The 67,588-nt window shown below is 34.4% G+C and overlaps 10 protein-coding genes, 1 long non-coding RNA gene and 1 pseudogene across 25 annotated transcripts; 9 read left to right on the top strand and 3 right to left on the bottom strand.

Annotated features, from left to right (window-relative positions):
• The first annotated feature begins 5,668 nt into the window (after positions 1 to 5,668).
• Positions 5,669 to 14,504, top strand: LOC104789500 (uncharacterized). Of its 4 annotated transcripts, none has more exons than XM_010515191.3 (12): positions 5,669 to 6,059; positions 10,455 to 10,877; positions 10,961 to 11,034; positions 11,143 to 11,302; positions 11,397 to 11,421; positions 11,511 to 11,600; positions 11,696 to 11,867; positions 12,059 to 12,132; positions 13,548 to 13,617; positions 13,707 to 13,930; positions 14,029 to 14,102; positions 14,198 to 14,504. In XM_010515191.3, the coding sequence occupies exons 2-12, from the start codon at positions 10,667 to 10,669 to the stop codon at positions 14,257 to 14,259; spliced, it is 1,236 nt and encodes a 411-aa protein (XP_010513493.1). In that variant the 5' UTR covers positions 5,669 to 6,059; positions 10,455 to 10,666; the 3' UTR covers positions 14,260 to 14,504. The 4 variants fall into 4 exon arrangements, with proteins under 4 accessions (XP_010513493.1, XP_087313803.1, XP_010513501.1 ...); XM_087457677.1 differs by lacking the exon at positions 5,669 to 6,059 and adding an exon at positions 8,412 to 8,550; XM_010515199.3 differs by lacking the exon at positions 5,669 to 6,059 and adding an exon at positions 9,432 to 9,848.
• LOC109125675 (nuclear transport factor 2-like) lies at positions 12,434 to 14,504 on the top strand. 2 transcript variants are annotated; one of them, XR_015561517.1, is made up of 5 exons: positions 12,434 to 12,974; positions 13,052 to 13,617; positions 13,707 to 13,930; positions 14,029 to 14,102; positions 14,198 to 14,504. XR_015561517.1 is itself a non-coding variant. In XM_019227897.2 (1 exon), exon 1 carries the CDS (start codon positions 12,558 to 12,560, stop codon positions 13,125 to 13,127), a length of 570 nt encoding a protein of 189 aa, XP_019083442.1. In that variant the 5' UTR covers positions 12,441 to 12,557; the 3' UTR covers positions 13,128 to 13,429. The 2 variants fall into 2 exon arrangements, 1 of the variants encoding a protein (XP_019083442.1); XM_019227897.2 differs by lacking the exons at positions 13,707 to 13,930; positions 14,029 to 14,102; positions 14,198 to 14,504 and having other exon boundaries at positions 12,441 to 13,429.
• Positions 14,505 to 22,140: 7,636 nt separating this feature from the next.
• On the top strand, positions 22,141 to 24,066 carry LOC104789488 (heavy metal-associated isoprenylated plant protein 27-like). Its single transcript, XM_010515181.3, has 3 exons — positions 22,141 to 22,755; positions 23,151 to 23,226; positions 23,707 to 24,066. Exons 1-3 carry the CDS (start codon positions 22,531 to 22,533, stop codon positions 23,829 to 23,831), a joined length of 426 nt encoding a protein of 141 aa, XP_010513483.1. The 5' UTR covers positions 22,141 to 22,530; the 3' UTR covers positions 23,832 to 24,066.
• Positions 24,067 to 24,343: 277 nt separating this feature from the next.
• On the bottom strand, positions 24,344 to 25,373 carry LOC104789481 (uncharacterized). The gene is made up of 2 exons (XR_768562.3): positions 24,959 to 25,373; positions 24,344 to 24,682 (listed from the first exon to the last, which is right to left on the bottom strand). It is a non-coding gene; the product is annotated as an uncharacterized LOC104789481 (long non-coding RNA).
• A 630-nt stretch (positions 25,374 to 26,003) lies between these two features.
• LOC104789474 (VIN3-like protein 1) lies at positions 26,004 to 28,493 on the top strand. The gene is made up of 3 exons (XM_010515169.3): positions 26,004 to 26,744; positions 26,852 to 27,144; positions 27,227 to 28,493. Exons 1-3 carry the CDS (start codon positions 26,308 to 26,310, stop codon positions 28,312 to 28,314), a joined length of 1,818 nt encoding a protein of 605 aa, XP_010513471.2. The 5' UTR covers positions 26,004 to 26,307; the 3' UTR covers positions 28,315 to 28,493.
• Positions 28,494 to 31,186: 2,693 nt separating this feature from the next.
• LOC147949822 (uncharacterized) lies at positions 31,187 to 33,212 on the bottom strand (annotated as a pseudogene).
• Positions 33,213 to 35,648: 2,436 nt separating this feature from the next.
• LOC147949821 (uncharacterized) lies at positions 35,649 to 37,082 on the bottom strand. The gene is made up of 4 exons (XM_087510680.1): positions 36,996 to 37,082; positions 36,827 to 36,923; positions 36,233 to 36,695; positions 35,649 to 36,168 (listed from the first exon to the last, which is right to left on the bottom strand). Exons 1-4 carry the CDS (start codon positions 37,080 to 37,082, stop codon positions 35,649 to 35,651), a joined length of 1,167 nt encoding a protein of 388 aa, XP_087366806.1.
• Positions 37,083 to 39,848: 2,766 nt separating this feature from the next.
• On the top strand, positions 39,849 to 45,400 carry LOC104789451 (uncharacterized). Of its 10 annotated transcripts, none has more exons than XM_087457525.1 (6): positions 39,868 to 42,197; positions 42,267 to 42,403; positions 42,476 to 42,673; positions 43,046 to 43,180; positions 43,322 to 43,413; positions 43,521 to 43,714. In XM_087457525.1, exons 2-5 carry the CDS (start codon positions 42,268 to 42,270, stop codon positions 43,402 to 43,404), a joined length of 552 nt encoding a protein of 183 aa, XP_087313651.1. In that variant the 5' UTR covers positions 39,868 to 42,197; position 42,267; the 3' UTR covers positions 43,405 to 43,413; positions 43,521 to 43,714. The 10 variants fall into 10 exon arrangements, with proteins under 10 accessions (XP_087313648.1, XP_087313656.1, XP_087313664.1 ...); XM_087457534.1 differs by having other exon boundaries at positions 39,915 to 42,197; positions 43,049 to 43,180; positions 43,521 to 45,400; XM_087457522.1 differs by having other exon boundaries at positions 39,849 to 42,403.
• A 4,922-nt stretch (positions 45,401 to 50,322) lies between these two features.
• Positions 50,323 to 54,119, top strand: LOC104789433 (fe-S cluster assembly factor HCF101, chloroplastic). Of its 2 annotated transcripts, none has more exons than XM_010515134.3 (14): positions 50,323 to 50,677; positions 50,845 to 50,993; positions 51,094 to 51,144; positions 51,307 to 51,462; positions 51,731 to 51,874; positions 51,962 to 52,104; positions 52,187 to 52,256; positions 52,419 to 52,514; positions 52,647 to 52,736; positions 52,856 to 52,909; positions 53,114 to 53,237; positions 53,352 to 53,476; positions 53,592 to 53,714; positions 53,800 to 54,119. In XM_010515134.3, exons 1-14 carry the CDS (start codon positions 50,455 to 50,457, stop codon positions 53,872 to 53,874), a joined length of 1,623 nt encoding a protein of 540 aa, XP_010513436.2. In that variant the 5' UTR covers positions 50,323 to 50,454; the 3' UTR covers positions 53,875 to 54,119. The 2 variants fall into 2 exon arrangements, with proteins under 2 accessions (XP_010513436.2, XP_087313625.1); XM_087457499.1 differs by having other exon boundaries at positions 50,359 to 50,677; positions 51,718 to 51,874.
• Positions 54,120 to 56,442: 2,323 nt separating this feature from the next.
• Positions 56,443 to 58,711, top strand: LOC104789426 (karrikin insensitive 2 receptor CA). The gene is made up of 2 exons (XM_010515125.3): positions 56,443 to 57,098; positions 58,069 to 58,711. Exons 1-2 carry the CDS (start codon positions 56,593 to 56,595, stop codon positions 58,499 to 58,501), a joined length of 939 nt encoding a protein of 312 aa, XP_010513427.2. The 5' UTR covers positions 56,443 to 56,592; the 3' UTR covers positions 58,502 to 58,711.
• Positions 58,712 to 60,140: 1,429 nt separating this feature from the next.
• On the top strand, positions 60,141 to 63,661 carry LOC104789419 (proline-rich receptor-like protein kinase PERK2). The gene is made up of 8 exons (XM_010515119.2): positions 60,141 to 60,938; positions 61,203 to 61,691; positions 61,792 to 61,878; positions 61,972 to 62,042; positions 62,178 to 62,254; positions 62,346 to 62,493; positions 62,572 to 62,733; positions 63,172 to 63,661. Exons 1-8 carry the CDS (start codon positions 60,221 to 60,223, stop codon positions 63,457 to 63,459), a joined length of 2,040 nt encoding a protein of 679 aa, XP_010513421.1. The 5' UTR covers positions 60,141 to 60,220; the 3' UTR covers positions 63,460 to 63,661.
• Positions 63,662 to 63,867: 206 nt separating this feature from the next.
• LOC147949820 (uncharacterized) lies at positions 63,868 to 65,808 on the top strand. The gene is made up of 2 exons (XM_087509030.1): positions 63,868 to 65,187; positions 65,478 to 65,808. The coding sequence occupies exons 1-2, from the start codon at positions 64,320 to 64,322 to the stop codon at positions 65,510 to 65,512; spliced, it is 903 nt and encodes a 300-aa protein (XP_087365156.1). The 5' UTR covers positions 63,868 to 64,319; the 3' UTR covers positions 65,513 to 65,808.
• The last annotated feature ends 1,780 nt before the right edge of the window (positions 65,809 to 67,588 follow it).

Here is a 67,588-nt window from a genome sequence, read left to right as displayed (position 1 = left end):
ATAATAATAAAAAAATCTATTGGCGTAGGCGAAAAATCTTGTCAAAAATATATTACAAATATTAAGAAAACAAATCCAAACAAATTAATTGATTAAATAACAAGAAAAAAAAAAGAAAGAAAAACAAGTGGGTGATGCATAATGATCCATCTTCTTAAGTGTGGTAGAAAGAAAAGCACCCACAACTACACCATTAACCTATCTTGTCCTGTCCCTTGAGGTTTCATATTTTTCTAGTTCTATTTTATCAACTTTGTATGGACATCATTTTTGCAACCTTTGAGATGTTGATTCGTTGACCTCCACCTGTGAATTTTATTAGTTTGTCTCTAGTCTCTCTAATATGACACATGATTATCCATTAATGGTGTTTTTAATAGTTTTTTCTAGGATAATATATGTGAGCTACTTATGAGGTTTTTGCAAATTTCATAAGGTTACAATTTGCAATCAACAACCGTTATATTAATTATTTGTTACTTCAAACATCCACCTAGCAATAATCTTACGTTATTTAATAAGAAACCATTCATCATTTATATACAAGAAAAAAAATGTCATGTCATTTAATACTCATAATATTACATTCAACCCTTGCTAAGGTATATAAGGGTTTATGAAAATCAATATGAAATTATATATGTACTTTTCTAATAATTTCTCTATTATGATATCATACTTTCTTCTCTCATTTAAATTTAAAGTTGGTGAAACTCCTCCAAGATATGCATTCCATTTTACGCAATTCGACGTACGTCAGTGCCAGATTTTGTAACATCTGAGGTGAGTTACAACTTGGATACATTATTCTCAATCTCAATGCTTCATGATGTCTGTACCTTGTATATTATATAGTTTCAATACCAGCAGTACCACCATCAAAATTCTGATCGTAACTTGGTAGATCAGCAGGAAGTTCATAGATGCAATATAGTAATTTGTAAGTTTGTTTACATTTTTAGTTGAGATAGTCAATATTCACATATTAATGAAATTTTCCTGAATTTTTTTTTCTTTTAACGTATTCATAAAATTTAATAATTTCTCCACATCTGAGACAAAAACTTAACACATGAAGTTGCGTAGTCTTTTGCCTTTTCTCTTGTATATTTGTTTATGCCTTTTCTCAGGCATTCTTTGCTTTGGAGTAGATGAATTTCCAACGTGATTCTTAGAAGGCTTCACTACGACTTAAGTATTTTGCAGATTATTAAATGTTATTGGTTTTACACTCACATATCCAGTCAAAATGTATATACAGTACATATATAATATTTTAATTATATGATACTCACCAATCACCACCTTCATTTATACTAATGAATTACTTGTCACTGATTTTGGTATTGTGCTTAATATATAGAGTTTCGATCAGGGTACACTTCCGCGCTGTCCTTTTCCAACCAAAAGCTCGACTAAAGAAACAATGTTTCATTTCACCAAGTGTGTTACTAGCTAATTTTCATTTTGACCTTGAAGTAGTTTGATATAATTAATAGATGTTTATAAGATAACGCAAAATGAGAATGTTCGGGTTTGTCAGCTTCCTTTAATCAAGAAGGTATACGAGTCTCGAGCCTTTCTAATTCGTTTGGGCATCAGGATCAGGGTCATTGGAACTTTATATGATAGCATTATTATGTTCAAGATATATTTTAAAAGCCGACAACTATATTAGAGTTATCAAAATTTCAGATTGATATCCTTGTGTGATTTTTTTATCTTGGTTACAGAAAGTTGTTTGATCTAATTTTAGTTGATCCGGGAATAAATGTTAAGGTAATTTTTATATAATAAGAAAGGGAAAATCCCATAAAAACCATCAAGGTGGCACTAACTTCTAGTTTAAACCTCCAAACTATTAAACTCCCAACTAAAACCATCAAAGTGTCAAATTTATTAAATAAACTTTCAATATGGCATTTGTGTTTGCAGATCCACATTTATCACCGGAAAAGTTAACTCTGTTAACGAAATAGTTCACCCCATCAAGTGAATAATAATTCCAGTCGTTTAATAATCCACATGTAATTTTTAATATATTTTTCTATTAACAAAACAATTAAAATAATTAAAACAACAATAAAATTAGAAAAACTCCCAAAATCAAATAGATTTGGGGGTTGGGGTTAATTAAAAAAAAAGACTTACACGTAAGAAGATGCATTTTAGACACTACAGTCTTTTTGTAATGACTCGAAAGCATTTTGTATAAACATGGTTTATGTTTATGGAATGGTTTATGTTTTACTTTGTAATGTCTTCACCTTTTTATTCACGTTTAAAATCCTAAATTCTGAAAAGCATGTTAATTAATAAAGTGAATGGAGTTAGTTTTTACTTGACGGAGTTAACTAAGTTCTAGTGAAAAATGTGGATTCGCGAACACGATTGTCATTTTGAAGGTTTGATTTAAGAAATTTGACACTTTGGTAATTTTAGTTGGGAATATAATAGTTTGGAGGTTTAAATTGGAAGTCATTGACACCTTGATGGTTTTTTATGGGATTTTCCCGAGAAGTTATGATGAAAACATATAAACTCTTTAGTTATAATTTAACAAAGTAAATTAGATACAAAAAGTAGATAATATATTAAAATGTAATTTTAAATGAAGGTTGAACTCATAAACACTTTTTGAGAAACGAATATGTGGCTTAGACACTTTTTTGATATGTTTTGTAATTTATACATTTTATAATCTAGATTGGTCAAGAGACGAGAAGTGTTAGTTCGCCCTAATATTCTCTCTCAGGCACTATTCTCGAAGTGTCGCGTTCACCATTACTCTCCGATGCCGGTAGAGCTCCGGCTCGCCAGCGTCGGATCTTCTCACCCGTTTCGAATCTTTGCTGTTTCATGTGTTCCTTTATTCCCTTTGTTATTTTTGTCTTCCCCTTTTATTTTCCCCTTTTGAGTTTTTATCAGTCCTCGACCTTTAACTCAGATCCAGACGAAGAAGGCTTGCCTTTGCTCTCAGATCAAAGGATGTGGAGTCCGGCGAACCCCATCCTCTTACACCCTAGCCCAATCCTTCCGTCGACGCCTTCAAAGTCCCTACACCACCAATTCTCTCGATCCGGAGCGTGCTCCGCCTCTGAAGAACCATGTTCCGCAACATCATCCGAACCTCCCCAGGTGGCGTCGGAGTCGATGATTGACGGGAAGCCTCTCAGAAGTGCGATTTGCCTCTGCTATTGGACTCTCTTTACAGATACATGTCACCTTGAGAGCTCCGCGGACTCAAGGTCACACCCACCAGAGAAGCAGAATTTCTTCTCCTCTCCGGTTAGCCGCTGCACGAATCAACTCCCCTGGCCATCCACAATATCCACCGGATTCCTGCGGATGAGTTTTGGTCCCGAACTCGGCTTGTTGGCTTCCCAAATGGTCTTGCCATACCTCCAAATTCCCATGTTCTCTCTATCTAGCCCTCTGTTCTCCTCTAGATTGTTACTAGTTTGTTTGGTCATCCTCGGTGTTCGAAGACTGCATCAGAGAATCCACTTAGCTAGTCTATCTTGATTGTACAAGGGGTATGTTAGAACTATGGCTATTGCTAAACATATGACATTGTCTATTGGTCCCCAAATCTGGAGTTATCGCGTCTCTCCCAAATCCCATCAATCATACCCGCCTCTGAAGTTCAGGCCGTTTGTTTATGTCCTCATGTTCTGTCGATTGCAAGCTTTGTGTGGGACCCTTGATCACCATTTCCATGGCAGAGAGTACCCGCCTGTTTTAGCACGACTTTACATCACCCTTTGGCACCTGATTTTAGCTTCATTGTTGCACTCTCATACACCCAATGCCCTGCAACCAACCTCTCCTCCGAAGCAAGGTCTGCTCTTTATTCACTAGTGTCCTACTGACTACTAACCATGTGTAGAATTCTTGATCACCATTTCCATGGCAGAGAGGACCTACCTGTTATGTTACGGTTCTACACTTACTTATTGCAAATCCTGATATTAGCTTCTATCCTGAACTGTAATACCTCTAAGGTTTTGAAGTCTCATGCGAATTACTTCAGGTACTATCTTGTTAAGCAAACAACTACCATCACCTACACCACCTTATGGGTCTTCGGCCCCCAAATCCATGTCATGTCTTTGATCCTGCTAGTGTTCACCACTCCAGTGAGTTCCTTGGCCTTGACTCGTCTACCAACGGCACTGTGTCTTTTGACCGTGACCTTCCTGTCATCTCTCGAGATCCTCAATGATGTCCGATCTTTCAACCATGATCCCACATGTCTCCAAGTGTTTCTTAGCACTTGCTTCATAGCTCTCATGGAGTTTTGCTTGATGTCTACCTTACTCTTATTTATGCTTATTGCTTTGGGGAAAGCTTTTATTTGTATCTGTAATCGACTTAACTTTGGGATACTTTATCTCATTCCTTGTAATATTTCTGTTTGATGAATATAATCATTGTTGTCCAAAAAAAAAAAAAAAATCTAGATTGGTCCTGTTAAAATCTATATGTGTTTGTCAACTTAAAATGATTTATTAGATTTTATTTGTTAAAGTTAGATACAAAGATCGTCAATGAACTATGTTTGTTATCAGTAAAGACAACCAAATATAAAAACACATTGAGAGAAAATAGTGACATCATTCTCTGTATCTTAGAATTTTCTGTCATATAACCGCTTTCTTTTAAAGGATTATAGATCATCCTCTTTTGAACAATACTCTGTCTTCATCTTCTTAAAGAAGAATCACACAAGTTTTGACAACTTGTATTCTAAATTGATCAGCGTCGAACACATGCTTTTTGTTCTGACATAGTTGAGAGTGTTAAATTTAATCCAACAGATAAAAGAATGGGCAAAGGATTTAAACTTAATACTTGTATTTCGTGTTTCATTATTTAATTTTTACAAAATTAATGAAATTTAGCCAAAATACATTTTAAATTTTTTTTAATTCTTTTAAAACACATACCCAAAATTTCCGAAGATCTTTACCTGTCCATTTTGTTTTACTAACTCTTATCACAGTGATGAGAATTATCAAAATTATTGAATTTATTTATGCAAATTCTTTTATCACAAACGTAATTATTTGTTAATATATTTGCAACATCTAAAATATACAATTTTATAAAACTAATGGGACTCTAAAATTCAAAGTTAATAGAAAAAATTAGACTGTATGATTGTATATTAATAATTAAATGTTTCGTTCAATCAAACACCACAACTAAGCTAACTAAGAAAAAAAATCGAGCTATAAGGCAATAAATAATCACAGAGCAAGCACGTTCACGTTTAATAATAACAAAATCATAAAGAACAAATCTGAAGTCAGTACTAATAGTATTTTTATCATTTGTGGTAAATTAACTGTCTGGTCTAAACTTTAATACCATTACAATTTAAGTTTTATGGCATGTTATTCTTTTTCAATTACATCACCACTAGACATATTTTATCTAATCTTTTTATGATATTTAATATTCAATTACAAAGCATGTTTATTCATTGTAAACAAAAGTGTGTTATAAAAATAAATTCTTAATTTCTGTCTTGTATAGTGGTAGTTGGCATTCACGGTTATATGTAGTTTTTTTTTTTGTCAAATTAGTAATTTTTATGTTCCTTTAAAATTATGAATTCATTTTTTTGATATATTATCAAATATACTTGTGGTTTATAAAGAATGATATCAGTTTTTTTTCTTTCTTATAAAGAAATATATTTAAGGTGGATGTATCGGATAGAGGAAGCTAACGGCGGGAAAAAAACAAATTACAAAGAAAAAGAAAAAAGATCTCTTCACAAAAATTTAAGCTATGTATAAAAATAAATATAATATTTGTATATAATAAGTACTGTATTCTAAAAGCAAAAGCTCTCTGATCATAAAACCTGAAACCTATTCTCTTTTCGTTTTCACATTTTTCTCATTCTCTTTATCTTTATCTTCTTTTTCTTTGGTTTCACATTTTGAAGAAGCTTGTGGAGGTAGCAACACTGCCAACACACAACATTATTTACAACATCTCCAGATCCAATCTCGCTTCATAGATTCAAGACACGAAAAGATTTACAGGTTCTCCCTCCTTCTTTTATCTTCTTTAATTTGTTCTTCGTTCTTGTTTTTGGATCTTTTGAGATTTGAAAGAACATGTTAATGCGTTTGTGTGCTTGTTATGATATTATGAATGTTATCTCGGGTGTAACATATGTGATATTGTAATTAATGGACATTCGAATTAAGTTTCCTCCGTTTCTCCTCGCCGGAAAAGCCACCGGAAATTAGCCGGAGCTATTTAATAGTTCCAACACTTGCAAAGTTGTGGAACATCGAGGGACCACTCGTTCCCACACTTTTTTTCTGCCTCTTTGCTTTCTGCTAATTATCCCACTTTTCCAACAAGATTATCCGTAAAAATTAAACATAATTATGAATTTCAAATTTTTTACGTTAATGATAAAAAACACATGAGAACGAGCTACTGACAGATTTTGACCTTCTTTGTCAAAGTATGAATAAGTTGTTAGGAAATCACCGTTTTGAGCTAGTCAAAATTTGGTACTTTTTTGTTTTGTTTTGTTTTTATTAGAAACATATGTAATTTACAACTGTTCTACGTTTTAGTTAAGAAATCAAGGTTTTGCGTTACTCATTTAGTATTGATTCCTTTGTAACACATGTAATAGTTAAGTATTGTTTTACGTTTTGTTTTTCCTCCTTTTGCAATCTAACTCAATATCTAATTTTTTTTCTCTTCGTTGAGTCAAAAGAGAACACACACACATACACACACATTTTTCAACTTCTATTGGCTGTCCAATTTGTTGTTGTGGAGTCAATGAAAACACACTCAAATGTTTATTTAAAAAAACAACCAAGACCTTTATGATATAGTATAATGTATGCTTGACTATATGGTATTATGGTTTTACTAGTCTTCTAACAGTGCAAGATTGGTTTAGATATCGGTTATTTCGGGTTTGTTTTCCAGTTTAGGTAAAATGAAAACGATATACTAACTCCCAACAATTTTTGTTTTGGTTTCAAGAGTTGTCTTTATAACACGAACGATTTGATGAGGTCCATATGATGGCCTACCTATATTTTTTAATAATCTAATCCAATTCCTTATTGCCGAGCATCTAAACATTCTGATGTACACCTAGACTACAAATACCAATACCACACATCTTCAGTCTTCACATGCTAGCTACCTCTATCCTAGGGTCAAATTTACCATTATGCTATATTCTCTCTATATACCGTCCTCTATTTAATAAAACGGAAGTACACTACATAATTTTTGTAGATTTTATATTTTTAATAAATGGTTATAAATAGGTTATAGATAGGTTATAGATTAATTCATATATTAATCGGTTACACCTAAATATTGGGTCAATCTTAATTGGGGATATTCCAAATTGATAATTGATATATTAATGGTAACAAATAAAATCATGGATATTCTAAACTGTATTTTCGGAAGATTTTAGTTTTATATCAAGTGGTTTCCAAAGATCTTTAAACACAATATTACAAATTTATTTTCCACAGATTTTACTGATAAACCACAATGTTTAATAAAAATTAGGATCCGTGCTAGAGCACGGATTGAAATTTCTTTTATTTATATTATAATTTTAAGACTTACATATTGTAGCACGAGTTAAATTTTTATATACTCTAGCACGAAAGCTGCTCGACACACTCTAGCACAGGTTAATAATTTTATATACTCTAGCAGGAGTTAAAATTAACAATATAAGACTTACATAATACATTTACATTTCATGAATGATATTTACCATAAAAATTGTTTGCATGAGTTGCATCCAAATAATATTATAAACAATTACATATATAACATTTTGAAAATAATGAAATGTATTTCAACCCGTGCTACAGCACGGATCCAAATCTAGTACTAATTTATATATATATATAATGTATGTTTCTCCTAAAGCTCATATCGACAAAACAACTGTTATGTTGTATTTTCAAACTATAATGATAGAAAATATTTTGTAACATGTCATAAATATAGCTATATTTTTTTTAAGTTTTCAATTTTTAGATATCCATCATTTACATTTGGATAGTTTGATTGACTATTAAAATACAACAATCTATATTATTATTCATAAATTTAATTTTATGTATGTCATGTATTTAAATTAATTTGTCTATTGTATTTGTAATTTATTGTTAATAATGTTTTCTAAATATTACAAATTCAATTCCAATACCATAAAATTTTGAAATTATTGTTAAAATTATCTCAATTCATAATTTTTAAAAGTTAAACTATTAAAAATAAATCTATAAATTAATAATTATTAATTTATAGATAAATTAATATTACTATTAATTAATAAAATGTCTTGGTCCCAACATTATTAATTTATAGAGGCTTTAGAGTATTATGTATTTCATAATGACAAGGCCATGAGCTCATTACTCCTAAATCTATATGAACGTGGAAACGTGCTAATGAATGATCAGCTATAAATGTTCACTAGATCTACACAGTTATACTGCCTATATCCCAAAATTTTATACAAAGGTATTAAAACGAGTTATTGATTTTCTTTGGATTTTTGTTTTTAAGAAAAAAAATTAGTTTAAACTTTTCTCATACGTAAAAATATAAACACGGTGGATTTTTTCCATAACAAAAAATATCTTCTTTCCGTTTTGAATTAGTTCTTGTTACAAATTTTTATTTATATTTTTATTTTGTTTTAGTTGATATCATCAATTAATAAGTTAAACGAATAAATATAAAACTGAAACATACGATTACGAAAAAATTGTATCAAAACATAAAATGACATCTAATCTGAAACAAAATTTAACTTCTAAAACGACAGTTAAATTGAAACCGAAAGATTATTATTTACTATCCAAAATATCAAACTCATAAAACTCTATTATTTTAAACTGTAAACTTATATTTTTATTTTTAACGTATAATAGTACGTTGAATTAAAATTCATATTTATAAATTTAATTTAAACATTATGCCCACGCCGATTTAGGCCATTTGAACCTCCACTTGTGATGGTTCATTTTTTTAACCACGAAATCCACGTAAAACACGAAACTCATTTTTTCTTACCTCTAAAATTAAAGCCATGAACTGTTAAATTGCCATCGATTTTATTAGGTCCGTCTAACCTACAAGGTTTGTGGTCTTAAGTTTTTTTTTTCTTGAGCCTCGGAATTTCAAGATCAAATCATATGTATATGGATGGGAACATTGGAAAGCAAAAAAAGTATATATATATATATATATATATATATATATATATATATTTTTGATCAATCAGCATAAAAAGTATATAAATACTATAAAATTCAATAACAATAAAAATTCGAAGATTCTCTAACAAAAAATGGGAAATTTGAAGATCTTATAATCTATGTTATCCTAATATTGTAGATGAAATTATTCTTTATTAGATTTTTTTTTGGTGAGATGGGGGAATAGTCTAACAATTGTCACTTTTTTTCTTCAACTCGTCTTAGTGCCTTAGTGGAGGTATGTGTCTCCCCACTCTATATGAATCCCTAGAAAAGGGCATCGGATGTTGCTGCTTAGCATTACATTACCCATTCATATTTGTAAGATTCGTCTGCCCAATTTTGTATCCGTACCAACACGTTTCTCTTTCAAGTCTTTACAAATTGCATAAAAAAATTCCGAATCCTTTATCTTTTTATAAGATCTCTAATTCGTTTTCGCTTTTTGATCTCTTAACCTTTTGTTTCCTTGTCAACTAAAGTTTTTTTCTTAGTGCTTCTTTGTTTATCCACGCCTCTCCATTATCATTACGGCAAATTATAGTTACAACACAAAAGGTTCTTGCTTTTTTTTCTTTTTTCTGGATTAGTATATAAATTTATATATCAGTTCCTGCCAAATCTTGACTTTGTGAGTTTTAAGTCTTAAGAATCTTGACTGTCTTAAGATTTTGTAGCTTCCTTTTTCAAGTTTGGTTTGTTTCTTTTGTCTTTATTATTCACATGGTTAAGGTTAAAAGTTGCAATCTCGGATTAAAATGAGCCATCTATTGTGGATTCTCGTTGATGCTTATAAAAGGTTGCTTTTTAAGTTTAAGATTAAAGAAGGGTAAAGGGTTACTTGCACTATACGTATTCTCTGTTTTATGTTCGGCTAAAACAGAAAACAAATGAGATAGCTTTCTGTTGAGAAACGAATTCTGTGTGATATTTTTTGAGAATAGACAACCGATGTTTCTCATGTAAATCATGAATTTTGTCCACTTGAAATCTACAAAATTGCAATCTCTTCACCGTTTCTTGAATAGATTTGTATGTGCTCCTCTCTTTGTTTTGATAACGGAATCAGATTCTTATCCTTTGCTTCGTTCTTCTGTCTTCTTGTTCTGTTCTTGCCGACTCTGTTTTTGCAAATGCTTGAATTTTCATTGTTTACTTTCACAGGTTTTTGATCTGAAGGACGAAAACTCTCGGACAAGGACAAGGAATAGACAGGGGAAGCTTGTCGATCGCTCCTGTTTTGTCTTTTTTTTGGTTCTTGACGATTTCTATCCAAGAAACTGATTTCTGGTGCAAAAATCTCAGTAATATGTTTCTTATATCTTTCGATCTTCTAATGTCATGAAGAGAAGAGAGTCTGGTAAGTATAAGGAGTTATGGAGACCGGTACAAGCGTTAGCAACAACAGTAGAAGCAGCAGAAACGATAGCTATGAAGCAATCAAAAATGGATCATGGTTTCATCAGTTCCGCAATGGCTGCAATCCCTGGATGGCTAGATATGTATATGGTCTGATCTTCCTCATCGCGAATCTACTAGCTTGGGCTGCCCGTGATTATGGTCGGCGTGCCTTACGAAAAGTGACAAGTATGTTCCCCTCTTGGATCATGTTTCAAATATAAATTACATCACTTGTTCGTTGTACTTATATAAGTTTGATTATATTGCAGTATTCAAGAACTGTAAAGGCGGAGAAAACTGTTTGGGGACGGAAGGAGTCTTAAGGGTTAGCTTGGGATGTTTTGTATCCTTTTCTTGGTTCATTCTTTATATACTAATATAACTACTTCAATGTTATATGTTTCACTAAGTCACTTAGAAATTGTTTTGACCTTGACCATTAAGTCATCAGTTGTTCTACTTCGTTATGTTTCTTTCAACTCTTGGCACGTCGAAAACGCATTCGTCAAGAGATAGATGGCATTCTGGATGGTGGTTTGCTAAGCTCATCTTGTGGCCTGCTTTAACCATCATTCCCTTCTTGCTTCCTTCTTCCATTATTAACCTTTACGGTTAGGCTTGATGAGAATATTACTATTTAAAATTCTCTTTCAAATTCAATTGGCACGAAGACTAACGTCTTTTTTCTTTGGTTTGGTTTTGTAGGAGAGATTGCCCATTTTGGTGCAGGGTAAGATTTTCATTTATCAGTCCAACTTTACATTGAGTATATACTATATGAAAAATCCCAAAATCTTATTGTTGTTTGTTTCTTTACAGGGTATTTCTCTTAATACAACTAATTAGTGTGATCAGTTTCATTCAATGGCTTAACGAATGCTATCAGTCCCAAAAAGATACAGAAAAATGGTTAGATTATTTTGATACTTATTTACAAGAAAATTTTGTTTTTTTTTTGTTTTTTTTTCTAGTACTAATCAAGCAAACACACTTAATGTTTGCAGCCGTGTCTATGTGATGATACTATCAACTTCCTCATACACAGTGTGCATAGTAGGAGTGATTTTGATGTACGTCTGGTATGCGCCTGATTCGTCATGTCTTCTCAATATATTCTTTATAACATGGACTTTGTTCCTCATCCAACTCATGACAAGCATAGCTCTTCACCCTAAAGTAAGTCTTTTTTGTATCTATTATTTTTATTATTATTATTATTATTATTATTATTATTATTATTATTATTATTATTATTATTATTATTATTATTATTATTATTATTATTATGCATATAATGTGATTGTTATTGTGATTGTGTTTTGTATCTATTATTATTATTATTAATGTGATTTTTTCAACACCAATAGGTGAATGCTGGATACTTGACTCCAGCTCTAATGGGACTCTATGTTGTGTTTGTCTGCTGGTGCGCCATTCGAAGGTATGCTATGTTTCATATCATCTCTGTTTTTACAATGTCTAAAATTTAAAACCGATAATCCGGTCTAATTAGATCTTTAAAATTCAAATTATATCATCATTAGCTAGAATTATTTGATCTAATCTTATTATGATATAATCTTATATATTTATTTTTCATCACATTTACAAATATATTCTTTATAGATATGTTTGTGTTCCCAATTTCTGCATTCTTGGTGAGAAAAATACAAACCAAAATCAGCTCAAAATATTAGTATATATCTATAATCGAGGATAATAATTTTATTCTCATCTCTATTTTTATTTATTTTGTGGTTTAGATAACTTCTCTAAAAGTTAATATGGGTTAGGAATTAGGAGTTAGTACTAGTCGAGTATGATTAGGAAATTTAGTTGGTTTGGGTGTCCTTAGCCACTATATATATGGTGGAGAAGATAGGTCAAGAAACCATTCATCATCACCATCTTCCTACTTTGTTTCTAAGCTTCTGTCGTCAGATCTCTCTCTCTCTCTCATTTCCTGGAGATATGTCAGAGAACAAAAATAATGCAGAGAATCTTAGCAATGCCTTTGTGGAGCATTACTATTACATTCTTAACGAAGCACCTCGCTATCTTCATATCTTCTATAATGAACCCTGTCTGTTTAACCGTCGTGATCCTGTAACCCATGTCAAGAAAACTTTCTGGACTAGGGAAGAAGTGAAAGATGAGTTTCTGGCTATGCGATACGAAGATTACACGGCTGAGATTGAGACTTCACTTGGTATACCATATCCTATGGAGGATGATCGTGTTATTGTGTTCGTCAATGGATACTTGACAAGGAAGAAAGATAACGTGAGGGGCAAGTTTACGCAAACGTTTCTCGTGACTCAACAAGACATCGGTTTCAGAATCTTAAACGATATTTTCAGGTTCAAGGAGACGCAGATCCCAACCTTAAATCCGATTGCTCTTTCTCCTCACAAACCGGCAGCAACAGAGAACTAAGCTTTCCTGCTTGAGAAAGCTCCAAGCAAAGGGGACGATGATGATGAATTATGTGTTTCAGTTTTAGGGTTCTAGACTTACATATAAGTGTTCTCCAAAGTTCGTTTTGAGTTGGGTTTCTAGGTTTAGGGATCCTAGGAAATTAGGAATCGAATCAAAAGATGTAGGTTCCTATGAATATAAAATCCTTTTCTAGTCTTTTCATAGAGATTTATCTTTGGTTTATAGTAAATCTCATTGTTTCAGATGTTGGAAAAGTTTCAAAATTATAATCAGAAAAATTCCAACACATCTTATTATATTTTTGAACGTTTGATCCACTTCTATTCAAGTTCTGCATTTGAACGAAAAAAAACTAGAAAAGTTAATTAGAAGGTTGCACAAGTAGTGGAGCTATAATGTTTCTTTGATGTCGTGCAGTGAACCAGTGGGAGAAAGTTGCAACAGAAAAGCAGCAGCTTCGAGCAGAACAGACTGGCTTACCATCATTGTAATGTCTTTTAACCTCTTAATTAAGACTAATTTGTTTTTTAATTTCATTCACACATAAATATGCTAATTTTGAGTACCATTGTGCAGAGCTTTGTGGTTGCGCTACTTGCAATGGTTATCGCCACATTTTCTACAGGAATAGACTCACAATGTTTCCAGTTCAAGAAAACTGAGAGCGATCAAGAAGGAGAAGGAGAAGAGGAAGATGGTGTTCCATATGGATATGGATTCTTCCATTTTGTGTTTGCCACAGGAGCAATGTACTTCGCTATGCTACTCATTGGTTGGAACACTCATCACCCCATGAAAAAGTAATGTTTTTCTCATTCTAGCTTTTGTGAGATTTTTGTAGTCTCAGCTTGAATCTTGAGACTTCAACTCATACTGTTTTTTCTTCTTCTGTATTTAGGTGGACGATTGACGTGGGATGGACGAGTACTTGGGTAAGGGTTGTGAACGAGTGGGTTGCGGTTGGCGTATACAGTAAGTCATGACAAAAACTTGAATGCTTTCATCCTTAAAAACTTTGAGATTGTGAGACAGTTTTGTAATGTTTTGTTGATGAAATTTTGTGATAGTTTGGATGTTGGTGTCTCCACTCATACTAAAGAGTAGAAGACAAACGACAAGTGGGACATAAGCGAAAAATCGATTATGGATATCTCTTTTCTCCTCATGTGGGATAGATAGAACTAAACCGCCTTTTTCACCTACGACCAGGATGGATGTTTCGGTGGCAACTCAAACATGTTCTCATGGGTTTGGTGGAAAATAGTATTAGACGATTAGATTGGAGAATTGTTGGACGACACAGCCAAATCTTTGTAAGTAGATTGTTCTAGGAAGGTGGATTACAAAAAATAGTAATGATTATTATTTTAGTCATCTCATTTGCGACTTAAGGGTTGATTTTAATTATCACAAAATTACACATGCATATGTCAAAATGTAAATCAAAGACATGCAACATTAATAACAAAAAGTTCAAAGACTCTTTCATCATTCACCGAACAAATATTCCAAAAAGAAAAGTAACAAACAAACGTTGATCCTCTCTATGAACGATGCTTCAATCCTCCAGAAACACATCGAGAAACCAATTTTCACTCTTAACAAGACTTTCTACGGCCCCAGTGTATACACTTTTACAAAAAAGGATAACCACCAGTAAGTTAATATTACAACAACACAACAAATATAAAATGGCACCTGATGAAGAAAAGTACATCCATGGAAGAGTAAAAGACATCGAGCTTTAAAACCCTACACTGGATGGCCGGGAACGGGAGTGTTGTGATAGATCATCTTTCGTGTCAAAATTGATGAAACGAAGATGATCACTGAGAAAAAGAACAAATGAAGCTCTAGTGACCAAAGTGACCGAGTAAGTCACCAAAAAAGTCAAAGAAGGCCATTTGGGCCATTAAGTACAATATAATTAAGCCCAAATTTAGGTGTGTATCTTGTTAATTATTAATATTAGTAAAATGACCTTATGTAATAGAGAAAATGTATGACTGCTACGAAAGGTAGAAAAATGAACTTATGCTTACAGAAGAAAAAATGTTTCAAAAAATCTAATATTTTTATCTTATTACCTAAAAGACTCGAGTTAATGCATTCCCTCAAAGAGTCGAGTTATGCATCTAATTGTGCATATAATTTTTATTGATTTGTTTTTAATTGGCAAGACCCTATTCATTATTCAATTCCACACACAAAATCCACTCAAATCCTTACAAACGTATACGAGAGAAATCATAAATATCACAAAATTATATGTAACCAATATTTGAAACCGAATACAATGGACTTGTTCGTTTGGTTGACGAGGCGACTGTGGCAGCGGCTGTGTCTACAATTTTAACCGCTGAATCGAAATAATGTTTAAAAATGTTAGATGCAGGTCGCAGTGGTTGTCGCAGCGTCATAACACAGATATCTACGATAAGCAAACAAACAAATATACTTGCGGCTGCGGTTACAGCAATGCAATAAAACAACAAGCCCATCTAATAAACCGATCGTAATGTCAAAACTACGATGGTTAGAGCTTTGTATATTTTTCATTCTCAAAAGTCGTGAAGCCAGAAAATCTTTGGGTCTTTTTTATCTAAAGTAACATAGAGATGTGTTTATATTCTGCCTACGATCTAACTCTGTTATTTGCAAATTGCAACGTGTAGAAAAAATAATATTTAGAATAAACTTCAAAATTGTGTCATATTATTTTAGTATAGATATATGGATTTACTTCTAGTAATTTTCTCCGATATGGTCAAATGTTCGATAAATTAGAAACCAGCAAAAGGGCCGGGGCGGTGGATGCATCTTGAAGTTCTTAAATGTTCCTCAAATTCGACCACACACACAGTACCTGACAAAGCCAAGTAAGGCTGCAGGTTTCCCATGTTATTACGTTCTTGGTTCCTTTTTAATACTAAAATAACGAATTACAAGAGAATGTTGCATCTATATTATTATTTTTGGAGTACATTTTGTGTTATGCCTTTAAAATTTTGGTTATTTAATTTGTTTTATTTACAACATTAACTCTTAACTATTTTTCTAAAATAACAATTCCTGGAAACTCATTTAAACTAATAAAATTAATCTTATTTGATATGTTTATTGCCATACAAAGCTTGACAAAATCTATACATGTCGATTGTTCCAAAAACAACTCTAAGCATTCAATTTTTAATCCCATAAAAATTTCAAATTTTATTTTAATAGATCTGTAGAGACTGTATGATCTCTTCAATTTTAAATGACACAACCGTATCTATATATACATTTTTGAATTATATTTTAGGTTTTACTCTTAAATTATCCATATTTGCATAGTTAATCCTTACAATTTTGTCAAAATAGCAATAACTAAATTATTCTTAAAATCGCGAAAAAAAATATTTCTAACATCTATATTATTATTTTTGAAGTACATTTTGTGTTCTACCCTTGAAGTTTTGGTTATTTAATTTGTTTTATTTACAACATTAACCCCTAACTATTTTCCTAAAATAACAATTCCTGGAAACTAATTTAATGGAACTATATTAATCGAACAAATTTATTTACACTTATTGCCATAATAAGCTTGACACCATCTATACTTTATGATGTTCCAAACACAACTCTACGCATTAAAATTTTAATCCCATAAAAATCTCTCAACCTATTTTAGTAGATCTTTAGAGACTGTATGATCTCTTAAATTTAAATGACAAAGCCGAGTTTGAGTAACAAATGATTACAATCACAATAATTATTATAACGTTAATAAAGTTCATAAAAACGAGAACCCAACTTTTAGAAACTCAATAATCGGGTATATTTAACTTTAGCATCAAGAAAAACATTTAATATAGTTTATACCGTGTTAAGAAACTGAATATTATTCTGCGATAATGTTATCAACTCAAATATGAAAACACTAAAATCTCTTTTTTATTGCTACGGATCGTAAACTCCTTGCTCATCAAGCATTTTCCATGTATAAATATCAACTTCACAAACGAAACAGAACACACAACCAAAACCACTAATATGACGATTTTGATACACGTGTTAAACCACTAATATGACAGTTTGTTGTTATATAGCGGGATATATTATTAACATGACGATTTGAATTAACATTAGTATAAATATAAAATATTATTAATTCGGTTTTGAAAAACGGGTTAAATCTTCATTTAATTATTTGGTCAATACCACTAATATAAGAATATTAGACATATTAAATCAGGGTAATTTAACAAAAAATTTATAAAACAATTAAATCATTGATAAAATTGTGACTTAATCCGACGATAGCTTATAAATTACATATTTATGTATTTATTTCTCCTATTATTGTTCTAATAATTGACAATCCAAACAAAATTATTATTTAATTAAACAAAACAAACTAAATATAAAAAAACAAATTAATTAAGATGTTATTATTTTTTAGAAAATTACACTGCGGATTAAAATTTAATAATAGTATAAAGAAGAAGTTCTAAGTTACATAGCTAATATTCACTAAATTTTCTCTTAATATATTTTTTTTAATCAAAAGTATTATAAGTAGGCTTTTAAAAGTATTAGTAAAGAATTCAGTAACGCTAGTGTTGGTTATTAGGGCATCCCGAAAACGTTCGGGTCGAAATATGGCACTCACTCTGACTGCGCTTTCCATACCGTTTCTATTTTATAATTATACACAACTGACAAATCCGTAATTTAAGATTAATTTGAACTATTTATGTATTCTCTATAGAAGGATCCATCTCAAAAAAAATATTAAAAGCTGCAACGGTAAGTATTATGCCGTTTTTGTTGTTATCAATCCTAAAAAATTAGAGGAATTAACAGTACCAAAAATAGTACTATCATCTATAGCTTACCTCTATCTCTTATGTTCTTGTTCACTAATCTGTTTACTGCTTTGGATCACTAAACAGATATATAACATTACATGATTTTGATGCATTGTACAAAATAATCAATTTACTACATTGATAAAACTATTTTTTTTAGTTACTTGTAAATCGTTTAAACCGGACATATATATATTATTTACTTGTAATTGTAAATTCAATCAAGCAATTGAGCATGATATAACGTTTGTTGGAAATGATATATTAGATTTCTATATAAATTTGGTTCACCATGTTGCATCTTTAGTGGACCTACCTGAAATGTGGTGGTAAGTCTTACGTAGTCAAGTCTTATATACATTGATTGAAATTTTCTGCGAGAGAGCAGTAAACCAAAAGTAAGAGAAGAGACAGAACACAAGCAAGAGACATTAGATGGCCGTAAAGTAGAAAGTGAGTGTAGTCACTCAGCTATAGTGTCCATTATGGTCCATATGCAGTGATTACTATACTTAAGTAGTGACAATTCAATTCGACGATTTAATATGTGTATTCAGAATATTTACATTGCAACCCCTAAGTAGTATTATTAATTTTAGGGAGATTCTAAAAAAAGTACAAAAATAAATTTATTTTTCTAAACTTAACACAACATCTCTAAAATTCCAAAAATAACACTAATTAATCTTTTAAAATTAAATCCTAAATTGAAAATACTAAACCCTAACTCTCAAAACTATACCCTAAATGTGAAATTGAGAACTCAAACAGAAAAAACAAAATTCTAAAAATTAATTTTAAATATTTTAATGTGTTAAATAGTGCTACTTTTGGAAATTTATGGAATGTGTGCTATAATTGTCCATAAAACTTGTTTTAGTGTTATTTTAGGGTATTTTTCTTGATTTAATTTAATATCGATTCAGAACATAAAAAAAAGTACAGCTGTAATATATTTTCCAAACCATACATACACTTATCGAGTCGTTGGTCCCTGGATTCGGACGTCCGACATCATATAGGCGTATTGCCCCTATACCCCCAAAACATAACATTTGTGTGTGTGTTTTGTTTTTGCTAACTTAAATGTCCGTATGTTTGAGTTGGCTTTCTCCGAACTTAAAGATCATCGAGGCAGCTATGTTCTTGTGGCTTAAACTAACTCTCCATTTTCTCGTGTTTCCAATATGCTTAAAAATATTATTTCTAAATAATTAATTATGTTATCTATTATTGATCCAGATTTGTTTTTTTTTTTTCTCATTTTGTGTTTAGCAGATGAGCTTTTCGTATAAACAAGACTTCATCAAGCATGTTTAAATGATTGGACATGTAGAAATATAAGAATAGTCATCAACTTGTACGTGAAAGAAACAAACTATAAAAATTGGCAATCGATAGGACTTATCACTTATACTTCGCAAGTGGAGTGTTGACTTTAATTGGTAATTGAGTTTCTCTGTTGGCTTTGATTGGTAACCTTGTATCGTTGTAGCATACTGTTTTAATTTTGTTTTGTTTTGTGCCACCAATTGGATTCGTCATACATTTTTTTTTTTTTACTGACATCTCTTGATGAGGTTCATTCAGTTCATTCATTTGATACATACATTCGATTCATGCATGCCACGCAACTATGCAGCTGAAAAGAAAAAGAGAAAATGTATGCAACTGAAAAATGCTAAAGAAATATAATAAAAATATAAGATTGAAATGAAAAGAATGAGTTGGACCAATGAGGCCATGAGTACAAATAATAGAGGGGCGGTGCTGATGCCAACGCTTTTCTATACACAAGAATGAGTACTTTGAAGTTTTTTTACTAAGACCATCTCGATCTCCATTTCCAAAATGAAGTTTGGAGTTGATTTTTCTCCAATACATCTCTATTTATATCTCTAAAATTGAATTTTTCAGTTTTTTCTCTTCATTTGATAACTTAAGAAGTTCTGAACTTCTCACAACAAAATTTAGAGGCCAACATTTGAAAATATTTGCAACGTCCATAATTTATTTTTAACGTAGCACTACATTATTTCAGTTTTCTCATAGTTAAAATTTTGGATTGCTTAATATGCTCAGAAAAAAAATAATTCTGTCAGAAATTCGTAGTATGTTTTTAGAATTAATTACAAGATCGGTACTTTTTTTATATAGGTATTGTAGAAATAAGACTTTCTTTCCGTACTTATAGATTTAGGTATTTTTAATATGTTAAAAAGACAAATTTGTCCTTAAAACAATTGATTGTTTCTCCTTGTCGCAACTTTTTTTTTTGTTCTCTTGAGTCGCTGGTGTAAAAACAACGACGATACTCCGATCTTCTCCCTCCAACTACATAAACACAATTCCTTCAATTGAATTAGCCCTATATAAATGCCTACGACGATTTATAAGAGATTAGGTGGTGGTGATGATGAGATCTAATGAACCAGATGGTGGTGATGATGATGAGATCTGGCGGTGACGATGAAATCCAGTGAACGATGCTGGTGAAGATGATGAGATCTGGTGGCGATGAGAAGATGAGACGAAGAAGACGACACTGCAAATGAGATCTGGGGTGATTGACGACGACGATTTGCCCAGTGACAACGATGGTGATCTCCGCGTAATGGTCACATGATTGCCGTTAAACGCTTCAGTCGTCTTACTTAGAATGATTATCGATAGTTTTTGCTGCAATTTTTCAAGATTTGTTAATTTTAAACCTATAGTTTTCAAATTTGATTTAGATTTGAAAACAAATTGGAAGTTTTTAGCAGATTCGTGTTTACAATTGGAGCCCTTGGGTTCACAAGACATAATTTCCTTAGGGTTTAGTTTTCTTTGTTCAAAAGACAAATGATTCAATTCATTGAGTTCATCGGGCATCTGAAATGGTAGTGGCGGAGAGATTTTGTGTTTTGATCGGGAAAAGAACAAGAAAAGCTACACAGTCTCAGGGTTAGAAACGACATACACAATAATAAAAGTATCTAAATCTATAAGCATGGACAGAAATTCCTAATTACAAAGTTTTTAGCTAAAAAATGCCTTATTAATAACCTGTGTTTTTATGATTCTAGATTTATGGATTTTTCTATATTCAATTTTTTGGCTTACAATTTTTTTTTTTCTTAAATTAAGACCAACTGTAAGGTTTGATTTAACTTGTCGAACTTGTTTCCGGCCTTTTCTAGTCAGTTATGTTTTTAATCTTATTCCTCGTGTTTTTTGGGTGTGTTTCTCTGTTCAGTATTTGTCTTGGAACTCCTTACATATATAGTATACAATAGTATAAAATGCATTTATGCATTTTTTAACTTTAAATACAAGTAACCAGCTAATGAGGATTCATAATTATAGCAGAAAATAAACATTAAAAAAGTGGAGATAAAAAGTACATGAAGTAGCAACATAATTAATGTAGCTTCGATAGTTAAGCATGAAAATAAAAGGGCATGTTTTAGCATGCAGAAGAAGAATTATGCATTTGCCTTTTCACGTGATTAACCTAATGCACTTAGGCACTTAGCATATAAAACCTTCTTCCGCTATGCTCACATGTTCTTCACAGGTTTAGTCATGTTTTTTGGTTTTATAATCCACCTCATCTATTTTTGTGGTCGGGGAGTTCATATTTTCAGGTTTATCTAATCTATGATTTGAGTCTATGAGAGAATTAGAAGTAGAGAAAAGAGATTTAACACAAGGACTAAACGTTTACTAATTTTGAATGTTTTTTTAGCTGAATCATGTATAAAGACAAAGAGATGGGATAATCAAAACAAGAAAATTAAAAAAAAAAATAGAGAAGTGGAGCGGCGAGAGTGAAGCCAAAAGAGTAGATGCTTATCTACAAGTCACACTAACTTAGCTTGCATCACATGCCTCGCTCACTAATTCACTCTTATCATTATTATGAATATTGAATGTAGTTTTATTTCCAATGACATAAGAAAATTGGTGTCAATGTTGGAGAGTTGTTGAACGTGAGATGTGATATATGTCTTCTTTCTTTCTTACATCACTTGTCATATCATATTATATAGCATATAATTGGATGCTTCTAAATAGTTATTTCACATACTTCTACATTGTTTGACAATGACATTGTGCAATTTAAAAGTAACACAAAAGATAAGAAACTTTAATTAGTGGTTACACTCTCCATACTTATCAAAAGTTATAATAAGATTGGTTCACTACAATGTTCTAAACTCTAAACTCAATTTAAGAGCAAGTATAATTTCAAAAGTAACATTAGATCTAATGAAAGATTTAACATTTTAGTTTATGAATTGTAAATTCATCGGTCTCCACAATATCATTTCAATGTTTGACTTATTCTCACACCTTATTTCTCTCTCTCTCTCTCTCTCTCTCTCTCTCTCTCTCTCTTTCTCCCATCTCTTTAAGACAGTGTAAGTGTGTAATACAAGCAAGTACTTCCCTCACATATTCTCTCCTTTCTCACCCAACTCCTTTTTACTGGTCTTCTCCCCAACATCATCTCAACATATCACACTCTCTAAAAAAACCCTTGATTACTTTTCAAGCTAATGGGGAAGCTCCAGAAGATTGGGAGAGTGTGGGATTGTCTTTTCCTTCCGACAAATCAGTGTTCATGTTTTTGTCTAAACACTCTAGGAGACGATGAAGAAGAAGAGTTTGAGAAGAAGCCATTGATAGATTCTTCAACAGAGAAATCTGGTAAGGTCATGAGATTAAAAGATGTTGTAGCTGCTGATCATCGTCAGACTCTTGCCTTTCATCTTAAGCCTAAGGTAACCAAACCCACTAATCACATCCCCAACATTATATCGAAAGAATGATAATATGACGTATGATAATTTCTTGAGCTTTGTAAAAATGCTTATCACAAAGCAAATTTTTTGGGAAACAGTGAAAGAAATGTTTTATTAGCTCGTCAAAAGTTGTGTGGGGCTCCTTTTATTCGTCTATGGTGGTGTGCGTTTTTCTTGTTATTCCACCTTAGTTTTTTTTTTTTGTGTTCTCCAAAAATGAAATAGATTAATGTATTTGTTGGTTATAACTTATAACGTATTCATATTTTCATCTAAGTTCTAAGATGAGTTATTTATTTCAAGAGTTTAAAGTTTTATTGAAAATAATTGTAATGAAATAGTATGGGAATGGTGATGGATGGTGATGTATGCAGATAGTGGAGCTAAAGGTGTCAATGCATTGCTACGGATGTGCTAAGAAAGTCGAGAAGCATATTTCTAAATTAGACGGTAATGCCAAATCTTCTTTAACTCCATAGGCTCTTCTTTTATGGGAAATTTACAATTACATGACATGAATTCCCTTCAATAATGGCATCTAGCTTCATTTTTTTTGCTTTGTCGCCAATATGATTGTTTTATAAGTTCAACGAACCAAAATGGTTCCGTATTTATTTTCTATGCCTAATTCCAAAAACTGAAGCTGAATTGTTGTGAAACCATACATAATGAAAGCTAAATTAAGAAGTAGTTTTGTAAGATGATAGTTGCTTTTTGAAACCATACAAAATATTTTCTCTCTATTTTTCAAAAAGAAATTATTGTACACTATAATAGAACAGAAATTCAAACATAGCAGAGTTCTGACATTAAAGAACTTATTGGTCTTTATTTTTTTTATTTTTATATAAATGTTTATATTTTCTAAACAAGAAATGTTTATGAAACTGTTGAAAGACTGAATATGGATATATCTTTTAATAAACACAGGAGTGACATGGTACAAAGTGGAGCTAGAGAGCAAGAAGGTGGTGGTAAAAGGGAACATAATGCCAGTAGATGTGTTAGAGAGTATATGTAAAGTCAAGAATGCTCAGCTTTGGCCTTCTTCTTAAAATCATCACTATATCTCTAGTCTTCTCTTCTTCTTTTCACATGGCCTTTCATGTCAATCTCCTTCTTCATGTTATATTATTATCATTATCTAGTTATGTGAGTACATACACATGCATGCATCTATCTCCTCTAATCTCTATCCTTTTTTTTTTTTTTTGGATCCATTCTAGTTGTAATGTTGAATCTATCTCTCATTAATCCTATTTATATAAATTAATGAGAATGATTTTCGTATTTTTACTATCAAAACGACAAATAATCATATCCCTAACACATCTCATTAAATGACGGACTATATATTGACTCATATATTTCATGAATTTCTAACTTCGGATTGATAATGAATGGATTGTATCATTTCTATATTACTTTAAGTCACATTTTATATTTGATGTGAGATTTCTAACAAATTAATGTATCTTCTATGTCATATGTATTTTTTATATGTGTATCGTAAATGATGAATTAATTATACTACTAAGAGTCTAAGACCAAGTTGGTTGTGGTCACGTAATGCTAATATCTTTGTCTAAATTAATAATCAGTCCTCAATAAAATAGTAAATACATGCACATGCTTAAATTTAAACAATTGCTACTAGTTTTGAGAGTCCTCAAAGTCTAATAACAACAAAAGTAGGTTTTTTCTATCTCATTACACCACGATTTAAAAACTAACTAGTAATCAATACATCTTATCTTATAATTTTGTTTTTCTAGCCTAGTCCAACTTTTGATAACTCAAACCACTAAATTCCTCATGTCCAACTTGACAAGTTCTAATTTTGGTATTCTCCGGAGGTTGAACACCATCATCACTCCCTAGTGGCAGAGCAAGTCCATATGCAAACCTAATACAATAAAAAAGCACAATCAGAAAATGCCCCGAAAGATGGTAAAAAAAAAAAAAAAAAATCACAGTTGCATATACACCGAGACTCAAAAAACAATTCGATTCCAGAAAAAAAAAATAAAGACGAAGATAATCAAACTCGTCCAAAATCAAAATAGCATCGTATCGAAGATATAAGTGGGCAAGTGCACAACAAAATAATCAAAATTTCTGAAGCAGAAATCAAAATTATACCCCCAAAAAAGGAGGAAAAAAGATATAATGTAGAACATACCGCCATGGAATTGATTGCTCTTGCTTAGCTTTTCTAACGCAGATTCAGAGATTGAGGCCTATAAACCAAAACGAACTTCGAGATCGACGGGAACTTCGATTGGGTTGTGAATCAGATTTTGAAAAATTGATTTTTGCTTTCCACTTTTCGTTTGTGTGGAAAGAGAGAGAGAGAGAGACAAATGCAGAAAGAAAAAAAAAAAAAACCAAACGCAAGCAATAGAATTTTGACACGGGTCTCTCAGTATCTAATTTCATCTGTGTAGAGACACGGTTCAAAGAAATAAAAGGATTAAAACTTTATTTTTTTTCCATTTTATTATTAGAAAAACAAAACAGATCTCGTCGATATAACCAATCGGAACGCTCTTACACTTATTCGTGTGAAGTGTGGTGGACCATAAGAAGCCCCTCCTAGTCCGAGTCCTATGCCATAGGTGATGATATACCTTGCCTCGTTTACAGAATCTAGCTTTGAAATGGATCAGCTCAATTTATTTTATGGATTCAATGTCAGATTTCATATTGACTTTTTTCTTAGAAGTAAAAAATTCGTTTGAATACATTTTGTTAGTTATCACTTGTAACACCAAACCTTGATCAAAATAGTGTTCACATAATCACATTTATCGCCAGCACAACTAATTAAACTTGTTGGACTCAACTACTTGTACGTTGAGTTGGTTGTTGCAGCTGGTACATCGATAAATTGGTCATTTAAAATTGTTATTTGTTTGGTTCACCAAATTCCACGATTTAAGGAAAAAAAATTCCTCGCCAATATTTGGTGACAAGTGAGATTAATTTTTAATTAAAATTACTGTTAATTCAAATCTTTTTTTTTATCAACTTTTAATTTTATCATAATCCTTTTTTGATTGAAATAATCAACAACTGAAAAGGTTAAAATAATAAAAAAAAATTACCAAAAAACTTTTATTATTTTTCAAGAACCATTAAAAAAAAAAACCTTAAAAGCTATAAAAATGGAGAGGCCCCTAGGAGAAAAAAGCCCAATATGATATCATTAATAATTGTCATTTATTACAATCATAATAAAAAAATTAATTTAAAAAGTACACGTGTACCCTAGAATTTACCAAAACTTCCACCTCCTTCGTCTCTCTCTCTTCCCCCCAAATTGAGCCGCCGCGGCTATGTTTTCTCAGGCGACGCCAAAATCTACAGATACATAACAAAAAAAAAAAAACAAATCCTCGAGTTACTCAAATCGCCGAAGCATGTCGCGAAATTTCTACACTGAACCAACAACGACGACACAATCATGGTTTCTCGATGAAGAAGAGCTACAAAGACTTTAAAAATCTCTGAACAAAAACAAAAAGAAGAATGGATTCATCTTCAATGAAATCAAAGATCTCGCAATCACATCGGAAGAGCAACAAATCACACAAGAAGCACGAATCAAATGGGAAACAGCTTAGCAAGAAACAACAACGACATGAAGAAGAAGATGTTGGTGGGTGTTTGAGATCATCATGGATCTGCAAGAACGCGTCTTGTAGAGCTAATGTGCATAAAGATGAATCCTTTTGCAAGAGGTGTTCTTGTTGCGTGTGCCATAGTTTCGATGAGAACAAGGATCCTAGTCTTTGGTTAGTTTGTGAACCTGAGGAATCAGATGATGTTGAGTTCTGTGGCTTATCGTGTCACGTTGAGTGTGCTTTTAGAGAACAAAAAGTTGGACTTACTAGTATTAGGAATCTGATTGAGCTTGATGGTTGTTTCTGTTGTTACTCTTGTGGCAAAGTTTCTCAAATTCTTGGGTAAAGTCTCTTTCTTTTTGATCTTTTTTTTTGTTGAGGATGTAATAGTTCTTATTTGCTGTAATTGCCTTTTGTGTAACTCAAATGTGTGTGGTGTTTTTATGAAGATGTTGGAAGAAGCAGCTTATGGCAGCTAAGGAAGCACGACGACGTGATGTTCTGTGTTATAGGATAGATTTGAGTTTCAGACTTCTCAAAGGGACTAGTCGGTTTTGTGAGTTGCATGAGATTGTGGGAGCTGCTAAGACTGTGCTGGAAAGGGAAGTCGGGCCTCTTCATGAACCTGCTGCGAGAACTGATAAGGGCATTGTTAGTAGACTTCCTGTTGCAGGCGAGGTACAAGAGCTCTGTATCTCTGCAATTAAAAAGGCAGATGAGTTGTCAGCCAATTCAGTCAGAGGTTTGTATTAGAGACATGTTTATTGCAGTGAACCTGAAAGAGCAGATGATGATATAAGTTTTAAGTTTTTGTTTTTTTGCAGATTCAATTCCTGCTGCGTGCAGGTTTCATTTTGAGGATACTGCACCAACACAAGTGACTTTTCGTTTAATTGAGCTGCCTAGTGCTATAGGAAATGAGGTTAAGGGTTACAAGTTATGGTGTTTCAAGAAAGGAGAGAAGTTTAAGGATGATTTATTCGTTGATTGCAGTAGAACTGAGAGAAGGATGGTGATATCCGACCTTGAGCCTTGCACAGAGTACACATTCCGTGTTGTCTCTTACACGGAAGCTGGTATCTATGGCCATTCCCATGCTACATGCTTTACCAAGAGCGTTGAGATATTGCAATCAGTGGGTACTAAGGAAAAGAGAATAAATGATTCAGTAGGTAATGATCAGCCTTCAGATAGAGAGGAGAAAAGTAGCATTTCTTCAAGATTCCAGATCGCGCAACTTTCCAAGTATGTGCAGTTGGCTGAAGCTCAGGAGGAAGGCATGCTTGAGGCGTTTTACGATGTAGATACTGAGAAAATCTGTGAGCCGGAGGAAGAATTGCCATCTAGTAGACGGCCGCATGAGTTTGATCTAAATATGGTTTCAGTGCCAGACTTAAATGAGGAACTAACTCCTCCACCTGATTCATCTGGAGGTGAAGACAATGGAGTGCCATTAAATTCGCTTGCTGAGGCTGAGGCTGATGGTGATGACTATGATGATGCTGTCTCTAACGGTAGACGGAAGACGAACAACAACTGCTTGGTGATATCAGATGGGAGTGGTGACGATCCTGAGTTTGATTTCCTCATGACCAGGAAGAGGAAAGCAATTTCTATCAGTAATGACTCAGAGAACCATGAATGTGATAGTTCGCCGATTGATGATACTCTTGAGAAATGTGTGAAGGTGATCAGGTGGCTGGAGCGTGAAGGCCACATCGATAAAATATTCAGGGTCAGGTTCTTGACATGGTTCAGCCTGAGCTCAACCGCTCAGGAGCAATCCGTTGTGAGTACATTTGTGCAGACTCTAGAGGATGATCCAAGCAGCCTTGCTGGGCAGCTTCTTGATGCATTTGCTGATGTTGTCTCCACCAAAAGGCCTAACAATGGAGTAATAATCTCACACTAATCAGCTTCGCTCGCATTCAACCACATTCTTTCTTAGTACGAATAATAATATTATGATTAGAACAAAAATAGTCCATGATTTCTCTAACGTGGATTCGGATATTTATCATCAATTTGGACCACAGGATTGACCACCACATTGCAATATGTTGGAATTAAAATCTCTCTGCTTCAATTTCATTCTGCATTACCCCACTTATTCTCACTACTCCTTCTTTAATAAAAGGATGAAATTGTTTCTCTAACAATTTTTAAAAGAAAATTGAACATCTAGTTGTACCTATGGGATTCAAATCCTGGGCGCACGTGCATGCGCTTGGAACTCGCAACCATTGAACTATTGTATTTTTCGTTGAACTGATTTAATTATATTTAACTTTTAATAATTTTTATTAAGGATAATATTGTCTTTTTACCATTGGAGGCTAAATAGAATGGAATTGGAGGAGAATGAGCCAAAGAGATTTTAGTTTTGGATTCGGTTTTTTAGTTTTAGGATTTGACATTAAAAAAAAAAAAACTCGTGAGGGCAAGTGTTTTGCTTTGTTCCTTATTTTCTGTTCATATAATACTAAATAAACTATTTACTCTAAGTACCAATGACCTGTTTGGTTATATTTATCCGAAGGTTTAATATGAGCACGTTGTAATAGTCAATGTGAGTTTTGTAAGATTAGGATTAAGCAAATGTTAAAAATTCAATAGTGATTTATATAGAATATGAAAATGATATACCTACATCTACTCTTAATTTGAAGTTTTGAACATAGATAGTAGCTTTTTTTTTTTTTTTGCTAAAACATAGATAGTAGCTATGTGATGGAAAAAAACTCTTTGCTAATTAATTACACTAAGAACTATGGTATATCAATGATTACATATCCGAACTGAAAAGTACATGTTTCAAGAATGGTTTTAAATACTTAGTCAATTAATTCTGTTTCTATATTATTTTTGGACACCACATCAAAATACTCATCAAATTTAAATCAAACACAATAAACATAAGAAAATTTTCATAGATTCTTTGCCTATTGGCTATTGCTCATTGGTGATATCCAAATATTATGTTTCTCTCTAATCGCACTTAGCTTTTAAGATTGTTTATTTGATTTTATTCTCTATGTAGGAAATTCGACTTTTTAACATTCATTTTATGGTTAGTTATATTTCCATGCTAAATATTTTTTTTCAAAAATGATATATGTCAAAATCTAAATGATCAGTAAAAACTAGCATATGTAACTATATATTTTTGTTTGTTTTCCTTTCTAGTTGAGAAAGGTTAATTATTCATTTAGATATAGACATGTAAGTTAATTATATATAAAATTTATACTCCAAGCTTTGAGTAAAAACATTAACATGTGACATCTCTCCTTATGACATGTGTCATTTTTTAAAATTAAAGTTAAATACATCGTTATCTATTTTTAGTTACTTTAAATTTTTTTTTGAAACCAAATAAACTTTTATCTATTTTTATTAGATTGAATCATATTATTATATATGCGGGATACACATACAAAGAAAAAAACAAATACAAAGATATCTAATAAAAATAAAACATTCTTATTCTATCTCTATTTTTTCTTAATCTTAAGAAATATTGCAAACTTTTAAGACAATAACAACTCTATATCTTTCACTAATCATAGAGAAAAAAGTTCTACAAAAGTAATACTACATGATTTTGAATAAAAAAATAATTAAATAAATTATTGAATAACTCATAACTTTTGTTTGGATTTTCGAGTATACTGAGTCGAATTAGAGAGTTTATTGATGGATGAGGTAGAGATTTTAAACAATTTTCCTCATGAGTTATTAATAGTTGTACTCATTATGTACTAGTACAACAATTTCCCACTATATTAACCATTTGTTTGAATATACTACATTTATGATCAGATATGACATATGCAGTTAGGTTCTCAAATCAAAAATTACCACATATTAATGATGTCACAAATCTTAATTATTAATTTAAAGTTATGTATTAAAGTTGTCTTTAATTGTATTAGAAGTAGCCATTATGTTTATAAACACAAAACAGTGTGACATACTTATAAATACATATTCACATATCAGTTTTTATATCATATCGTTTTTGACCAAAAAAAATTATGGTCCTTATGTTGCATTTGAAAATTAATTATGATAGAAGATTAAATATTTTGCAATTTTTTTTATGTTATATCAGATTATTCTTGAAAGACAAATATTCAATATAAACAATTAATTTATTTAATAATCTTTTTGTGAGTCATTTTGACACATTTCATACATTTTTTTTGAATTATACATGTTTGCCTCTATTTAATAAGCGGTTAATGATTTTAATTTAATGAATAAAAATTGAGTTAGGATAAATTAAAAAATTTAGGCTAAAAATATATTTAAAATGTTGAATGACATTTTTTATGCAACAATATTTTTTTCTAAAATGACACTATTTGTGAAACAGACGAAGTATGACATAAAAAAATAATCAATCTGAAAAATAGCTCAACATTTTTAATATTTATTTAGTCATAACATATTATATATTTTATTATATTAATTTCAAATTCACGTTATATATAGTATATATATAAATATACCTAATAATAATACAACATATTTTTCTCTGTCTCTATATTTTCGTAATCTTAAGTGTTAAAAACAATGGCAACTAGATAACTTTTTTTTGGTCAACTGGAATTATATATTAGATCAGAGAGTTTGTTAACTATACAATCAATTGTTACTAAAAACCTACACAACTGAAAACTACTTTTCCTTCCTACTTACAACCAAACACTTTACACACATGTAGAATGCTTATCCAAAAGGAAGATTTTAAGATCAACCAAGAACCAAAAAAATCAAGATCAAACAGAGTGAGACGGCCTTTCGTCAAGGAATACCTGCTCTAACCAAAATGGATAATTTGTTGCAACATACGAATTGAGCCTGTCCTCATTGGTAACACTCTGAGCTATTAAAAGGGCACCTCTGTTTGAAATTGAGTTTTCCAACAAAATTTTCTAAGCTTTGAAGGAAACGAGAGCTGCAAGTGCTTCCCCGGATTGGTATCTGAAGGAGGGCCAGGCGGCCGGTCTATTGATAGCATTAAACAAAAAGCTTTCCTGAAAAACAAAGATTACCTTCTCAACCTTATGACTTCACATACTCTCAATGACCCAAAGTAAACAGAAGAATTGTGCTTCTTTCTGGTCAGTAACTCTCGAAAATGCTCTTCTACTATGTAATAAAACATTTCCTGAGTGATTTCTCAGAACCCAGCCACCACCAACCAAATTATTCCTTTTGGACCATGAGATCCCTATGTTGCATTTTAGCCAAAACATAAGAGGAGGTAACCAAGTTTCACTATCTTGAATGATACCTCCTGACGGGTTGTTTCCCCCTTCACCCTAATGGTAATCTTTGGGGAGATCTTCCTGATCATTGACTTTTTGAGCTTCCATCCACTCAAACCAGTCATCTTTAGCTTTCTGTGCCGAATCCAGCGGAGAGAAACATTCGCCTTCAAAAGCTAAATGATTCCTATTTTTCCATAATCTCCACAAAACCCACAGGAAAGATTTTCTAATTTTGTAACAACCCGTCCCGTGGACCCTACTAGCCTCCGCTAGTTGCCCAAACAGACCCCAAGCTGGCCCTGCAGGGCATCGATCCTAACCCCTCACTGTGAACATCCAAATCCACCAGTAGGTTATTGGTGCAAGAGGCGTTCCATAAACCTTGGTTCCCACCCTTTAACAACCTTCCCACAGGAAAAGCTGTTACTAATTGCCCTCGCCCCGACCGCCACCTCTTAGTGGGGCCCATGTTCAATCCTAGTCCATGGGCCCACTTTCCTTAATGGGCCTCACGTCCTCTCACTAGGCCCGTGAGCCCATCCATATCTGACGGCCGGTTTGTTACGTCCGGGAGGCTTGAAAGACTTGTTACCGTCCCTACAAATCACCACATGATCATTCCCTGTGTTTTGTCCTCACTCACATAGTTCTGACAGTTATTTCCCGGAAGGTCACCCATCCTGAGACTACTCCAGCTCAAGCACACTTAACTCTGGAGTTCTCTCAGGACCCTTGACCGAAAAGATAAGTGCACTTTGGTGACATAGGTGGCCAAATCAATTCTTTTAAACCTCTTTGCAAGTCTCTGAAACCGGGGTGTCATAATTCACCCCACTAACAGATCGCAACGTCCTCGTTGCGCACCAAGAACGTCACCCCCTGACGGTGTGAGCCCACTCGACTCCACACTCATCTGTGTTCGGCTCTGATACCACTTGTAACGCCCTGACTGCCACCTCTTAGTAGGCCTCATGTCCAATCCTAGTCCATGGGCCCACTTTCCTTAATGGGCCTCACGTCCTCTCACTAGGCCTGTGAGCCCATCCATATCCGACAGCCAGTTTGCTACGTCTGGGAGGCTTGAAAGACTTGTTACCATCCCTACAAATCACCACATGATCTTTCCCTGTGTTTTGTCCTCACTCACACAGTTCCGACAGTTTCTTCCGGGAATGTCACACATCCTAAAACTACTCCAGCTCAAGCACGCTTAACTCTAGAGTTCTCTTTGGACCATTGACCGAAAAGATAAGTGCACTTTGGTGACATAGGTGACCAAATCAATTCTTTTAAATCTTTCCGCAAGTCTCTGAAACCGGGGTGTCATAAATTTCATCCGGTCACGCTTGTTATCCTGGTTCTCTAGCAAGTAGTGTAAGTTTGAGAAAACTGAACCATTGTGGAAACCAAATTCTGGAGATGGAACTCCAGCAAGTGCCCAGATTTGTCTAGCCATTGAGCACCCAAAAAGAACATGGTTAATGGACTCCCCTTCGTTGCCACAAATGTGGCACACATCGTCAATGTGCATGCCTCTTCTGTTTAAAGCATCAGCAACAGGCAATGCCCCGAAAGGACTTTCCATAGAAAGACTTTTAACTTTGGATAAGTGATTTGTCGAAGGGAGTTGATTGGCCTGCGCTCTAAGAGTAATGTTGTTGGACTGTGAAGCTCACCAATAAGTTGATTTGACAGCGAAATCACCACTCTGATTGAACTTTCAAGAGTAAAAATCTTCAATGTCCACTACAGGCCTTATTTTGATAATTCTTTGGATATCACAAGAGAGAAAGTTATCCTGAAGCTTTTGAGGATCCCACTTTCTTCTTCTCTTGTCTATCAAATCAGCAACTCTAAGATTTTGAGTAAAAAGGCTATTTTTCCTCCAAGGCGGTCTCATCTCACCGTCTTCGATCCAATTGTCCATCCATACTCTTGTAGATTTACCATTGCCAATATTCTTGACTAAACCTTTTACCAGGAGATCTCTACCATGCAAAATGTTCCTCTAGGCAAAGGAAGGACGTCCTCCCAACTTTGCATTCAGAAAATCAGAGTGCGGATAATACTTGCTCTTCATTACTTGAGCAAATAAGCACAAAGGGGACTGTAGTAACCGTTATGCTTGCTTGACCAAAAGTATTTGATTGGAAGTTTGTATATCTCTAAACCCCATTCCCCCTTGATCTTTAGGAAGGCATAGTTTTTCTCAACTTTGCTAGCATGCTCTGTATTATTCCACCAGAAATCCGACATCACACTAGCTAGCTTTGCACATGTCATCTTGAGAAGTTTGAAGCAGGACATGACAAAGACTGACATTTCCAATGCCACTGCCTTAAGCAGAACTTATTCACTCCCGTGAGATAGAGGTTTAGTATACCAACCATTCATTTTTGATTTGACTCTATCTTTGATGTAGTTCAGAAGTTGAACTTTAGACCCACTGAAGCACTCCGACATTCCCAAATAAGAACCCACTCCTCCCTCGATATATATTCCCATCTTATTCTAAATACCCCTTCTTAGATCAACACTTACATTGACACCAAAAGTGATCGATGATTTTTGTAGGGTGATCTCTTGACCTGTGATTTTCCCGTATCTGAGCAGAATTGACTAAAGCACGTGACTTTGGTCCATGGTGGCCTTACAAATGAAAAGGTTGTCGTTTGCAAAGAGTAATGATGTATCTCTGGACCATTTTCATCAAAATTGACACCTTCTATGATCCCTTCCTTCTGCGCCTTATTGAGCAGGTGGGTTAAAGCTTTTGTACACAGATCAAAAACATAGGGGGATAGAGGGTCTCCCTGCTTTAAAACTCTCTGAGGGATTACCATACCGAAAGGTTGGTCATTGATGAGGATGGAGTAGGTGACCATGGATACACAACACATGATCTATTCAATCCACATAGGGTGGAAACCAATAGCAGTCATCAAAGATCTCAGATAGCTCCATTCAACACGGTCATAGGCTTGGACATATCAGTCTTGACAGCCATGAAATTATCAGATAAGGCTTGCCTCCCACTTAGGCCATCTTTCTGATTAACACGCTCCAATGCTATTTCCTAAAGGTGAATCTTCTCAAGAGAATTAGAGCTGTTTTTCTTTTTCCAAGCACTAAGAGCTTTCCTACACTCGTGAATCCTTTGAGAAACCCGAAAACCAGCACACCCGTTACTTGGTTTCCAAGCTTTGACTACAACCTTTTTAACCTCAGGCTTGCAGAACAAACTTCTATCAAAACAAAAATGACCTTTATAAGTAGATTGGGAGGAAATAAAACTTAGCAAGATCGGTCTGTAACCAGATCCTCTCATATCTAAGAAAGCTTGATTGGATGTTGGGAATTGATCAAACCTTGCTTTGTTTGTAAAAGATCTATCCAAACGACATTGTATCCAATGATCTCCTCTTCTACCCGCCCAAAAGAAGATATTGCCAGACCTAAGAAGTTCTGACATACCGCAAGATTCAATCATTTCAGCAGAAGGTTTGAAAAAATTATCTGATCTTCTAGGGCCACTAACCTTCTAACCATTATGGAGGATCGCATTGAAGTCACCTATCATTCACTATCTTTCCCTCCTACTAATTCCAATCCAACTGATTCTTTCCCAATACTACTCTTACTGCAGTCCGGATCGCCGTATACACAAGACAAAAAATAATTTTACTACTCCAAACTGTACTTGAACATCAATCAAATTCTTTAAGAACTGAAAATCTAACTGCACACTATTCTTCCAAAATAAAGTTAGACCCCCACATTTACCCACTGGATCCACCGTGAAGAGCCGATCATATCCTAACATACATTGTACATCCACCAAGTTATCTTTACCTTGCATAGTCTCCATTAAAAACAAAATTTTTTTTTTTACGCAGCTCCTTGAGACGCTGAATGGCCAACTCTTAAGACCGTCCCATGCCTTGGTAATTCCAACTGATGATGCTCATTATCCTTTGGAAATTCCTTTCTTTGGGACCATCTCTTTTGGGTTTAGCTTTGTTGATTTAGCAGCACTATTACCCTTAAAAACTGGTTTTCTCTTTTCCAAAACTCCAACTTGAAAACCCATCTGTAGACTTGGAGCATGAACGGGGGTATGAGAAAGTTTTGGTGATGACTTTCTGATATGTTTAGGAGGTCTGTTCCTTTGTTTGGCCTTTTTCGGGTGAGTGCTAGAAGAACTAGCTTCATAGAAACCAATTCTATAAATCGTTGCACTATCCTGAAAAGGCTGAGATAGAGCAAGGAAATCACCATAGTCACCTAAGGACAAATTATCCTCAAACCTTAACAACTGACTATTGGAATTTGCTTTGATTGCAGCTGCCATCAATTTCGAGCCTTTTGGATCATTAACCTTAACGCCCTGCGGATCACCCTTTTTTGAGAAATCAAAAACTAAACCTTTATCCTTATTCACATCTAAGTGGACAATTGGCACTTCTTCAAGCATGAGGATTGCTTTACTAGCAATAGGATATTTTTCCACTTCACTAACAGATTATTTTCACTTTTTCTACTTTGACATACCAATCTTCATTGGTCTCAGCCATTAGATACTGACACATTCCTTCCAAAACCTCTGGTGCTATTCGCTGTCTACCAGTCGACTTATCTATCCCAACCTGCTCCTCTCGTAGGACACCGAACAGAGGGTCTAAAGCTTTGAGGAGAGGGTCTTTAACTGGTTTAAGAGGGAGACCTCCTTTTCTTTTCGCCTCAGCCAAAGCTTCATCCCTTCTAAGCATGAAAGGGCACTCAATGTTCTCATGGTTAAGACGCTGACATTCATAACACCTTTTCTGCAACTTTTCATATTGAAATCTCACTATTGTGGATTGACCCTTAGGCAAACTGAGAATTTTAGAACCTCTGAGGGGCCTTGATACATTAAATAAGACTTTAAATTTGACGAAATGTTGAACTTGGATCTTCTCCGGATCAAAAGCAACCTCTTTGACTTCCCCCAGAATCTCACCCAGCGCGGTAATGGCTTTGACAGTATAGTAATTGATTGGCAAATTTCAAATTTGGACCCAGACTGGAAAGACTTGAAGGTAGTTTGCCGGAGGATCAGCATACCACCTGTCCACCACAAGAGCCCAGTCATTGTATTATGGGTACCTTTAGCAAGTAGTTCCGACAGATCGTGCTCTGAATCAAAGATAAACTGAAACCTCTCACTAGAAAGAGCTACCCCCCCCCTCATACGGCCAGACTTCTGCCATTTTCATGGCAAATCCCGGATCAAATTCTTCATAGGTTGGCAAGCTGGATTAAGTGTACGACCCACCAAACTCATCGCATTCCTCTCCATTGACATGTACTCAGATAGATCCGGCATTTCAAAAGGAAGATCTTTTTCGTCCTCAAGAGACATTGCCAAAAAAAACACCATATTTTACGAAGAAACACATAACCACCTTGACCCAAAAAAAAAAAAAAATTCTTCGACTCTTAATGGATTTTTTATTTGCCGTATGTATTTTTCAAACCCATAAGCCCAAACATTTATAAACCTTATAACCGTTAGAAACCACCTCCTTTTTGTTCATCTACAATGTTTCCTCGACAAACATAACTGCTTACGAGTTACAAAAAATCTATCCCTAATTCTACTCCACTAACAGCTCCACGTTCAAGGTGGTGTACAACCGTTATATCTTCTATATAAATCCAATTTGAGTTGATTCTCTATTCAATTTTCTCTGTATTTATCTCCTCTTCATTGTTTTTTTCTTCTGGATTTGCAATTCTCACACTGGTAAATACTTTTTCTTTTGTTCATATGCATACCTTTTCTCTTAAATTCATATTAATTCTGTTTATTTTTAGTTTCAGGTTGAAGATGCCTCTGAATTCCACTCCTCTCTCAAATCTAAATTCTTTGAAAACAGAATGGAAGATCAGAGTTCTAATAGTCCGAACATACCATCTTTAGGGATTCCCAAAAAAAGATAAACCAGAAATTTTTTCAGGAATCTAATCTTTTCCTTGTGGATGAAAATATATGTTCAAGTTCGCTTATGCATTTTTGACTATCTAATATTTATTATTTTCAACTTTTTAGTTGTTAGGCCAATGAAACAAGAAAACATATTTAATCCATGGTTTTACCAAAGTGCTCTCTCTCTCTCTCTCTCTCTCGATGCAGTTATCTGGTAATCAACATCTTTTGTTTGTGAATTGATATGATCTATGATTATTCCATGTCTTTCTCTTTATTCAAATCTCTGTTTCTCTCAAACTCTGTTGCTGAATTTGATCTATTTGCAATCTCATATAAATGTTAATGATTCTTATAATGTGATCTGGTTTATGTAGAGCTATTTTCTGATCGGAGATTATGTGTTGTTTCGTATACGGTGAAGAGTTGGGATAATGTTTCCACGCTTCTTGGCCTTTTTCGTCGAATTAGTAGCTTTTGCCTCGGTAGGTTCTTACAATACGCTTCATTTCTTAGAGTACAAAAAATTGGTTGCCTGAGTTTTTCATTCTTAAACGATATAAAGCATCTTTGTGTCTAAAAATGTCACACACTCTCTTATAAGTTACATGATTATTTTGTTTGCAAATCTAATTATGTAAATGCATATCCACATTCTCCTTCTAAGTTTTGATTGCAATTTTCTTACCATTGTTTTTCTCTTCAAACAGACAAGTGATAAAATAGAATAAAATAACCCTTATGGTTGAAGACAATGTAAGTTTTTACTTGCATGATTGCATCTCTTTTGGCATTTTAGCCAAAGCTCTTTGTAAGAGTTGCAACCAAACCCGGCCAGTAATCAAAAAGCTAGGGATTGTTACTTTTTAACAGTTTTTCTCAATATTTATTAATGATTCCATATGTTTTTAGAATTGTCTTAAAATTGTGTTTACAAACTAAAAACCAAACAAACTATTAATATATTTCTCCGTTGGTTTTGCTTTAACTAAATCATTCGATTCTATTTTTGTTATTTAAAGTAATAACATTTGTAAGTTCATCCGATTAGATGGAAACTAAACACATCTATACTAGAATTTTTGGAGCATTTTTTGCTCAAATTTTTTTTTTATAGAAATATTTACCATTGAATGCCATTTAATGCTTATATTCATATCCAAACAAATTTAGTTAATTTTCTAGTATAGATAATATTTTAAATATCCATATATAAGATATACTATAATTAATATAGATATTTAGAAGATTTGTTCCATATTAAAAAAAATTATTCTCCTATAATCTTTTCTGATTTTAAAATATAAATGTAGTGAATCATCATATAATACATAAATTGAATAAAAATGTATACTTTTTCTGCATATATTGTGATTTGAATTTTTTTAAACGAACATATATTACTCAATTAATATAAAAAGTGTGTGTTCAACAGACATATATAGTAAATTTACCGTATATAGTAAATTATAGAATTTAAGAAGTTAATAATTTATAACTGATATATTTTAAACTTAATAAAAAGTTTAAAATTATGAATATTTAAACATATTAAATTTTCAAAATAACACAAATGATTTATTACATGACGGGTTATATGACATTATATAATTGAATTGATAATACTAAAAAATAAAATATCATTAATATGATACTTTAATACAGGTTAAATCCTTATTTTACTATTTTAACAATATCAGTATAAAATATGTCGAATCAAACTGATTTAATTAAGATTGTAGTAAACAAAAATTGTTGTGTGGTATACCATAAATTATATACTAAATCACTAAAATTAACAAAAGAGTATATTAGCAAAATTAGTATTAAAATAATATATTAACTTAAAAAAAAATTTGCCGCGCGATGTACCGCGAGTCATAAACTAGTTATACGATTATGTGATTAACTACATCTTGATTTTCGTTTTATTCATATATCAACAAGTGATCGATATCTGTAAATTTTATTAAAGTTTTGTCCCGTCCGGAGTAATAATATATAAAACGTTATAAAATGTAAAGCAAAATATATAATATTATTTATATTATATATGTGTATGTGTATATGTATGTAGTATAATAATGCATACTATAATAATAAAAGCTGAGAGACAAGAGGTAAGTGAATTAGGAAGTTGTTACTTCTTCTTACTTCTTTCTTGTTTACATCGACTACATATATATACTACAGTAACTTAAGAAGCAACTAATTTGACATTACAAGAACATACATTAAAAAAAATATTTCTCTTTCCTTCTAGGCGATTTTAAAAGCGACCATAACCGACTTATCACCGACTTAATTTGCTGGCGGATTTCCTACCGTTTAATGTGGATTTCACTCTCTGGTAGCTTTGCCGGTCACCTGTCTTCTATTGTATCCACTTAAGATTGCTAAGGATCTTTGGGAAGCTCTTCAAAATCTCAATTTGGGATCGGAAAGAGCTCCTATGAGGATGTCTATGGAGGCTATCAAATCTAGGGAGAATAGCAATCGTCTCAGTCTAGTAGTTTAAGGGTTAAATTCTCAACATCAAAAGCCAATTGGTATGAAAGGTGCTCTTCCTAAAGCTTGGAAACTACAAGAGCGAGTGTCAAGCAGGATCAACGATGATGGTACAGTTCAATTTTTCTTCAAAGGAGAGCATCACTTACTGACGGTTCTTGAAAATAGACCATGGCACTACAATCTTTGGTGGCAATTGATGGATGGACAAGGCGTAATCTCCCAACGTTTTTAACTCAAATTTCTTTTTGGGTAAAGATTATGAATATAACTGAGGATTTCAGATCTGAAACGGTTGTTCGTGAAGTAGGTGGAGTTCTTGGTCATATTGATGATGTTCGGTTTATCGAAGCTACTGAGGAAACTGATGGGGAGGTATGGGCTCATGTTCAACGGAAAATCAATGATCGACTGATCTTTGTAAGGTATGTTGAATTTGATCAGTTAAAACCGCCAGTCATGATCAGATTCATATTCCCAAAGCTTCGAAAATTCTGTTTTCGGTGTGGATCATTACGTCATGAGCAATCAGTTTGTGATTTTGCGACTCCACTTCCACAAACACGAAGCTGTTCGAAAAGTTCTTGAACCAATCCAAACGGCAGCTCAAGTTGAAGACGAAAACATGAGTGATAATGTTGATTCCTCAAATCCAATAGTTGGAACTCTAAGGCGTATGCTCCCACCGAGATCGAGAGACATTGACGATATGTCTATAACTCCTGACTTCATACCGATTACTATAAAGGAGTTCGGTGCAACTTCTAAGATAACTAAGGGGGAGAGGATGAAGGATATAGATGCAGTGCTAGATGATGAAACATCTGCAAATCTAAATAAAGAAGCTTCTCTGATTACACAACCACTGCCTGAAGGTGAACGTTTTGTTCAGAAACAACCAGATTTCCTAGGTGAATTCACGTCTCCGAATATTGTGATCAATAATGAGGAATTTGATGGACATACAAAGGATATGGAAAGAGGTCAGAAAAGAAAGGGGGAGGATATGCCAGTTGAAGATCAAGCCTCTACGTCTAAACCAAGATTTGAAAATGATTACCAGGTCAAGGGGAGGGTGGAAACCCCGAAACCACCCCAAAAACCATGAGAATAATGCATTGGAATTGTCAGGGGCTTAAGAGGAATCCCCTGACAATTCCATATCTAAAAGATATCAGGAAATCATATAAACCTGATATCTTATTCCTCATAGAAACAAAAAATGGTTTTAGGTTTGTGAATAGTTTAGGGCAAGATTTAGGCTTTCCTAATAGTTTTATTCTCCCTTCTGATGGTCTTAGCGGAGGTATGGCTATTTTTTGGAATGATAAGGTGCAAGTAGACTTAGTGGATTCACCTACTTTGAACTATACAGATATGTATATCTCTGAACTGGGTTCACCAATTTTTTGTGTCACTTATGTTTACGGGGATCTGGACCAGAAACATCGGAACAGTATGTGGGAAAGAATGGCTGTCGAGGCAGATAATGGTATATATAGAGGTAAACTGATGCTAGTGTTAGGTGACTTCAACGATATCAAAAGTAATGATGAGAAGCTCAGTGGTCTTTAGCAATCAAAGTCCTCATTCAAACACTTTAGACGAATGTTATCTTCCTCTGGTCTACATGAGTTAAAAACAGTTGGAGGGAAATACACTTGGATTGGGAATAGATATTCCTTTTCAATCCAGACACATATCGATAGAGCAGTAGCTTCAGCAGAATGGCAAGATTTATTTCCAAAGGCTTATGCTCAACTGCTGGATTGGATAGGTTTTGATCATAGACCACTCTTGATCCATACTGGTAGTGAAAGACTTCAAGGATTTCTATTGTTCAGATAATAGGTGGAGGTTTAATAAAGAGGTTAAACAAGAGTTACTGAAAACTTGGACTACTGATTGTTCTTATCTCCCCGGTCATAAATTCCATGAAGCATTACGCAGATGCAGATCATGTCTTTCCAGATGGAAATCGAAGAACACAACCAATTCAGAAAAGAAAATACAGGAATTGAAGCTTCAGATCCAGAAAGAGTATAATATTAATCCCTTGGATTTCAATAAATTAAAATCTCTAAACTCTGCTTTAACCGAAGAGTACAGGATGGAAGAGGAGTACTGGAGAACAAAAAGCAGAATTCAATGGCTCCACGTTGGTGATAGGAACACGAAGTTTTTCCATGAAAAAACCAAGCAGAGACGATGCTACAATCGAATTACTGCAATCACGGATGATAAAGGTATAGCCTGCACATTTGAGGAAGATATTTATAGAGTGATTGTTGAGTATTTTGAATCTCTGTATCGATCAGAAAATAAAGGCAACATTGATATGGTGGTACAACATCTGAAGCCTCGAGTAACAACTGAAATGAATCAAGCTCTAACAAAACTTGTTACAGAGGAAGAGCTTAATCAAGTTATCCACCAAATGGCAAGAGACAAAGCTCCAGGACCTGATGGATTCAATCCAGGTTATTTCCAAGATCATTGGTTAACCATTCAAAAAGGTGTGTTTAACTTTCCTCAGTCTTTTTTTGAAGAATGCAAACTTGACTCGAAAATGAATCATACTCACATCTGCCTCATACCGAAAACTGTTCAACCTATTGAAGTGAAGGATTATAGACCAATTAGTCTTGCAAATGTTGCTTATAAAATTTTATCAAAAGTTTTAGCTGATAAACTTAAATCGTGGCACAACAATATTATATCTGCAAATCAATCAGCTTTTATCCCAGGAAGATTGATTACAGATAATATATTAATTGCTCATGAACTCATACACTCTCTTCATACTAAGACTCGAGTTCAACCTTATTTAGCCACAAAGTTAGATATCAGTAAAGCTTTTGATAAAATTGAATGGTGTTTTATTGAAGCAGTTATGAGGCAAATGGGTTTTTCGGATATTTGGTGTAAATGGATAATGAAGTGTATCTCAACTGTGACTTATTTTGTGCTCATTAACGGTCATCCAGTTGGTCATATAAAGCCACAGAGAGGCATTCGTCAAGGTGATCCCATCTCACCATATATCTATTTACTATGTACAGAAGCATTATCTGCATTAATTCAGGAAAATATACGCCTGGGCAAACTTCATGGCTTTAAAGTAAGTAGAAATGGCCATGCAATCTCACATTTGCTTTTTGCAGATGACTCATTGTTATTCTACAAGGCCACAGATGAGGAATGTACAACTCTGTTAAGTCTTCTCAACCAATATGAGCAAGCTTGAGGCCAAGCGGTAAATTTTCACAAGTCTGGTATTACTTTTAGTAAAGGTCTTAATTCTGAAAGCAGAAAGCATCTTTGCCAGATGCTAGGGATTTATAAAACTAATGGTTTTGGCAGATATCTTGGTCTACCAGAGTTCATTGGTAGAAACAAAGCAAACGCTTTTTCTTATTTAGCGCAGAGAATAGACCAAAAAATGAATAGCTGGTATGTTAAGCTTCTATCCCCTGCAGGTAAAGAGGTGCTTCTCAAATCAGTTATTACAGCAATCCCTACCTATAGTATGTCATGCTTCCTACTACCATCAAAAATAATCAAACAGATTACAAGAGCCATGAGACAGTTTTAGTGGTCAAGTATCAAAAATAAACACAAAATTCCATGGGTTGCATGGCATAAAATTACTGATCCAAAGAATATTGGGGGGGGGGGGGGGGGGGGGGCTGGCAATAAGAGACTTGAAAGATTTCAATATTGCCCTATTAGCTAAGCAAAGGTGGAGATTGCTTCAACAACCAAATTCGCTATTGGCAAGAGTCTTTAAAGCAAAATACTTTCCAAAAACCAGCATCCTCAATGCATCAGTCAACACAAATGCAAGTTATGCATGGAAAAGTATTTCCCAAGGTACAAAGCTCATCTCTCATGGTTTGCAATATGTTGTTGGTAATGGGGAACAAATTGAAGTTTGGAATGGCCAATGGCTTCCACTAAGCCTACCACGGCCAGCTAGGGAGATTGGAAAGAACTTATATCCTCATTTAAAGGTCAGGAATCTGTTATATCAGGGTAGTTGGAATGAAGAACTCCTTTCCTGCATCATTGATAGTAATGGCATTCCTCGTATAAAAATTATTCGTCCATCTATTACTAAAGCACATGATGTAATCAGTTGGATACATACCAAGGATGGCATTTACACTGTCAACTCTGGATACAAAGTACAGCGTAAGATCTCTAAAGACACTTATCTTACTGTAGATACTACACATAGTGATGTCACTGCTAGGGTATTCTTTAAGTTATGGAATCAGAATTCTCCTCCGAAAATAAAACACTTTTGGTGGAGATGTCTTCAAAACGCTTTGCCAACTGCAGAGAACTTAAAGAAAAAGAGAGTACTAAGAGATGATACCTGTCAAAGATGTGGAAAAACAACGGAAAGCATAAGCCATCTCTTGTTCCAGTGTAGAATAAGTAGCGAGGTTTGGCATCATTCCCTCAATCTCACTGGCTCAGGTACACCTCCTTTCTCGAACTCAGTTCATCATAATGTTGATATGCTTCTGAGTATGGATAAAAACCAAAGAAAGGATGCAAGTATTTTTTCCTTTCATTGGTTGGCATTTGTGGAAAGCAAGAAATGATTTGCTGTTTAAGAATAAACAATGGTCTATACAGGATATCATAAATAAGGCTTATATGGATTTACAACAATGGAAAGAGAGTATATCAAACAATCAAGGAAAACTAAGAATCGAGCAGTCTTCGAACACCGCATCACGGACTTTGACATCAGTTGATGGATAGAAATATGTTGTTCTGGAAACTACTGCTTAGTCCTGCTATGTGGACGGATCATGGATTTCTCCCACTGAATGTGCGGGAATAGGTTGGACTCTTTACAATAATAATCATCAGATTATTCTTCAAGGAAGGCATCCATTAATCCAATGAACACGCCTCTTGAAGTAGAAGCTGAAGCCTTAAGATCAGCAATCTATCACGTCTACAGGCTTGGATACAATGATGTATTGTTCTGCGGAGATGCATCTATCTTATATGACAAGCTTCAACGTTTCTTCCATGAGAAGAAAAGGGATCAATGTGAACTTTAAACACTTACCACTCACATTCAGGACATCTGGAATCTAGGTCGATCTTATGATAATATTACTTTTGTGAAGATACCCCGTTCTGTAAATTCTGTTGCTGATAAATTAGCTAAAGATGCTAGGCTACGAAAGTTAAGTTATGTTATCTCATGGTTTGATGTACATTAAAGTTTTATGTAATATAAATTTTCTTGTTGATAAAAAAAAATATATAGTACAGTAACTTAGTGACTAAGCTAAAATACATACATACAATATATATGCAAGTAACTTGGGGACTAAAAAAATATGGATAAGATTGAAGTGATGGATAATCACTGTTCTGATTATCCGTTTATAACACTCCCCCTTGATTATCCATCACCATCTATATCTTATGTACTGTCTCGTTAAACACTTTATCATGAAAAAACCATATAGGATAAAATTCATGATAAAGAAAAAAGAGTACAGTGACACAATCTCCCTTTATAGTAGAGAAGTCTCGCTTTCTTCATAGATTTCGTAGATGTTCATTCTTTGCTTCAAAAAAACGAGCAAACTTTTCTTCATATCTCCCGTAGATGATCCATATCGATCATTCTCTTCATTTTTCTGATCTAGTCGATATATGACAAAGATTTTGAAGAGAGATAGGCCTTGCCATTGACATTCTTCGTTGAGTTCGATCTTCTGCGTGTTATTTGCTGCCTCGTTAAAAACCTTGTCATGGAAAAATCCAGTGGGATAAAAACCATGATAAGGGAAAAAGAGTGCAGCCACGCGAATCATCATATTCTCCCCTGGAAGTATCATCTTCAAAAGATGCATTTTGATCTCTGAAGATGCATTTTGAATGAGGTAGTCGAAAGCACCTTTGTAAATAACTCTGCTACATTGTTACTTGAGTTGACGGACTGGCTATCAATTTCCTTATTCTTCTCGAATTCTTGAGTGTAATAGAGGAATACGTCTTGTTTTGTCGCTCTTGGTGTAGCTTCTTTTGATTTGGGCGACAGATGCAACAGAGTCTTCAAACAGTGTTGTTGCCTTTCGGTTGCTTCTTGCTAATGGGTCTCAACAAGCAATAAATAGTTGATGTTGATCGAACCTTCTGTTTGAAGTTCTTTGCCAATATGTGACGAGGCTCCAGTCTTAGGCGGGTAACTATTGGTTGTTGTTCGGACATCATCAGAGTCATTAGGGATTCTCGATATGGTAGATGAAGCACAACTATTTGGCATGACTTGAATAAGTGACGGCCAAAGTCTATCACTTTGCAATAGAATATACGTTTTAACTCATCTCAAAATCTACTCATATAAGATGAGTTATATGCTGCAAAGAGATTAGTAGAAAATGCTTATGCAAAATTCATAAGATATATAAATGCTCGTCAACATCTATATATGATCTCATATGACTATATATATATATATATATGACTTTCTTTCGAAATGATTAATATAACATCTATTTAGATAGATGTTTAGTTTAGAAATATTTGGAGACATTTTTCTTTCCAAGATATTTTATTCCAAATAACTCTTCAAGAGATTTGATGATGTTTAAAATCATCACTGTTATGTGTTTTCGAAAACATAATTATGATACCATATATTTTTCGGGATAAGCTCTTTGAGCATCCCATGAGATGTATTTCAAGTCATCATATAACATCAATTTTGATTGATATAGGGTACTTTAACCAAACATGGCGTGACACACCATTTTGTTATATATCATTATACCCTTTTTATGCTTAGACCACGAGTCCAAAAATTACTCGTCTTTCATACGAGTTTAATATAGACTTGATTACGTCTTTATTAACCAATATGTATATCTATACACTCACAAATCAGACAAAGTAGAGATTTATGATCCTCATTAATCACATTGTGCGATATAACATTTTTATTGTCGGCATTATGTCTTTGGTTCCATATTTCCTGTAATGAAATGGTTAATCGAGATCTCTTTAATCATTATATAAATGATTTTATTCAGGTATCTAATTTCGTTATTAACCATATCAATCAATTTCTCTACTCTTCTTGAGAAGTATCTTGCCCCTCTTTAGGAGTATATTTGCTTCTCTCTAGGAGTCTATTAGCTCTTCTTAAAGAGTTTATCTACTCCTCTTTACGAGTTCATTTGCCCCTCTTTTGAGAGTATAATCCTCTTTTTAATTAGCTCTTTTTTTCTGAGGATTTTATTTATCTTAGGAACCAAAGTAGTCTATCACGTTTCTTATGTGTCATAGACATGTAAGTCATCCGTCAGAGACATATTTTTATTGGAGCAATTCTAGATGGGATGTGAGATTTCTCAGAATTACAAGTTCATATTCATTTATGTGAGGATCAATAATTATATGAAATCTCATCCATCAACTTTTTGCATTTGATTTGCAACATATATCTTGAATAGTGATCTGTTGAACTTTTGAACTTTTAAGTTCATATTCATTATATTCATTTGTTCAAAGATTCAAATTATTCAATGATTCTCCCATAATGAAGGGAAACTTTTATCATCCAACTTGATGATCTGCAAATCTTGCACTACGCACATTTCTCATAAGATGGCTCTATATTATTAGAGCGGAGACTCATCTCCCACATCTATATATTTCATCCTCTATGGATGATATTTTTATGCGGTGTGGAGGAGCATTTATAATATATATCACACACCTATAAGATTCAAAATAAGAAATATTTAATTTCCAACCATGAATATATAACATGGAAGAAATATTTCTTTATAAATTGTTGGTCTCATATATAATATTGACTACATGCAAAACTGCATGTTCCATGTTTTAACATGGAGATTAAATCACCAAGAACCGTTTTGCAATCTCTTGGAGTTGCACTATAAACGATTCATCATAGCTCATTTCAAGATGAACATTACATATGTTCCACTTTATCATATGCGACATATATATGTGATAAACTAAAGGGTATGACTTCACCAAAGTTATATCGCTCTGGGTGTCAAATTCACCAAAGTTTATCGACTTATTGTCGATGTGGGATTCCTTTAATTCTACTCCTCGAGATGATAACTCTTAGAGTTCATTTATCTCGTACTGAATCCCACTTTAGAATCAACAACATACTGATTTTAGTTATGTTTATTATCGTAGATCCTTATAAGATGTGAGATTAGTATTACCTCCTCTCAAGATGATGACTTTTATGTATGTTCACCTTTGACCGAATCTTATTATTAGATCGGTTATATTTGGGGTATAATTTGGAGATTTATTAAAGAAATCAAACCATCATATATATACAGTGAGCTTGTTAATCCAAAAGAATGGTGAATGAGCCAACATTATATGATTATGGAGGCATAACCTACTACATAATTAAGGAGGAGGTATATAACCATCAACTCCATAAACAATAAATAGAAATTTAAATAAACTTAAATAAATTCAACATAAATTAGATGTTACCTGAAATATGAATGAAGTGCACTGCTTACAACCTCTTGAAATGTGAACGGGGACATGCAATACTTTTGAAAGAATTTTTGTTCCTCTAAACAAATTCTCAATGATTTTTAATATCATATTTACTATGCTTAAAGCATTAAGGAATTTCATATTTACTATCATTTTGCCATCTTTCTTTTTGCATGATATAATCATATACATGCGTGTCTCCAATATGGTCGATCTTGCGATACCATATTTATTTATAGTCTCAACATAATAATTTTATTAAGACAAAATGTCTTTGAAACTTCATGAGTTTCTTTGAGACTTCGGAGAATACTAGACATCAATAATTATGAATCTGATGTCTTTGAAAGTTGAGAGACTAACTCATCTGAACCTTCTAATTATGTTTGCACTGTCTATGATATACTGACATGTGCTTCATATATTCTCATAAGAGAAATATATTTTTGATTTTAAAGACATTTTGTTGTCTTTAAATCTCATATAACACATATAGTTACTTTTTACGAATAAACAAAATTAAATAAACAAACATATAAATGCAGAAAATAAAATAAGAGCTATAGCCTTATATATAAGAATTTAATAGACATAACTTTTCTTTGATCGTAGAGTAGGCAGAGCTTATCATATATAACGATCAATCCGGAAAAGACAAGATTTTCATTTGATCATGAATGAGGCAGAACCTCTATATGTATAACGATCAATCCGGAAATGACATAGCCTTATATTTGATCGTATAGAAAGCAAAACTGATATTTTCAGAAAGGACATAGCCTTTTGTTAGATCGTGAAGGAGGAGCGAAGCCTACCATATCAAATGATCAATCCAAATATTATATAGCTTTATATATGATCGTAAAGGAGGCAAAACCTACCATATATAACGATCTATCTATCCGGAAAAGACATAGCTTTTATTTGATCGTGAAGGAGGCAAAGCCTACCATATATCAATCGATCTATCCGGATATGATTTAGCTATAGATTTGATCATAAAAGAGGCAACGCCTACAACTTATGACGATTAATCCAGAAAAAAATATAATTTCACGATGTCTATAATATTTATGTTCTATAAATATAATTAAAACAATATGAATTTACTTACCTCGTAAAAGCTCCAGCGGTAAAGACATCGTGTTGATAACGTGTTATAAAATGTAACGCAAAATATATAATATTATTTTATTATATATGTATATGTGTATATGTATGTAGTATAATAATGCATACTATAATAATGATAAAAGCTGAGAGACTAGAGGTAAGTGAATTAGGAAGTTGTTACTTCTTCTTACTTCTTTCTTGTTTCCATTGACTATATGTATAGTACAGTAACTTAATGACTAAGCTAAAATACATACATACAATATATAAGTGAGTAACTTGGGGACTAAAAAAATATGGATAAGATTGAAGTGATTATGATTATCTGTTTATAACATATAAGTTATAACACATAGTTTTGATTTTAAAAAATCAATTATTAAATAACATATAATTTTTTTTAAAAATTTCTGAATCCATTAGAATCCACTAAATAATAAACCCCTAAAAATATTTTATTCTTTTGAAATGAAGGCCCTTTTCAGAAAAAAGCCCACCCAATATGATAATTGTCGTTATCAACCTAACCAAATTTTACAATGAAAAAAGAAAACAATAGACGTGTGGTCTAGAATCCATAAACATCATCATCTCCTTCGTCTGTCTAAAAAAGCTCATCCTGTACATCGAAATAGCTCTAGTCATGTATGTAAAAGCTCCTCCTCTAGTTTATCTTCTCCATCCTCCTCAGTCGTTGGGACATCATCCTTCTTTCGTGTTTCAGTCCAGAAGAAGAAGCAATTGTTGCATTACAACACTGCTACTTTCTCACAAGTTGTTTCTCCATTCTCAGTCTTCTTCCAGGACAAGATTCCTGAAACGGGTCTCTCAGAATCTATCCGTAACTAAAGCTGTTTCCGCTCAAGGTAATAAATTTTTTCTCTTTTCCTAGATATATATATACGAGAGAGGTTATGGTCTGATTGAGTGGAGTCTGAGTTAGCTACTACATTAAATGAGCCGTTGGATTATTGTTTTTTATTTGTGTAGTACTTACTTATAAAGTGAGATTAACTCATGCGTTTTTGAACAGCTAGTAGTAGTACTGGTGAGAGTGTTGACAAAACATTAGAAAGAGATGTGTTGAAGGCGCTGTCTCAGATCATTGATCCTGATTTTGGAACAGATATTGTTTCTTGTGGTTTTGTGAAAGATTTGGGAATTGATGAAGCTTTGGGAGAGGTGATAAATAATACTTTTTATCCTTCACCAAATTGTTCTGTTTTTGGATTGTTGTTCAATCAAGGCTGCAGAAACATAAATGTTTGGTCTTCTGTTGTAGGTTTCGTTCCGTTTGGAGCTCACAACACCGGCATGTCCAGTCAAGGACATGGTACATGACAAAACCATCCATTTATTCTTTTATCACACTACTAATTAGGAGTATTTTGGAACTATATTCTTAGTTTTATAAGTAAATGAATCAGTTTTTAGTATATCCTAGTTGTTTTTGCTGGATTTATATAATATGACATTATACAAATTATTTTTGTAGTTTGAAAACAGGGCAAATGAGGTAGTTGCCGCACTTCCATGGGTGAAGAAGGTCAATGTGACAATGTCAGCACAACCAGCCAAACCCATATTTGCAGGGCAGCTTCCCTTTGGTTTATCAAGAATTTCAAACATTATCGCTGTTTCAAGTTGCAAGGTACAAATATCTTCCAATAAATTCCCAGTCTGTGTAGCTCTTGATGTTTCTTTTTTGTACTAATGTGTGTCCTCGTAGCTTAGTAAATAGGGAATACTCATGCTCCTGTACCAAAGTAGTTATGGTGTATATTCACATGAGGCAGGGAACATAGAAATAAAACAGGATTTGGTCTTTCTTCTTTTGAGACTTAGAAACTAATCTGCCCATAACTGTCTAGTTCCATCCCTTTAGTTCATGACACGCTGTTGTTAGATGAACATTTCAGGGTGGTGTTGGAAAATCAACAGTAGCCGTAAATCTTGCTTATACATTAGCTGGTATGGGTGCTAGAGTCGGCATCTTTGATGCTGATGTCTATGGTCCAAGTCTACCAACTATGGTCAATCCTGAGAGCCGTATACTGGAAATGGTAATTATACTCTTACTCACTTTGTGATAGCAGTAGTAAGACTGTAAGACCAAAGGACTAATTTTTTCGAGTTATTATGTATAATAGAACCCAGAGACGAAGACCATCATTCCAACAGAATACATAGGGGTAAAGCTAGTCTCATTTGGATTTGCAGGACAAGGGCGTGCCATAATGAGAGGTCCTATGGTGTCTGGTGTTATAAACCAACTCCTTACAACAACTGAATGGTTTGTTCATTTACAATAAGATCATGACTTGATCTAATTTTAGAGAAAAAAAGTCATAATCTTTATTGGTAATTTGATGCAGGGGAGAGCTGGATTATCTTGTTATCGACATGCCTCCTGGAACTGGTGATATACAACTGACCTTATGCCAGGTCCGGTTCTGATTATTATACGATCATGTATATTTTACTTTTGTCTTGAGTGCCAATGCTTTTTCCCTTAGCAAGTAACATCTGAATAACTTTGCTAGACACTGAAGTATGATGAATAGTAATTGCTTCTACTGATGCTATGGCTAATATTCATGTTATCAGGTTGCGCCATTGACAGCAGCGGTAATTGTCACCACCCCTCAAAAGTTGGCGTTTATTGATGTTGCAAAAGGTGTACGAATGTTCTCAAAACTGAAGGTATCTTTCTCAATTCCAGATTTTTCATCACAAAATCTCCTTTATAAGGAGCTTGTGAACTTGCTTTTCTCTATGTTCAACAAACAGATATGAACTTCTGAGATTTATTTCCTGTTTGGTTCTACGGAGTAGGTGCCTTGTGTTGCTGTTGTGGAGAATATGAGCCACTTTGACGCTGATGGGAAACGTTATTACCCTTTTGGGAAAGGTTCAGGTTCTGAGGTAGCTGATTTATGCCGTCTCTTAGTTTCACTTGCGTATACCAAAATGAAAATTTCAACAGAGACATGCACATTAAGCACATTTAGGTAACTTCTGACCATACACTTCTCTGGTTGCAGGTTGTCAAGCAATTCGGCATACCTCACCTCTTTGACCTCCCCATTAGACCAACGGTATGTATATATACATATGATGTAGACTTTTGTGAAGTAGCACATTTGCATCTTTAGCTTTTGACTTTAGTTATTGAAAAACCCCTTTGAATGTCCCTGGAAGGTTCATCTCATTCTTTCATTATATCAGGTGATAGAACATTAATATTAGTGGACTTGTTGTTCTAAAGAGCTTTTTCTCTTTTATTCCTTTTCGATTGTTAGTTATCTGCTTCAGGGGATAGCGGTACTCCTGATGTAGTGTCGGATCCTCTAAGTGACGTTGCCAGAACGTTCCAGGATCTTGGTGTATGTGTAGTGCAACAATGCGCCAAGATACGCCAGCAAGGTAAAGTTATACACCAAACACGTAAAAATAAACCCTTCCTTTCTCTTATAGTATCAAATGCATGAGGTAAAGTGAAAGACTCTTTCTTTTATGTGTATTGTATGTTTATAACAGTATCAACGGCTGTGACATACGACAAGTACCTCAAGGCAATTAGAGTGAAGGTACCAAATTCAGACGAAGAGTTCTTACTGCACCCTGCAACTGTCAGAAGAAATGATCGATCTGCCCAAAGCGTGGTATGGAAGACATTCAGTCCGAGAATCCACTTCATCCTAAAGCTTCCTTTGTTTTTTGTCTTCAAACTTAAAAACAAGAATTCAAAGTGTTAATTTTTGTATCTTCCTTAAACAGGATGAATGGACTGGAGAGCAAAAAATTCAGTTTGGGGATGTAGCAGAAGATATTGAACCTGAAGACATACGACCAATGGGAAACTACGCTGTCTCAATAACCTGGCCCGACGGGTTTAGCCAGGTATAAATAACAAAACTTTGAAATCAAAACTAACATACCAAAACATGTTGAGATTTTAAGAGTCTTGGGTTTGGTTGTTCTGCAGATTGCTCCATATGATCAGCTGGAAACAATTGAACGGCTAGTAGATGTTCCTCCATTGTCTCCAGTCGAAGTCTGATACTCAAAACAATAGTTTTTCCCTTTATGATCTCTCTCGAAGGACAAAAATTTGTATATTCATTCATATAAAGGAAACTACTTTGAGAGCATGGTTATGAATGATGAAAATTTGCAAAAAAGGTTATTGTAAGCTTTCATTGTTCCCTTCTATTAATTACAGTTATAGCCACAGGTTTTGCAATAGAACTTGCTTTGTCTATAACTCTATAATTAGCTAAACCATAAAAGCATTACTATCTTAAACGCAATAGCCTTTACATATAAAGGCAAATGTGTGGATGTCGGACGTATTGGGTAATCCTATAAGAGTAAGTTAGATATCATTTTCGTACTAAATGATGATAACTTTTGATTTTGGTCTCTTTCGAACACATGATAGTGGACCATGTGCGGAAGAACTCGCTCGCTTCACCAATAACACATGCAAATTAACTTAACCCCGTTTTTTTTTTTTTGCATAGTAAACAAACAAGAAAAAACAAAACTACCATGATAAAAATATTTTGTTTCTTGTTAAACTAATCTTTGATCTGATTCTGACTGTCCAGTCTGAAAGTAAAAGAGTTTACAAAAGAAGTAACATAAAATCTAGAGATTGGTATAATAGGAGTTGTAATGGAACAAAACACGTGGTGGTGCATGTGTGTGTGTGTGTGTATATTGCTTTGTATGGATAACAAACAGTCATTTATGTCGGGGAAAGAGAGTAGGAACCGGCTTTTAAAAGCAAAAGGCAATATGTAGTTGTACTCTCTCTAGTCTCCTCTCTTCCCTTCTCCTTTCTTTTTTTTGTTTGTCTCTCTTTCTATGTGTCTAACTCAAATCAATTCCCAATTTTTGTGATATGTCAAGATTTTACATATCTTAGGACAAAGTTAAAGAGCTTCTCAAATTCAACATAACTCACCTAAATTACAAACAGTAAAAGCTGAACTACCTTTTTCTTCTTTCCTTTTATATACACATATATTGAGACTTAACAGTGTGAAAAATGGACTAATTTGGGTAAAGTAAAAAGAAAGATGTATGAACGGAGAAGGTAAAAGGAGGGCTTAAGAGGTGGAGGAAAAGTTAGTCGTACACCTTTTTTGCAGTTTCTTCTTGTTGGTCACATTATACAAATCACTACACGACAACCCTAAGCTTTTTCCTTCATCATATCATATTTTTAATTTGTACTTGTGCAGAACCGAAATTATTATGTCAGATAAGTATGTTAGTTAGGTAACTTCAAGTTGGTTGTGGAGAAGTTGGACATAACCGATTGAGTTTTTTTTTTTTTTTTTTTACTATTCAAAAATTATAATTTAGGTATAGTCCATTCCTTTACTACGACTTTTTTTTAACTACGAAATGAATTATATAATTAAATCAATTTTATACATAGTGGTTTATCATAAAAATAGAGTGATTTCATTTTGTAGATGTAAAAAAGTGAGAGTCGTGACATCTATACATGCAAATAAAACATCTAGAGGTAACTAAATACATTATGTATTTATATATTTACACCAAATCAATAAATGGTAAATATATTGGAAATTTCAAATAAGTTTTTTTGAACTTATCGTAGAATAATAATTGGGCCAAATCTGGAAGAAGAAAATGACAAGGTATGGACAAAACCAAACTTTTGGGGTCTGGTCCTCGATCCAGATTCCTCATGTGCGGTTGTGTGCCTCTTGTCTTTTTCTTTTGGACCAAACTATCTCTCGTTTAACCTTTGAACCAATATTTGGAAGTCCTTTTGGTTTTAACATTTTAAAAGCTAGATTTTTTTTTTTGCTATCACTAGATTAGAGTTTGGACCAGATAAGTTGGTATATATAAGGTTAGATATCGATGGATGGTAATTAGCTAGATGCAAGTTTATGGTTTTTACATGTGGATTAGGTGTCATTGTGTCAACTAGATGCGATATATAGTGGAGACGATTAAAAGAGGTTAAGCATTCAAGATAACAACTACTCCATAAGTCAAGTGCATGCTTACAAGAAAAGTCAAATAAGTACAACTTTTTATCTCCGTTTTTATACATTTTTTTAATAACCAATTTTTCCGGTTGGTGGCTAGATTGACTCCATGCACAGCTACTACTTTTGAAATATCAAATCACTAAAAGAGGATCACTTGTGTATGCTATACTATAATATGAGTTTTACAAACTAAGTCATTTAATCACAATTAATTAATATCGTTTTATTTCATTTCCTTTATTTTGAACGTTAGCAACAACGAAAAATGTTGACCCTACGTAATAAGTCTGAGGGACATAAACAAAAATGTTGTATTATTGCTAGGCGAAAGGTCATATTATACGTTTTTCTTATATGAGTACTCATATGATTAGCAAACATTTATAACAATTAATTTACTAAAATTCGTCGTTGTGCTTCATTTTCATTGACTAAAACATGATTAAGATTTATGATTATGTGTATATCGAAATCATGTTGATTCCTATACGTCAAGTTAGCTTACGCATTTACTTACACGTACAAACAAAAGTAGTTTATAATGTTTATCTCGAGTCCAAATAAATATACCTTCTTTATACCAAAAAGTAGAGATTCGTTTTCACATAGATATTTATTTATGATGGATATTGTTTTATCCTCTAAGATGCTATGTAGATGGACAATGAATACAAAAACAGCCATTGTTGAAAAGGCCATAAATGTTTGGATGTACATAAAATGCGAGCCTAATAAAATCGATGGTTGGAGGTCAATTAAGAACCATAGACCTAATCCATCTCTCGTCTCTCCCTTTATATATACGCACACAACTTATCAAAGTTGTCCCAGCTAACAAAGTTCTCTTGTTCTTAACCATGGTGGTTAATCAGAATATATCCAGCCTTGCATCCGCTATGAACGCCAAGATCATCGGTTCTGGCGAGAAATCGATGGTCCTTGCACACGGTTTTGGAGGCGATCAGTCGATATGGGACAAGATGATACCAGTCTTGTCCGAATCTTTCAAAGTTTTGGTCTTTGACTGGCTTTTCTCTGGAACCGTTAAAGACCAAACTCTTTATGACCCTTCAAAGTATAACTCCTTTGATGCCTTCTCTGACGATCTCATTGCTCTTATGGAGGAGTTGGAGTTTGGCCCCGTCGTGTTCGTAGGCCATTCCATGTCGGGGATGGTCGGTTGTGCTGCTTCTATTAAAAGGCCCGACTTATTTACAAATATTCTTCTTATTGGTGCTTCTCCCAGGTAAAGCTCGCTCTTAATAATCAACCGTACTTCCACTTAATTATAATAAGAAGTGAAAATCAAAGACCTGTGTGTAATCCAGTTATGAGGCTATGTTATCATTTAGGTCTATATATTGGATATATATAGTTAAAAAAGAGGTTAATCATGATGTGAATATATCTGTAAATAAAATGAAGAATTATGATTTGCGCTCGAAAGAGAGGTCTAAAGTGATACCTTTTCATCGATCGTACAATATTCCTTTGTGAATATGTGTTTCACGAGAAAAGACAAAAACGAAGTATGCTTTAAGATAATATATTATATTAGCTGATATTTAATGATTTTTATGTGGATGATATCTATATGACATATGTAATATGTACGTGTAACTGTTACCAAGTGTTGAACATGTGGACATGATCAGCTTTTAGCTTGTTGGATGAATATGACATATGATCATCACATCTTGTCCTACTTCTAACTTCCCTGCAGTCTACGCATATATACATAGATGCATTTATATATGCTAGCTACGGCCTACATGCATATCAATATATATGTCATGTGTATGTGTGCTTTATATATATATATGTACATCTCCTGTCTCACATCGAAAATTAATTATATGAAACCTAATATGATGATATATAACTATCATATGAATCAATCTATTAATTTTACTGTCGATGGTTTTTGAGTTAGAACTTAGAAGTACTAACCTTAATATATCACGATTCACGTGGACCACTAAAAACTAAAAAATCTCTATTTCCTGTATATAGAAAATTATTGAATGGGAATTAATTGTTTGAAGTATCATATTTTGACTGATTACTTTAGATATTTATTATAATTATATGTGAGGAAGTGTAATCAATGCAAAAGTTGATAATGTTTGACTATAAATATACGTCTAATGCAACGTACAAATTAATATATAAAGATGATCAAATTTAGTAACGTTACTAGATTGAAATGCATATAGGTACATAAACTGTGAGGATTACGAAGGAGGGTTTGAGTCAAAAGACATCGACACGATCATCTCAAACATTGAGTCCAACTACGAGGCATGGGCGGTTGCTTTCTCCTCCATCGTGGTCGACTCGAGAGACTCTGTCTCAGTCCAAAGATTCGAAAAGTGCCTTAAGAAGATGAAGCCCGAGACGGCTCTTGCCTTAGCTAAGATAGTGTTTGGCAGCGATGAGAGAGAGCTTTTGGGACAAGTGTCAGTGCCTTGCCACGTCATACAGACAGGAAACGACGTCGTCGTGCCTCTGTCCGTCGCATACTTCATGCAGGAGAAGATTAAAGGGAAAACGACGGTGGAGATCATCGAAGACGCGATCGGGCATTTCCCACAGATGACATCACATCTGGAGCTGCTTGGAGTCATGAGGCGTCTCCTCGGTTTTTAAGGCTCTTAAATATAATTATATAATGAGCTTTGCGTCGGTTGATCAAATATTCTTCTTGTGTATAATATCGTATTACTAGTATAATGAAGTGTGTCCATCAGTATATGTTTGAGTAATATGTAACGTGAAGGATGTGTAATTTTATTGATAGCACAAAGTAATTGCCATTACTAGATCATTTTAAAGAAAATATATGGAGTTTAAGTGAAAGTTTTTTCTTTATCTTTTTGGGTATCAAAGTTAAAGAGATGAAGGTTGTAGGTAATACTTCATCAGTCTTACTAAACTGCGCATCACTTGGTTTAGTTGAGAGTTAAACTGAATGGGTTCCTAATATGACTCTGATGCATTATACACAGTTCTGATTGTGCCTTCGAACCTCCCAGCATGTACTTTATATATTCGCGAAAAGATAACGTCGTCTAGTTAAATAGTTGGGACTAGTAATGCAAGAATCCCATGGTGCAGCTAAACTGAATATACCAAAATTTTATTATAATCAGAAAAATTATTATATATTATATTAATTTAAATTTTGTATAGATAATTTTTTAAATTACTATTTGAAATAGGTTGTTATTAGATAGTTTTTGGTTTTTTCTTTTGATAAAAGAAGTTGTAATAAGATAATAGAATTTTTAAACTGTGTAACTTGTTATATCAATATAACCGAACGAGAAACCAAATGCCAATTCGTGCAATGTCGTTTCATTGTTTGCTATTTAAAAATTGAACATGATTACAAACTAACAATTGACTTTTCTGGACGTTGAATTCATTAATTTTAAATATGTGTAGATGATCGCAAAATAACAAATGGAATAATTAAGGTTATAGAGACAATTGACAGTGGACGTTGTGTTTTAGCCATTTTGGCAACCTTTGTCCACGAACTACGAAATCATTTTGGTCTTCTTGTATAATACCACTTGAAAATCCACAAAAATTGATGCATTCTTAAATGTCTTGGTATTTGCATTCAATCAAATATTATGAAGTGGAACCAATTTGACAAAAACAAAACATTTGACCAAACCAAACTTGACAAATCATCAGTGCAATTACGTCGTTGACTTCCTTTTTCTTTTTTAATAGATTAAGCTCGTGGGTTGGTTTAAACTAAGATAAACATAATGATACTAGTACATTTGACTCTGATACAATAATAGTTATTTTCATAAACTTAAACGAGTATTACTTAGTCTGAAGAGCAAAAACATTATCTGGAAATTAGACCGAATCCCACTTGATATAATTGGCCTGCTATTAAAAACCATTTTGATAAAATATAAGTTAACAAAAATACTTATTTATTGCTTGTTTGAGTTTTACTAGATTATTTTGGTGTAACTTGATGTTAAATAGTAACAATAAATTAGTAGAAACGTCAATGTAATAGGTGGCCTTAGTATTTATGCTGGTGCACTCCCCTTCTTTCCTTCGTTTTGGTGCATATTACGTATATTCTCCTCTTTTCAATTTCTTAATATTCAAACAACAGTAAAATTTTGAGAATTTCGTAAGTATATATATATATATATATTTAGACCAAACATTTTTTTTAAAGATTGACTCATCCATCGTCCAAATTCCGACAAGAAGCAATCAAAACTCAGAACTCTTGGTCTTGGTGGCAGTATATCACATCTCTGACCTCTTTTCCCGCTTTTAACATTCTTATTTTGATCCTGTTGTAGTTTTTTCTAATTGTGTGGAGAGATGTCATCTGCGCCGTCTCCGGGTTCCACTCCGTCAACTCCACCACAACTTCCTCCCGTTCCTTTTCCCGTCACCTTTCCTCCTATACTTCAGCCTCCCGTCGTTCCTCCTATAATTCAGCCTCCCGTCGTTCCTCCTATAACTCCGCCTCCCGTCGTTCCTTCTCCACCTCCGCCTACACCCATTCCTTCTCCACCTTCTCCTCTGCCTCCGGCTCCTACCACTCCTTCACCTCCCTTGACGCCTTCTCCTCTGCCTCCTTCACCTCCCTTGACACCTTCTCCTTTGCCTCCTTCTCCCACCATTCCTTCACCTCCCTTGACGCCTTCTCCTCCGCCTCCATCTCCAACCATTCCTTCATCACCTCCCTTTACGCCTTCATCTCCGCCTCCACCTTCTCCCTTGAGACCTTCTTCTCCTCCGCCTCCGTCTCCCTCTACTCCTTCAACTCCGCCGAGATCTTTTCCATCTCCGCCGCCTCCCTCAACAACACCTACTCCGCCTCAGTCGGGCACTCTCAACCCTCCACTTCCAGCAAATCCCTCTGGCGGGGGTTCTTCACCGCCGCCTTCTTCCCCTTCCGTTGGATTATCATCGGGACTGGTGGTTGGCATCGCCATCGGAGGAGTTGCTATGCTTGTTGTGGTATTGGCTTTGATTTTTTTCATTTTTAAGAAGAAACGACGAAGAGACGAAGAAACACCTCCTGCGCACTTAGGTAAAAAACAAAGACCTAAACTACATTAATTAAATCAATAAATCAAATATTGAACTAATAATATTGTTCCTCATTTTCTACGATTTATCTACATTTTCTTTGCATTTATATTTGATTTTCCAATATGTGGGAAAATTAAGTATATTAATATTCATTTTGAGAAATTAAGTTATAATACATTTTGTTTTAACATCTTTAAACTTGTATATGGTGGATACATAGAGAAACCGTTTTTTACGGATTTGATACTCTTGTGTTTGTCAGCTGGAGGCCCTTACCGTGGACATCAGCATCAAAATGCATCATTTCCACCACCGATGCCACCCTCTGCACCACCACGTCGGCCACACTTCATGAGCAGCAGTAGCAGCGGCGGCTACGACTCAAACTACTCGGATCAATCAGTTCTTCCTCCACAATCTCCAGGGCTTCCATTAGGCATCTATCAAGGCACTTTTAACTATGAGGAGCTGTCTAGAGCCACCAATGGCTTCTCTGAGGCCAATTTGTTAGGGCAAGGCGGTTTCGGATACGTGTTCAAAGGTATGTTGCGTAATGGGAAAGAAGTTGCTGTGAAACAGTTGAAAGAAGGGAGTGCTCAGGGAGAGAGAGAGTTTCAGGCAGAGGTTGGGATCATTAGCCGAGTTCACCACAGACATTTGGTTGCTCTTGTCGGTTATTGCATTGCGGATGCTCAAAGATTGCTTGTCTATGAGTTTGTTCCCAACAACACTCTCGAGTTTCACCTCCATGGTTAGAAAAAAAAAACTAAACTCTTCTACGTACGGTTTACTGCATGCTTTACTGTTTTCAATTAGTGATTTTTTTTTTTTGGGAATTGAATTTGTGATAGGGAAGGGACGGCCTCCAATGGAATGGAGTTCAAGATTGAAGATTGCTATTGGTTCTGCCAAAGGATTATCATATCTTCATGAAAATTGTAAGTCTAAGATATGAACAATATGTATAGCTTTTAAAAAAATACAAGCCATGTTTGTTTATTCACCACACATGTATGTATATGTATTTGCAGGCAATCCTAAAATCATCCACCGTGATATCAAGGCCTCAAACATATTGATTGATTTCAAATTTGAAGCAAAGGTATATATTGTTTATCTTGTTTTTTTTTTGTTCTCCTTTTTAATATTTCCATGCATGATGGCATAATATGTAACTTCGTATGATATTTTGGTGAAAGCATATTTGTATTTTCTGTGTCTCTCTTCTATCTTGTAGGTTGCTGATTTTGGTCTTGCCAAGATTGCTTCTGATACAAACACTCATGTATCTACACGTGTGATGGGAACCTTTGGGTAAATATAATCTCGAAGCTACTAAATACGTACATTTACGTAGTTTGTGTGAATGTTTACATATTTTGAACCTTTTGGTTGTGGATATTAGGTATTTGGCTCCAGAATATGCTTCAAGCGGAAAGCTCACAGAAAAATCTGACGTCTTCTCATTTGGTGTTGTGCTGTTGGAGCTAATAACCGGTCGTCGTCCTATTGATGCAAACAATGTCCATGCAGATAATAGCTTGGTTGATTGGGTAATTAATATCACTACAAATAATCTTAACCTTCACATTAAGTTTTACAATATCTATGTGTGTGGATAATTGGAACAGGCACGACCTTTGCTTAACCAAGTATCCGAGGTAGGCAACTTTGAGGCTGTGGTTGATACAAAGCTGAATAATGAGTATGACAGAGAAGAGATGGCTCGCATGGTTGCTTGTGCCGCAGCTTGTGTCCGCTCTACAGCTCGCCGTAGACCTCGCATGGACCAGGTAACTTATTAATCATTTTTTATTTTTTAATTAGGGGGTAGACATTTGGTTTTCCAGTTTTCAAATATTTATATTGAGCTATACGCCTAGAATTAAAAGATTTGTTTGTGGCTTTGAACATAAAAACTATAAAAATATATCTATACCTTATTTTAATAATTATTATTTATAGATGCTGTATATATAATTATATTTGTTTATAACATGAATTTAAATTAATTTCAGTTCTGTCTTTTGATGTATCTAAGCAACACCACTTGATTAAAAACTGACTTGAACGACGACCAATGTGCCAACATGTTTTAGCTACATTTTTTTTCGTTTTATAAAATATATATTGGTCTTTGACAAAAAAAATAAAAATAAAATATATATTGGTCATTTAAAATGTTTATAGTGCTAATCGAATGAGTGATTGGTGTACAAAAAAACGAGCAGGTTGCACGTGTGCTGGAAGGAAACATATCACCGTCAGACCTGAACCAAGGGATCACACCGGGTAACAGCAATGTGTACGGTTCATCCGGAGGACGCACAGATTATGACTCGAGCCAAGACAATGAAGGCGTGAACAAGTTTAGGAAAATGGGACTTGAGACTCAAGATTTGTATAGTAATCCAATCAGTGAATATGATTTGTACCCATCCTGGTCGAGCACCGAGATTCAGACCACACGGGAAATGGAGATGGGCAATGCTAAAAGACCCGGTCAAGGTTATGGTTAGTGAGGCAAGAAATTACAAAGTTTTTTTTTTCTTTTTTAATTCTTTGTTTAATTATAAAGATTTGGGTAGATGTCTTAAGATTAACTCTAACTGAAATGCGATTTTATAATGATTTTCTATTTTTTTTTCTTTGTTTTCTTTCCCTAGAAGTTAATTGTAATAATAATAGTCAGATTGAGGTTGAGGTTTGAAGTTGAAATGTTATATTTGGGAATTGCACTCAAAATTAGGTGATTGTTTTTGAAGAACTTAATTATATTGTGGGCTTCTGCTTAGGGCTCGAAATCTATAAGGGATCTTATGTGTTATTTCCATATTGTATAGATGTTTTAGTGCAATATATGTAAAGTACTTAGGGTTTGCTAATATGAGTGTATATAAGGGCTTTGCCCGTGAATGAATAAGAGCAAGAAACCTTTTATACGAATCTAGTTTCTTCTCATGGTATCAAAGCAAAACCTTAATTTTTAAGGTCATACGATCCTCGTTTTACTCTGTTTTTCCCTGTTTCTCTCGTTCTTCTTCTTTGTTTGACCTTAGTATTATCGATCTATTCTTCTCGATATACTCTCTAGTTTAACATCACGATGAGCGGAGAAGATGTGTCTTCTGTTACTAAGGAACGACCGTCATGATCTGAGCCGACACAGCGACGGATAGATCCGTATGATCTCTCTTCGGGAGATAATCCAGGCTCAATTATCTCTCAACCACAGTTGAGAGGTACAAACTATGATGAGTGGGCACTGAACATACGACTTGCATTGAGGGCAAGGAAGAAGTTTGGTTTTGCGGATAGATCGATCCCTAAACCGGCTGATGATTCGGATGATATTGAAGATTGGTGGGCGAATAATGCCATGGTAGTCTCGTGGATAAAACTAACGGTGGCTCCAAATCTTAGCAGTTCTCTTTCTCATCATGAGGTAGCCTATGATTTATGGACGCATATACAAAAGTGTTTTTCGGTGAAGAATGGGCAACAAGTTCAACGACTCAAAATTGAACTTGCGAATTGTCTCCAAAAAGGAACGGCGGTGGAGGCTTATTATGGGAAACTCACGAAGCTCTGGACGAGTCTTGCTGATTTTCAAAGAGCTAAAACAATGGAAGAAATTGCCAAGGAAAGGGAAGAAGATAGGCTTCATCAGTTTTTAATGGGACTCGATGAGAATGTCTTTGGTGCGGTGAAGTCCTCATTGCTTTCCCGTGATCCTTTGCCATCTTTAGATGAAGCATATCAGGTGGTTACTCAAGATGAGGAATTAAAGAAGGCAAGTCGATGTATGGAAGAACGACATGATGGAGTCAGTTTTTCTGTCCAAACGTCATCTCGTCCCAGAACTCAACTGTCTATATGTGATCCTTCTGCAGTGTGTACAAGCTGTGGTAGGACTGGTCATTTGGCTGAGAATTGCTTTCGCAAGATTGGCTATCCCTGGTGGTGGGGCGATCGGCCTCGCTCAAAGGTTCCTACTCCTCAACCACAAATGGCACCTGGTGGGACGAATGCAGACCGTCGCGGTGTGTCCTTTGGTTCTAACTCCTCCAAATGGCAAGACCCGGCTCATGCAAATCAGGTTGTGACAATGCCACCGGTGTTTCATGCTAATTCTGCTATTACTGAAGCTGATCGGGTTGGAGTTAGTGGCTTGACCGATCAACAATGGGAATCTTTGAAGAAAATGTTGAACGATCGAGACTCCAGAAAGTGTGATCGTCTCTCGGGTAAGCTTTTTATCGAATAATGGGTTATTGATACAGGTGCTTCGAACCATATGACAGGGAGCATTGAGTTTCTAGTTGATATTTGCGATATGGCTCCAGTTTTCATTAAACTTCATGATGGACGTTTTACTACGGCAAATAAACATGGGAAAGTATCTCTTGGATCACACCTTCAACTATCTAGAGTGTTCTTTGTTGATGGATTACAGTGTCAACTTATTTCTGTTTCTCAGTTAACTAGAGATAGAGGTTGCATCTTCCAGATATCTGACAGACTTTGTGTTGTCCAGGACCGCATCACACGGATGGTGATTGGAGCAGGTGAGCAGTTAAATGGTCTCTATTTTTTCAGAGGTGTGGAGGCCGCAGCGATGACACAGACCTTGGATTTGCAACCTTTGGACATGTGGCATCGTCGTTTGGGTCATCCCTCCTCTAAAGCTATGGAGATGTTAAAATTTTCTGAAAGTCCTAGTAGTGGTGTTTTTGATTTCAAGTCTTGTGCTGTTTGTATTCGTGCTAAACAAACATGTGATCCTTTCCCTTTAAGCATTAATAAGACTACTATGGTTTTTGAATTGGTGCATTGCGATTTATGGGGTCCATATCAGACTATGGCTATTTGCGGTTCTAGATTCTTCCTTACAATTGTTGATGACTTCTCTCGCGCTGTGTGGATTTATTTTTTACCGTCAAAATCTCTTGCAACATCTACATTTCGTGATTTCACATCTCTTACTGAACGCCAATTTGATAAAAAGATTAAGACAATTCGAAGCGACAATGGGGCTGAATTTTTGAGTCTTGGTGGTTTCTTTCGGGAGAAAGGCATTATTCACGAGACCTCTTGTGTTGGAACACCCCAACAGAATGGACGCGTGGAGCGCAAGCATCGACATATACTCAATGTTGCACGGGCTTTGCGTTTCCAAGCTAATCTCCCAGTTGATTTTTGGAGTTTTTATGCTCTTACTGATGGATATTTGATAAACCGCACACCAACTGCGGTCATTGATGAGAAGACCCCATTCGAAGTACTATATGGAAGATCGCCACCGATGGCTCATTTACGGGTTTTTGGCTGTCTCTACTACGTTCTTGATCAACGTCAGGACGGTGATAAGTTTGCTTCTCGGAGCAACAAATCGATCTTTCTTGGTTATCCTTTTGGGAAAAAGGGTTGGAAGGTTTATAATCTTGATACTGGTGTAATATCGGTCTCTCGTGATGTCATCTTTATGGAAACTGAGTACCCATCTATTGTTAAATCTCCACCTACGTCGCCGCCCATGTTATCGCCCAGCTCCTCTGTTTTGATACCTCCTGATGAGGACTGTTTTGATGAGTTTTCCCCGTTGTTGCCAGACATACGCTCCTCCTACCCTTCTTCTTCAGATTTAGTGGTCACTGAACCGGTTATAGAACCGGAGAATTTGAGTTGTCCTGCTCCATCTCCTCCTACAGCTGACCCTACTCTCCTACTGTTACCTGTTCCTCCTGGTTCTCCGTCCTCTCCGCAGTCCTCCACTTTATCCACTCCTCTTTTCCCTGATGAAAACACAGAGATTCTGGAATCGGCTCCGGTTGAGGAAGAGAGTCCTATGGGGAAAGGTTGTCGCAAGAAATCTGTTCCTGCAAAATGACAAGATTATGTCATCAATACGGTCACTGCCGCTTCTGATGGCGATTTTACTGATTCTACTTGGTATCCGATTGATTCATATGTGGATTGTTCTCAGTTTTCGGAACACCATCGAGCTTTTCTCGCCACCATTACAGCTGGAGTAATTCCAAAGACATATACAGAGGCATTTCTTGATGAGAATTGGAGGAATGCAGCTCGTGTGGAGATCGATGCTTTGGAGGAGAGTGGTACTTGGATTGTTGAGAGTTTGCCTCCCGGAAAGAAGGCTTTGGGTTGTAAGTGGGTCTTCACTTTGAAATATCGGGCGGATGGGACACTTGAGAGATATAAGGCTCGTTTGGTTGTTCTTGGCAATAATCAAACAGAGGGTTTGGATTATAAAGAGACATTTGCACCAGTGTGCAAGATGACTACGGTTCGATCTTTTGAGGTTGCTGTTTCTCGGGATTGGGAGGTTCATCAGATGGATGTCCATAATGCTTTTTTCACGGTGATTTAGACGAAGAGGTGTACATACAGTTTCCTCCGGGATTTCGTACTAATGATACCACACAAGTGTGACGTTTACACAAATCGCTCTATGGTCTTCGTCAGGATCCGCGGTGTTAGTTTGTTAAGCTCTCTAGTGCCTTGAAGGAGTATGGTTTTAAACAATGTGTGAAGGATTATTCTCTCTTTACCTTTGATGATGCGGATATACGGCTACATGTTCTTGTTTATGTTGATGACCTTATTGTTAGTGGTAGTTCTCGACAA

The sequence above is a fragment of the Camelina sativa genome, chromosome 1, assembly GCF_030686135.1.
Source record: "Camelina sativa cultivar CO46 ecotype springtype chromosome 1, ASM3068613v1".
NCBI lineage: Eukaryota > Viridiplantae > Streptophyta > Magnoliopsida > Brassicales > Brassicaceae > Camelina > Camelina sativa.
The sequence above is the reverse complement of the archived record's forward strand: the minus strand, read 5'-3'. Positions and strand labels throughout refer to the sequence as shown.

Excerpts from the sequence above, each read along its gene's own strand:
- LOC104789500 (XM_010515191.3), top strand. The coding sequence starts at position 10,667 with ATGGAGACCGGTACAAGCGTTAGCAACAACAGTAGAAGCAGCAGAAAC. Across the intron at positions 10,878-10,960 it reads TGCCTTACGAAAAGTGACAA|TATTCAAGAACTGTAAAGGC; the intron begins GTATGTTCCCCT and ends ATTATATTGCAG. Across the intron at positions 13,931-14,028 it reads ACTCATCACCCCATGAAAAA|GTGGACGATTGACGTGGGAT; the intron begins GTAATGTTTTTC and ends TTCTGTATTTAG.
- LOC109125675 (XM_019227897.2), top strand. The coding sequence starts at position 12,558 with ATGGTGGAGAAGATAGGTCAAGAAACCATTCATCATCACCATCTTCCT.
- LOC104789488 (XM_010515181.3), top strand. The coding sequence starts at position 22,531 with ATGGGGAAGCTCCAGAAGATTGGGAGAGTGTGGGATTGTCTTTTCCTT. Across the intron at positions 22,756-23,150 it reads CCTTTCATCTTAAGCCTAAG|ATAGTGGAGCTAAAGGTGTC; the intron begins GTAACCAAACCC and ends TGATGTATGCAG. Across the intron at positions 23,227-23,706 it reads GCATATTTCTAAATTAGACG|GAGTGACATGGTACAAAGTG; the intron begins GTAATGCCAAAT and ends TAATAAACACAG.
- LOC104789474 (XM_010515169.3), top strand. The coding sequence starts at position 26,308 with ATGGATTCATCTTCAATGAAATCAAAGATCTCGCAATCACATCGGAAG. Across the intron at positions 26,745-26,851 it reads AAAGTTTCTCAAATTCTTGG|ATGTTGGAAGAAGCAGCTTA; the intron begins GTAAAGTCTCTT and ends GTTTTTATGAAG. Across the intron at positions 27,145-27,226 it reads GTCAGCCAATTCAGTCAGAG|ATTCAATTCCTGCTGCGTGC; the intron begins GTTTGTATTAGA and ends GTTTTTTTGCAG.
- LOC147949821 (XM_087510680.1), bottom strand. The coding sequence starts at position 37,082 with ATGTCTCTTGAGGACGAAAAAGATCTTCCTTTTGAAATGCCGGATCTA. Across the intron at positions 36,924-36,995 it reads AGAGGAATGCGATGAGTTTG|AAGTCTGGCCGTATGAGGGG; the intron begins GTGGGTCGTACA and ends TGAAAATGGCAG. Across the intron at positions 36,696-36,826 it reads GTCGGAACTACTTGCTAAAG|CCATTACCGCGCTGGGTGAG; the intron begins GTACCCATAATA and ends ATACTGTCAAAG.
- LOC104789451 (XM_010515155.3), top strand. The coding sequence starts at position 42,268 with ATGGAAGAGGAGTACTGGAGAACAAAAAGCAGAATTCAATGGCTCCAC. Across the intron at positions 42,674-43,045 it reads TTGGTTAACCATTCAAAAAG|CAGTTATGAGGCAAATGGGT; the intron begins GTGTGTTTAACT and ends GTTTTATTGAAG. Across the intron at positions 43,181-43,321 it reads ACAGAGAGGCATTCGTCAAG|ATGACTCATTGTTATTCTAC; the intron begins GTGATCCCATCT and ends TGCTTTTTGCAG.
- LOC104789433 (XM_010515134.3), top strand. The coding sequence starts at position 50,455 with ATGTATGTAAAAGCTCCTCCTCTAGTTTATCTTCTCCATCCTCCTCAG. Across the intron at positions 52,910-53,113 it reads ACCTCCCCATTAGACCAACG|TTATCTGCTTCAGGGGATAG; the intron begins GTATGTATATAT and ends TTCGATTGTTAG. Across the intron at positions 53,715-53,799 it reads GGCCCGACGGGTTTAGCCAG|ATTGCTCCATATGATCAGCT; the intron begins GTATAAATAACA and ends GTTGTTCTGCAG.
- LOC104789426 (XM_010515125.3), top strand. The coding sequence starts at position 56,593 with ATGGTTGGAGGTCAATTAAGAACCATAGACCTAATCCATCTCTCGTCT. Across the intron at positions 57,099-58,068 it reads CTTATTGGTGCTTCTCCCAG|GTACATAAACTGTGAGGATT; the intron begins GTAAAGCTCGCT and ends AAATGCATATAG.
- LOC104789419 (XM_010515119.2), top strand. The coding sequence starts at position 60,221 with ATGTCATCTGCGCCGTCTCCGGGTTCCACTCCGTCAACTCCACCACAA. Across the intron at positions 62,043-62,177 it reads ATTTCAAATTTGAAGCAAAG|GTTGCTGATTTTGGTCTTGC; the intron begins GTATATATTGTT and ends TCTATCTTGTAG. Across the intron at positions 62,734-63,171 it reads GTAGACCTCGCATGGACCAG|GTTGCACGTGTGCTGGAAGG; the intron begins GTAACTTATTAA and ends AAAAACGAGCAG.
- LOC147949820 (XM_087509030.1), top strand. The coding sequence starts at position 64,320 with ATGGTAGTCTCGTGGATAAAACTAACGGTGGCTCCAAATCTTAGCAGT. Across the intron at positions 65,188-65,477 it reads AAAGTGTGATCGTCTCTCGG|GACCGCATCACACGGATGGT; the intron begins GTAAGCTTTTTA and ends TGTGTTGTCCAG.